This window comes from Corylus avellana, chromosome 3 (genome assembly GCF_965113065.1).
Source record: "Corylus avellana chromosome 3, dhCorAvel1.hap1.2, whole genome shotgun sequence".
NCBI lineage: Eukaryota > Viridiplantae > Streptophyta > Magnoliopsida > Fagales > Betulaceae > Corylus > Corylus avellana.
In genome coordinates, this window is record NC_142492.1 from 7,692,692 (window position 1) to 7,764,519 (window position 71,828).

The following is a 71,828-nucleotide window of genomic DNA, read 5'->3' on the forward strand; positions in this document are numbered from 1 at the left end:
CTTGACATAAAATTGATAAATAGAATTTACTCACTTATGAAAGGAGTTGGATACAAAGAGCTGCAAAAAGAAAAGGAAAGAGAGGGCCTCCTGTGCTTCCTTTTTAGTCGACCTTTTTATCACAAACAAACTGAAAATGTTGATATACCAAACAGGAAGATTCAAACTAACTTGTTTGTTACAGTTGTATCTACAAGTCTTAGACAGAGACACAGAGGATCAGATATATACTTCGGAAATGTGAAAACCAAAGTCCCAAAATTCTTATCATTTGGACAGGCTTCTTCTTCTGGGGTTCACTTGCTCGGATAGGTGTGAAAACAGTACTTTCTGTTTCCGTTTTCCATCTCTCATCGATCTCCGTCTATATTTTTTTTTAAAATCTACCGTTGAATTAAGATGAAATGAATGGAAGATGGAGAAATAGCAAGTCTTTCCTGCCCCCAAAAAAGAGTCCCAGAATATTTTCAAAGCGCATCATATGGAGCCACGTTGCATTTGCCATTTCCACTAACTAACTGCTTACGGCTCGGACAAATTCTTAGGCTGCTTCCAAATTGTCTCTTCCACGCCGGTGAATTTTTGCCTGATTTGCCACTGTTTTAACAGTTTGGAACTTTGTCAAAAAGTTTTACCATTTACAACCTCGTTAACTGTGTGGTAATTATATGTTTAAATTGCTTTGAATAAGAATACCATTGTAAATTCACACCAAAAAAAACCCCTTGGAAGAACAATTTTACCAAGTCTCTTATTGTAACATTTACTTACCAAATTTTGTTACTTTTTTTTTAAAATTTTTTTTATCTTTGTTGTGATATCTGTTACTTGCATAGACTGCTATGTGATTTGTAAAGGACTTATAATTAAAATTGTAGTATCCCAAGTATTTTTTTCAGCTAACAAAACATGTGAGACATATAACTTGTGACTTTTCATTTTTTTTTAAAAAAAAAGTTTGGGGTATGTCATACACCTTAAAAATCTAGTTTATCCATAATAATTGGTAAAATGATTACGAGTTTATAATTGACAAGTTAGCCACTAACTAATTAAATTGACAAGTCATATTTTTTGCTTAATCATTTCACTAATTATGAACTGTCACACGATTCACCTCAATTTATATATATATATATATATATATATATATATATATTAAAAGTTGTAGTACTCCGACCATCACTCTTTATATATATTTTACATCAAAGCCTTTTTTTTTTTTTTTTTTTGAAAAAAATAAATGCCATATAAAAAGCATTAACAAACTGGAGCTGCAGTGAGGCTTGATGCCTTTTTTAAAAAAAAAGGAATGGTCTATTTATAGAAACTTCCAAACTGGGGCTGGTCCGCTATTGGATTATGTGGCCTGCTTTTAAGACTTAGAATAGTAAGAGCTATCAACCATGTAGTAATAGTCGACTTAGAATAGTAAGAGCCATCAACCATGTAGTAATAGTCACTCTCTTCCTCTGGAATAATGATATAATGAGAATTAAAATATCTTCTCAAATGTGATGTAGTATTTAAAATTAACAATAAATTAAAATTTAATAATAATCATATCAAATTTAATGATAATTTTAAAAGCTACGTCACATTTAAAAAGACTTTAAAAAAATTCTAATCCTTCTTATATCATTACCCCCTTCAACTTCTTTCGATGTGGACATTATTTCAAAGTTCAAAATGATGAGATTCAAGAATCTCCAATTTTGGACCTAATCTCATCTTGGAAAGGCTTGGACTAAGAGAAGAGTGGCTGGCATGCCCTTTGGGCTTTGAGCAAGGTTGAGAAGAAGCCCATGCACAAGATTAGGGAGCCCATATACTCAGCAGCTAGCTCTACAAGTTGCACAACATTAGGAACTCCTAGGGCTCTTATTTTGGCAGAATTGGACCGTTTGACAATAACATACAAAATGACACGTGTCCTTAAAAGAGAATGGAGGTGAAAATCGTCTGCTCAATTAATCATATTTAACAAAATTCACATACTCTAAGAACACATATTAGTTTAATAATGTATATCATAGAAATTTCTTTTAATAAAAAAAAAAAAATTTTAAAAATGTTATATACCGCACATTTTCCCCACTTTTATCCTTCTATGTTGTTGTAAAAATGTATAGTAGTCCCTGGATCCGCCCTTGTTAATATATATATATTACACTTTTTATCCCATTTTACTGATGTGATACTGTCAATAAACTATTAGACTTTTTTTTTTTTTTTTTAACAATTATTGATTGGCAGTGTCATAACAACAAAGTATGATAAAAGTATGGTTTCTAGCATTTTGCTTTAAAAAATATCTAATGACTATTAGACTCTGTCATGTCAACATAGTGGGATAAAAAGTAATGTTAGAAACCATAGTTTGGTTTCCAAGAGGTAGCTCAATCGGCTAGGATCACGCCTAATAAAGCGGAGATCACTAGTTTCAATCCTCATCCCCCTCTTGTGCCGACATGTCAAAAAAAAAAAAAAAAAAAAACCATAGTTTGATCACGCACCTAGGACAATAATCGAGATGAGTATTGAATGTTTAAGCTTTGTTCATTTAATTTTATTTCAAATACAAGTCGAGCTTGAGTTAAATAATTTGTTAAAGTTTGTCTCATTTATTTTTCTGACGAACTCATGTTTGTTTCAGAGCTACTTAGTTAATTAATTAATTCTTTATATAAAGTAAATATCATGATTCTTTTTACATTAGTCCATACTAATTATTAGTTAATTAATTATTTTTAATATTTTATCATTTGAGTTAATTAAAAAAAATTAACTTGAATGTTAAATAATCTAATTTTAAGTTTATATGTATGTTTTAATTTTTATAGTATATATATAAATTCATTATGCACACACATCGTTATACATACTTATATACGCATATACACACAAAAACCAATATCTATATAAAGACTCACAATAACAATAATTTGAGCAATATCTATTATATTAGGAATTCCTCGTTACTTAAGCAGTTCTAATTATGAAATTAAAATAATATTATAAAAAATAATAATAATGAAGTTATACAAGTTTATAAGAACTTATATGAGTATGACTTTTTTTTTTTTTTTGGTTCTTTGTTCTTTCATGTCTACACAAGGGAATGAGAATGAGGGATTCAAACTAGTGATATTTGCTTAATGAGGCGTGGTCCACTGCTAATTGAATTGGTGTCGAGTTTATAGGAGCGGATTGTCGAATGAACTTGTTCATTTACAATCCTATACACAACTATCATTTAATGTTGATGTATCAATCATAACCAACCCCCCCTTTTTTTTTATTTTTTTAACAAATGCTAATCCAATGATTAGTTGTGATGCTCACATCCTATATTGTAGAATAATTATAAAATAAAATTTATATATATATATATATATGGGGGATAATTATGTTATTGGTGAGCTAAAGTAATTTCAACAGTTATGTGATGGCAAATTTCCCTATGTAAATCCAAATGCAACTTGTCGTATTCCAATCAGAGAACCCAGCAAACTCAACCGGCTCAGAGAGAACAACATTAACTCTCTGTCTCTGTCTCTGTCTGTGTGTGTCTCTCTCTCTCTCTCTCTCTCTCTCAGAGTCATAATCAGAGACCCACGATGGGCACACTGGCCAGGTTCGTCTAGAAACTCTGAAAATTTCTGTTAATATATACAAGAATTATTGTATTGAATGATCTGGGCAGCTGATCAGTTCGATCATCACTGCATATTTCATAACATTGTAGAAATTTTTTTTAAAAAAGAATTCTGGTCTTTTTCTTTTTCCTTTTCTTGGAGGTGGAGCCGTGTCTCTCTTGTAAAATTCGACTACCCAGATCCCCTTATGTGTTCATTGTTATTCACCAACATTCATCAATGGCTTTTACTTGTTTTTTGTCGTTGATTTGAGTTTCTGTCACTCTATTTTTGTCATTGACAATGTATTTATCAATACCCCTTTATATCATTTTCATTGCTATTAATATGTCTTAATTGTAAGCATCATTATTGGTCTAACATCATCGACTTAGAGTAAAGTCTGGTCCTTGACATTATCAATGCTCCGTTTTGTCTCTGAGAACAGATATCGGGTCAAAGATTAGCTGATAGGCAAAGAGACTGTACAGTTTGTTGGTGGTGAAGAAGGTAAGCTTCTTAGAACTATTTTGAATTTATATTTCATAGAATTTCGGTTGTCCTGAAATGATCTTTGTGTTTTCGCACCCTTTTTGTAATCTTAATTTAGGATAGCGATAAGCGGGTCGGTGTCGGTGTCGGTGTTTATTGTCTTCGATGGCAGACTTGGTTGGGCCGAGGTTGTACAGTTGCTGTAATTGCCGAAACCATGTTGCCCTTCACGATGATATCATTTCTAAATCTTTTCAGGTGAAGAGCTTCATGTTGGTCTTGCTGTGTTTAAGCTTTTAGTGTTGAAATGCCTGATATGTGTTTATCAAGATGACCATGTACTAGAAGAGAGTTCTTTAATAGGCTGGGAACTAGGATAAAAGCTAAAATATTGTTCTTTTCTTTCCAATGAAAGAGAAATGATACTTCTTCAATGTCTTGTCATTCTCCTTCTAGCTTGGTGATGATCTTTTATAGTTTCAATGTACTGGGGTGCGCTTTCTGCTTTTAATGATATCTTGAGTACTTAAAAAAAAAAAATGTCGGGTCAGTATGATGTGGTGAAGATGAACGAAATCTAAAATGAAGAATTCAACTCAAAACTTAATTAACTTAGGAACGGATAGTTGTATTGTGATGAATGAAGCAGAGGGGTATTTGCACTTATGTAATTTGATTAATGTGTATCTTAGATTATTTTCTTTTGGCTGTGACTATGCTGAAACTTTATCGAAATTTTTCCTTTTTTACGAATGTTGTAGGGGAGAAATGGTCGAGCTTTTCTGTTCTCTCATGTGATGAACGTTACAGTAGGACCCAAAGAGGACAGGCAGCTCATGACGGGTCTCCACACCGTAGCTGATGTCTGCTGCTACGATTGCCGTGAGGTGCTTGGTTGGAAGTATGAGCGAGCCTACGAGGAAACACAGAAGTACAAGGAAGGGAAGTTCATACTTGAGAAGTCAAAAATAGTCAAGGAAAACTGGTAGTACCCACGAAATCTTTGGCTTATTTATCCTTATGCAAGTTTAAGTGTATTGATGCTTCTATGTGTTTATCTTATCCAAAGAATTCACATCAATTGGAAATATTCAATCATTGTTCCTTGCTGTGCATTCTAGGGTATTCTCTGTAAAATGTATTGGAGATTATTGATTTGTTAATAAATTGTGAATAGTTCTCTTCATCATGCCTGTGGTTCATTGTGTGGTTGAATTTGAATATATAGAACCACTGGAATCTTAGCATGTGTCTGTGATGGATTAGGAATACTAAACGTTAGATGTTCCACTATGTTGTTTCCCAATTGTGACTTAATATGCGCCTCTCTTGATCGCAATGGAGGGTTATAGGAAATAATTGAATAGACATATTGTTTCTGTTCAAATGGCATAGTTTGACAGTCTACCTCTTATTGCATATGGAAGTACAGTCATGATTGTTTTATTTGCAAATGGTCTTGTACAACTTCTGATATCCTTTTCTTCAATTTAAATGTGGTTGGCGCTAAAATAGGGAAAAATCGTTGTATGTGACTGATAAGGGTTTTGATGATTGAATGCATCGACAACCTCTAAGGCTATGGTATTTGTTTTTGTCCTTAGACGACTTAAATATACTTCAAATAACTGGTGACTAGCTTATCTCCTGTCAGGTGTGATTATACATGAGGATTGATTGAGTGGAAAAGATCCATGACAAAGTGTCAATAGAGTCCACCAATTGGTGGTTAAAAATGCTGAAAATTTCATTCCTTGTATTTCGGCAGTGGAATTTTCTTTTTCCTGAACTGGCTTCCAAAATATTATCTTGATATCATTAGGATATATGTTTTGTCATAGATATCTTATACTCCATAGAGTCTTCACACTTAAAAAACCGCCTTGATAGATAGTAAATAAGCATCTGTGTTTGATGGTTTTTGAATTACATTCTAGTGGGGATGTCTCAAGACTACTGAACAAAATCCTGTCTTCGTGTCTAGATCTTGTCTATAGAGTTGAGAGTGTGACTCTTTCGGTTTAACATTAGGGTTGTGGTACGGTAAATTTGTCACACATCTCAAATGGTAAATCTTTTGCTAATTGGATGAGCTGAAGGAATTGATTTTCAGTCAATAAGCTGAGTTTTAGTTGGGGAGTTCCCATATGACAGGAAAATGTAAGAGGCAGGGCCTGGTATATAATCTTGTGTTTTAACAGAAGATAATTTCTTATTAAAGAAAGATGGCCGTCTAATAGATTTCCTTCTATCTTGCTGTTGCCCACCCTTCCTCCTCTGCTTTGAGAACAGTGTGAATGGAGAGTGGGCAGAAGGGAAGGAGGTTTGAGGATAAACAATTTTTGAGGACTATTTGTGGCATTTTTGTAGGTGGTGAGAGAGGGAGAAGGAAAAGAAGAAAAAAAAAAAAACCTCCAAGTTCCACAACTTCTCTAAGTGGAAAACTGCCTCTCTTGTACTCCAAAACAAATAAAACAATTATTTTCTTGAACTTCTGTGGCTTTTTCACTTGCAAACTTCAATATGTTGCAGGTTCTTCAGTTGCTGTTTCATTTTTAGTGGGTTTGATGCTCTGTTACTGGTTCATATTTCTCTGTCTGCCCCATTTTAGACCATTGCCAAGGATCTTCTCCAGATATTGCATCTGTTCAATAGTTCCCTTCAACAATTTTTCATGATTTTGTTTAATTAAATAGCTTGTATGTGCTGTGGTAGGATTAATAGGGCATGGGTCCTTGTTTTACTTTTTGTGCACAGACCATAACAGTGTGGAGCCACATTATGGATACAGGAAAAACTCATAATAGTGGTATGGAAATTGAGGAAGAGAGAAACTTTCAATAGAATTGATACAGAAAAACCTCATCATTGGAGGTTCCAACAAACCCTAATAGTATTTACTGGAGCAAATACTGGCTCTCTTTGTCCAAAATAGCTGGGATAGATAATCGAACCTGTAATAATACTGTCTCCTTGATGACTTTGCTTTAGCAACATAATCAAAGGGAGTATTTCAGCATTTAGGCGTGATTTAAGCAGTCAACATGATTCGTTTGCAGAGCAGCTTAACATTTGTTTTTGTAAAGTATTAATTAAATGATTAAATTTGTACTTTTTTATCGGCAGCTATTGATGATTTAACATGATATCATAGTATTTCACACTTTATCTCTATTTTAGTTAAATATTTCATGTTGGGTCTCATTTGTTGATGGAGAACTGGAACTCATACTTGAAGAGAGTATTAAAGTATTAATTAAATGGTTAAATTCACTCTTTTCTATTAGTTAAGCTTTTAGGTTGGTGATTTAACCGATGTCAAAAGCTAAATATTTTTTTTTCCGTAAACTACATTTTTTTTTTTGAATTGGAACTCCAGTCTATCATATATTAATAATCTGTTTTGTCTGTGGATACAATATCATGCATACAAGGTGGGAACTCATCTCTCCACACTTTATCCTCCCCTAGTGAGAGAGCTAATTTTGCTAGACTATGAGCCGCCTCATTGGCCTCACGCCCCACATGGTTCACTGAGTGATCCTGGAAGTGTCTGGGTAGGTATTTTGTGTCATTTAGTACTTGCTTGTAGAGCCCCCAAACTTCTCCCTCCTTCCGAAGAGCTTGGACTATCTTGAGAGCATCTCCTTCCATTATGATATTCCTTACACCCAGAGCTGCAATGATTTATACTCCTCTCCTTGCTGCTAAGGTTTCGGCCGTTGCTGGGTCCTGGACGTAATCCTTCGTCTCACACAGCATAGCAATAACCTCTCCTCCATAGTCCCTCACAATATGCCCGATCCCTACTCTTCTCCTTGTGTTGTCAACCAAAGTGTCCCAGTTGACTTTGAAGGAGCCTGCTGGCAGTTTCTTCCAGCATTTTGCTTCTGGCCTCCGTGGAGTTGACCTTCGATCCCGTTCCTGCTTCTCTGCCATTAAGTGGGTCTCCAGTTGGTCCTTAGAGATACGTAAAATGGTGGTTGGAGATGTGAACTTCCCTTCGAATACCATTGAATTTCTTCTATGCCAAATCTGCCTTGCAGCGATGGCCACCAGTTTCATCTCCTCCTCACTAGTTCGTTTCATCATCTTCTCCATGATGCTTATGAAGTCAATGTAATCACTAGTGCTTTTGTTTATTCTGGTTGTGCATTCATGCCACACATCATGGGCTGATGGGCAACTCCACAAGATGTGCCCTACTGTCTCTCCCTCCAGGCTGCATACCGGGCACGGGGGATCAAGAGTGACATGCTTCTTAAACAAGTTCTCTTTTGTGGGAAATATATTATTGCATGCCTTCCACAAGAATGTTTTGACTGGTCTCGGTACTCCGTTGTTCCATATAGCCTTCCATAAACCCTTGTTGCTATCTCTGTTCGAGCAGCTACCTTTGTCCACTTCAAAGCGCTCCTTTGCCAAGTGGTATGCACTCCAGACCGTGTATGCTCCGTCTTTTGTGCTTCCTCAGATCATCCTGTCCTCCCCTCTGCAGGAGCTGACCGCCATATTGCTTATGAGCCCCGTTTCCTCAGCCGAGAAAACTTCATGCACAAGGGCCGTATTCCACCAATTAGTTTCCTTGTCCAATAGTTCACTCACCTTGGCATCCTGTGCGAGAATTAAGACCAGGGATTGGATGAGTCTAGCGGTTGACGTAGACACCCATTTGTCCTTCCAGATGCTAATCTTGCTTCCATCTCCTACCCTCCATGCCATTCCCTCAACTTGCAGCCTTCTTGCATTCCATATGCTCCTCCACACGTATGAGGGTTGTCTTCCTAAATTAGCTTCCATGAAAGTGCCTTGAGGATAGTATTTTTCTTTGATAATTTTAGCAACTAGACCACTCGGATTTTGCACAAGTCTCCATACTTGTTTTGCTAGGAGTGCCATGTTGAACCACTCAAGGTCTTTATATCCCATTCCTTTCCTCTCCTTAGCCCGTTCAAATTTTTTTCAACTCATCCATCCAATCCATCTATCTTTTTGTTTATGTCCCCACAAACATCATGGAATTGATATCTTAATGACTTGATGCAAGCCAGTTTTACTCATTTTGGTTAAATTCGCACCTGACGAGTTTTACTAAAAATGTTATATCTCGAGTTTTGGATATCGGATTTGAGCAAGCTTGGTGGCGTTGGAAAGTTAATTCAAAGATCTACAAAGTCATGTTTTACGAGGTTTGGCTAATTCCAATGTTTACTAGGTCAAAACGGGCTATAAAGGAAAGATTGAAAAGCTGGACGGAAATAAAGGCAATAATCCAATAAGGAAAGACTTGATTGCTCTATTGGGGATTTTAATGAAGATTTTATCCCAACAAATCAAATAATTTATATTTCATTTTATTATTTACGTTATTTAAATTAAGATTTTATTTAATTGTAATTTTTCCTTTATTATTTTAGAAATTTCCATAATAGTCTTAGGTTTACTTTTGCTCCAAGTTTGCTTATTGTTATAAATACAGTAGACCTAATATGTAAGAGGCATATTTTATGTATTTTGATCAATTTATCAATATGAAACACTGTCTGAGTGATTTTCTATCCATTCTGCCTTGATTTCTTGATAGAATCTTGATTTAAGAAAAGTTGTGATTCTATTGTTATTTGCTATTGCAAACCCACTATGCCCACACTGCATCATTCTCCACACTGCATCTTTGGCAGTTGGAACACACTCATTGTATAGGTTGGTATCGCATGTACAACCGCTTTCAAGAGCACCTCCTTACCCGCTTGGGATATGAAATTTTCCTTCCAACCCTGCATCCATTCCCAAATCTTCCCCTTAATGCCATGGAAAGTGCTCACCCGTAATCTTCCTATGAGATTTGGCAGCCCTAAGTACTTTTTCATATCGGTTTTGCAACATTCGCCCCCAGCTACTGAAACAATGAATTGCTTTGTCTCCTGCATGATGTTCCGACTAAAAAAGATTGATGTTTTGTCACAATTTAATTTTTGCCCAGATACCATCTCATATTTGTCGAGAATGCCTCATACATTAGCCCATTCCGAGATACTAACCCTGCCAAACAATAAACTATCATATGCAAAAAAGATGTGGTGTACTTTTGACACACCTCTAGCAATGGATAAACCTGTAATTCTTCGCTAACGTTCTACCTTGTTGAGTAGGGTACTGAGGCCTTCGACACATAAAATGAAGAGGTAGGGGGACAAAGGATCTCCTTGACAAATCCCCCTAGAAGGACGGATGGTCCCATATAGTTGTCCATTGATGAGCACTAAATAGGAAACAGTTCATACACATGACATGATTAAACTTACCCATCGTTCTAAAAACCCGATTCTTCGCATGATTGCCTCTAAGAAGTCCCACTTAACTCGATTATAAGCCTTGCTCATATCATGTTTGAGTGCCATGAAACCTTTCCTATCTTTTAACCGCACATCCATGGTATGCAATGCAAGGTCTCAAAAGCCACAATAATATTATCTGTTATTAGTCTCTCTGGAATGAACGCACTTTGATTGGACTTTCATAATTAGGGTGTTAATATTTGAAAGAGTAATTCTACTATTCACACACATTTATTATATTAATTCAAACTAGTTAACGAGTTTTAAGTTTTTTTTTTTTTTGGGTGTCAACACCAAAAACATAAAAAATAAAAAATAAAAATAAAAAAATCACTTAAAGTACGTTATACTGACCAATGTAAAATGAGTGTGTAATAAATGAGCATGAAGAGTAAAATTACTCCATTTGAAGAGGCAATTGAATACACAACAAATGAACAAATGGTTGAACTAAATTGAAATCCTGCAGGAAGTTCACCAAATAACTAGAATAGTAGTAACAAGAATAGTGGTAACAATCGCAGCTTAATGGAAATCAAATTGATTGATTTTTTTTTTTAAAAAAAAAAAATGATTTACTACATATATTGCCACACACAATCAAGGGGCAAAAGGCAATTATTAAAACACGGGAAAAACAAATTCCTAGCAAGAAAATCCAATAAATCAAATAACAGCTATTTTTTTCTTCATCATCCATCTCTTTCTGGCATTTTCTATTGCTTGCTCTCTCATCCTCTGGAGTTCAACCAAACGTTGGTGATACTGTGTTTCAATTTCCTCCAACTCCAGCTTTAGCTCATCACACTGATTCTCTTCTGCCAGAGATAGACAACATATGCTCGACAAACTAAAGTTTTCTAACATTCCGAAACATGAATTGATACAGGAGGTTGCAGAGTTATCTGCAGGCTCGTTAATCATGAGAGACTCACAAACATTAGCTTCATAGCTGTTCACACTATGCCCACCATGATCATAAACCCCATACTCTGAATTGAAACTGTGCCCATTTAAGCTTTTATCGTATTCATCAACACTGAAATAATCAGACTCCAAAGCACTTTCCAGATCGGCATCTGAGGCCATTGAGACACCATACTCAGCTGATATATCTGAAACGGTTGACTCTTGATTGTCTTCACCTTCCACATCAGCCATTTGTGGGAGAACATGGTGCTCAACAACTGCCTTGGCAGGAGCCTCTACTGAGGCTAAATTTCCACGAATCTGAAGTAGAGGAGAATCGCAAAATGAAGTGTTTGCTTCATATGAACAGTTCTCAAATGAAGATTTCAATCTGGGTACAAGCTTGGCAAGCAAGTTGTCAATTAACTCAGCAATGACAACCACATCTTCTTTTGATAGATCAAGTTGTTCAACCATCTCCTCAGCTATTGAAATTACAGTATCAGAATCAAGATAAAATGCAAAGTGGATATTTCTCAACTGACCTGTTAAATAAAAAAATATATATATAGTTAGCAATTGAAGAAAAGAAAGCAAATCTTATTCTACAGCACATTTGCTTACCACAGGGATTAGTGATGAGGAGAGTTAATGAAATTGTATTGTCATCATTTTTCTCCCCTCTTAACCTAAATTCGTTATTCTCAGTAAACCTCTGAAATTCTAGAGTCGAAGAGTTTGAAGTTCCACTGATGCTTTTTATGCTAGAGCCAAAAAGCTTCTTGCAGTTGGAGTCTATGTCCATGGCATGAGATTCAACTTGCAGCGGGTTCACTAATTCAGGCGAGTTATTGGGTAACTGCAGGGAATCACAAATGATATCCTTAGAATTTCCAGTCACAAGGAATGGATCTTTCAAGAGCTCCACTGCAGGCAATCTCATAGATGCTGGAACCAGACACTTCTCTATGAACTGCTTAACTTGGGGGTCATTCACTTTACTGAGGGAAGCAGGCTTTATGCCCTGCAGGAAGGAAATTGAAATAAATATTACAACATCCTTTTAGAAGTAAAGCATTAATCATATATACCGTAGGTCTTCACAAACTTACAGTGGTAACCTTCTTATATATTTGAGCTGGATTTTTGCATTCGCTATATGGGTATTCACAAGTAACCATTTCTAACATGCACATTCCAAAAGAATATATGTCAACAAGATTGTTATATTCCTCTTCATAAAGCTCAGGAGCCATGAACTCAGGAGTGCCTGTGCAAAAAACAAAAGAACAACAAACTTCAATTAAGATGGTTAAGCCAAAACTCATAACACTTTCAGAGAAAGGGATGTTAATACCTATAACACTTCGGGCAGTAGGCTGCTGCATGACAGTTGCCAATCCAAGATCTCCAATTTTAACTTCTCCATTATTCCCATTAACCAATATATTGTCACATTTCAGGTCTCTGTGGATAATTGGAGGATTCTGGCCATGCAGATAGCATAAACCTCGAAGAATCTGCCTCGCCCAGTTCTTGATGGCCTTTATATCAACATTCTTATGCTTCTTACGATATCTAAAACCCAACAAAAACATGAATGCTATAAGCATTGAAGCCAAGCAGAAAATGAAAGAAAAAAAAATAGAAAAAAGTCAACAGAACTCACTGCCTCAGACTCCCAGAAGTGAACAACTCTGTTATCAGGTTGATGGTCTTGTTCTTATCATCTACCCAAGAATTATAGAACTTGATAATATTTTCATGTTTCAAAGATTTCAGCAGATGAACCTCTGAATATAATCTTTCCAGCTGTTCTGGTGACTGCAATACATCCTCAATGTCCACTTGGTTCCAAGCAACTTCTATCCCATTAACTTCATCAAATGCCTTGTATCTATATATAAGAAGGGAAACAAAACAGGACAAATTTAAAATAAACGAAAAAGTTCTCTATCTTAAACAAATACGAACTTTAGAAACTACCTACTAAAACCATCAATAAGAGAATTAAATAAGATAAAATTTAAGAGCCATACACAGTCTTAAATGCTCCTCTCCCCAACACTTCATCATACTGAAAGAATAAAACCAACAGAAATCAAGATTATATCACTAAATCCAATAATAATATAAACAACTCAAGTATAAAAAAAGCAAGCAACATGATTAAAATGTTTGAGACTATAAAATCACAAGACCACACAAAGAATAACAATACTCATGTTTGACATTCCGAGTTTCATCTTATTATTTAAAATCCATTGAATTGGACTTCCCAAATCAAAATTTTCAATCTATCATGTTTATTTTGCTACAAACTACCAGCAAGAGATATATTACCGTCATCTACCAAAGAAATAAAAAGAAACGTTCTAAAAAGCTAAACTTTCAATTAAATGGTCAGTAGTCTAACAAATGCAAGCGTGAAGCCCTTGGCTTGAAAAGGATTATTTAATCCTAATGCAAAGCTATCATCATAAATCCAAAAATCTTAATGCAAATTATACATAGCATTATGAAATCCAGCTGAACCTTCAATTTTAAAAAAAAATTATTGGAAGCATAATGCGTTACCAAGAAAATAAGCGAAAACATAATCCACCAAATAATTGGCCCAATTTGTGATGATTTTGACATTAATGTAAATCAGGAAAAAAAAATAACGGAATTCAAATCCTAGAACTATCCCTTACCCGTACGTATCGTCCCGTCGGATCTTTCTCCACACCATCACCATCACCATCATCAGCCTCCGATTCTCGACCCGCACCAAAACCCATTGCCCCAAAACGACGACGAATTCACGAAAGAGACCAACAAAAAGGAAGATCGAGAACAAACCCCGCAAACCCTACTAAAGCAGCTTGATTCTGAACCCAAGACGACGAAGAAGAAGAAGGGGCTTTTTTTCCCAGAACGTTTCGCAAGCCACCGAATACGAATCGAATGCCGATTTTCGGAACCGCAGTCGGCACCCGAGATAACACATTGAGGAAGACGAAGACTTCGATTCCATGGCCCAGTGCGGCCTCCCAATCGGCGCCCCAATCCTCACACCAGTCCCAGATTCGTCCATGTCTCGATCATCTGCATCTTTTGGTGCACCAAAAAAACGGCTATCAAAATCCCTAAAGACCCAAGCCAAGCGCTATTGAAGATTGAAAGTTCGAAACCCTAAGAAAGAGACGGCTGAACCGGACGCACCGTACGGAGATAAAGCCTATAAAGCTGCGAGAGGAAGGTGGAAGAGGGAGACCGAAATGGAGTAACAACTCAGAATCACAATCGGAAGATGGGACAGCAATTCCAGGATAATCGGAACGCGCGTCAGATTTACGTAATAATAAAAAATGTTTTTTCTTTTAAAAGAAAAAACATTAACAAATAACTTAAACTGCAAAACACTTAAAATTATTTTTATTTTTATATCACATCAAAATACTATTTTTAAATTATTTATTTTAAAAAAAAAAAAAAATCTTCAAAAATATTAGCAAACAGAACTTTCTCCAAATTCAGTTGATTTTTTTTAAAAAAATATATATATATATTTTTTAAGTTCAATCTCTTGAACTATCATCTATATTTTATAAGGAAAATGTTAGGTGTTCTTCTAGTATTCTCTTGGTATCCTCCCAACTGTGATGTGACTTTTAAAATTACTGTTCAATTTGAGATTATCATTATTGACTTTTAATTTATTAGTGATGTTAAAAGACATTGAGATAACACCAGAAAAACACTAGAAAAAAAAAACCTAGCATTTCCCATTTTATAATTTAAGTTTTGTATGATTTTTAATAAGATTAACAACAGTAGGTGCATTTTAAAATTTATGTGAGTTTAACTTTTAAAGGTGTATATCAATTTAATAAATTGAATTATCAAATTCAAACCCTAATTTAAAAGAAAATTTTGCATTTTTTAAGTTTTTTTTTTCTTCTTCTTTTTGTTGCTATTTTTGTGGATTAAGATAAGTGAAAGACGATAAGGATGCTTTACCTCGAAATAGGATGGGATTAGGTTAAATAGGTGAGACTATGGCATGAGTGAATCACAATTTAAACTCAAATAGGACTACAAGGAAGTTGTTTATAATTGGGATGTAATTTTTCATAATGATTATTCAACATGTAAAATATTTAATTCAAATATTAATTGATACCAAATCTCTACTTGATACCTTGATAGTAAGGGTGGTAATTGGTGTTTACATGTTGGATTCAAATCGGGTCTGGATATGAGTACAACTATAAAATTAGTATATAGATCAATTATAATATAACTTATTTAATTATATAGGTCAAGTCTTTCTACTATAATATGCTAGTTTTCTGTTAGACTCGTGTCGAATTTACGAATTTTGTCAAAATTTGGTTATTTGATAGTATAGTTTTTCCTTGAAAGTGGTGTTGAATTTTATTTTGAGAAAATTTGTTGGAGGCTTCGACCTTAGCGTTTGTGGTGTTATTGCCATCAATGCCAAATTATATTCTTTGTAGGTTGTATTGATTTAATCAATTAGTTGAATAGCATCCAACTTGTTGGTCACGAAAATGACACCCAAAAAGCCAAAATCATAATCATGGTCATATAAGAATGCAATGCTCATTATTGTTTAAGAGCATTTGAGAATTGAGAGTGACGCGAATAATGTATTAGATTACAGAAAAAAAGGGCATTTAAAGTATTAAAGTTAAAAAATCTGTGACTGGGCCATCTGGTGTCGTGGTGTAGTTGGTTATCACGTCAGTCTAACACACTGAAGGTCTCCGGTTCGAACCCGGGCGACGCCATTTGATAATTGTTTTTTGCTTTGCCTCAATATTTTATTTTTATTTTTTCATATCTTTGTAAAATGAATCTCACAGTCCAAATTATGCTCTTCCACCCCCAACCCCACCTCCCCTCTCTTTTCTCCAATTTTGCTATGAAAGCACTTCCATTCTTTTACCTCTTTAAGTGACTCACGCTATCTGTTGGATCAAAATCTATTAATAATTTATTTAGGATTAGGAATTACCAGTACCTTTTACTAATTTGAATTATTTTATCGTTATTTTTCTATCACTCACTAAAGCACAAAAAAGAACAAGAAAATCGATCGGTGAGAATATGGGATTATTGATAATTGATATGGAAAGAAACAGAGGTTTACGACTTAGCTAGAGCCGGGTCTAAGATTGGTGATTTGGTAGTTCTTTCTGGTATTGTCACTGAGAAATATGAAGAAAAAAAACTTGATAAAGAAAGGAAATCGTCGATGACAAGCCCTAAGAGAAAAATCATAAGTTTATTATAAAACCCCAAAGTCATAGCAGAGTGGCTTAAAGGAAAGTTACAGTAACTCTGATTTCAAGATAAAGCAAAAGAAGTCTAAACATAGTAATCAAGGACGGAGCCAGGAAATTTTATGGGAGGGGACCAGCCAAATTTTTTTTAGTTCTTTAGAATTTTTTTATTAAAAAAAATTATTTTGGTTATTTTTATGAACTAAAGACTACCATAAGGGCCAAAAAAGGGGACATTTGAAAGTGAGAGCCAAAAAAAAAAAAAAAAAACTTAATGGGTATGGGAAAAAAAAATAAGAATAGGGCCAAAAGTTTTTATTGGATATGGCCAAAAAATTTAAAAATAGGGCTAGTTTTTTTTTTTTTTTTTTTTTTTTAGGGAGCCAAATGACTAAAATTAAAACTTTACTTTATTTATTTTTACTTATAATTATTTTTTTCCTTATTTTGGGGGGGACCATGGCCTACCCCGGTCCCCCCTCCCTCCGTTTCTACTAGTAACGAAAAACCCACCGCCGCTATGATCAAGTTGGAGAAGAGGAAGAAGCTGGACGTGCCCATCGTCATCGCCGGACATGCCCGAGGAATTCAAGAATCGCATAATGGCGGTAGATAGACTAGAAGTGGTTTTGGTAATACAAAAATGCCTCACCAAAGCTGAAAGGCTTCTCGAATCAAAATTAAATCCTTCATAGGAGATGCAAATACTATGAATATTCTCGCAGCTATCACCACGATCACGTTATAATGCATAGTTTAGTAAGAGCATTCTCAGCAGCTTCCCTATCATATTCCCTAAGTTTAGGGAACCAAACTACTTTTTGCTTCCCTATGTCAAAATACACCACAATAGCTTCCCTTAATCATTCTCTATATCATTAAAATAATATTTTTTACTTTTTTTTTTTTTTTTCTTGAAACTCTTTTCTTCTCTCTCTCTCATGTCTCCGTCTTCGTCTTCAAGCTGAGCTGTAGTTGCAAACCCACAAACAACAATGCAGAGATTATCTTAAAAAACCATGACTTTCTTCCATGACTTTCTTCAATAAGCACCCTCACTTCCTCCTTTCCTCCAAATCAAATCAGCCCTTTAACCTCCTTCACGCGGCATCACACTCCACACAACATGAAATTCCCCAATCCCATTCCTCACTCTCAAATGGGTCTTCCCCAAACCCCACCACAATTCAATCCAAGCCGTAGAAGACCCACCGGCCAGAGCAACTGCAATCATCTATCAGACGCTGAAAGAACTGGGTTTGGGCTAATTCGCCTTCAAAATCACCCAGACGATCAGACCCACAAACAGAGCCATGACGAATTTGCTGCCGATGTCGAAAAGGTATATAGAATCTTAAAAAAATTCCACTCGAGGGTTCCCAAATTGGAGCTTGCTTTGCTAGAATCCGTTGTTGTTATGCGTTCGGGTTTGGCCAAGCGCGTATCTAATGAGGCGGTTTGCCTCGGCCAGGAATGGTTAAGAAAGCGATTGAAGTATTGAAAATCTGGGTTTGCAGGGTTGTTTTTGGTTGCAGGGTTGTTTCTGTGTCAGCCGTTTGGTGAAGTGCGAGAGAGAGAAACAAATGCGAGAGAGAGACATGCAGGAAAAGATGTGAAAGGAGAGAATTTTTTTTTTCAATTTAATAAGCATATGGATCGCTACAGTAGAACCCAAAACATTGGATTCTACTGTAGCAGCTGAAGGTTTGAGAAAGCATATAGGAGTCTGCTGTAAGTGGATTTTTACAATTTTTTAGACATATTTCCTATACATAGGGAACAGACTCCCTTATAGGGAGTCTGCTGAGAATGCTCTAAACAAGAAACTTTTGAACAACTGCCTGAACAAACCATGACAATGGTGGATTAAATCTTAAAAAAAAAAAAAAAAAAGGTGCCCAATTCCATGCAATGTTGTTGGAAACATTGCAATGCAATGTAAACCTCCCGTCAATCATCGTCAGGGAAGTACGTATCCTAGACCCATATGCCAAAGTTGTCAATCATACATTTAGCTCTTTCAGAGTTGTATTTCACTGGCAGCTTGAGCTCGGAGGCCTTCTCCATCTAAGCTGCGCAAAAAACAATGAAGCTTCGTAGGGTCTTTAAGTCCAGCTAGTCACTCTCCTAGAGTGGACTGGAAATTTCAAGAGAGATACAATTGTCAACCCACTTATAAAGAGATCAATAGTTAGAGGTGAGCTTATTCAGTTTTTTTCAATTTGATAATATGTGCAAAATCAATGTCTCATTATTTCAAACACATTTTCCACTTGGTGCCATCTGCTTCACTGAATCTGCGTTGAGGGAAAACAAAAGATCCACAGAGACATGGCAACCTATCTTACATGATTGTATCATTTGCTAATCAAGTTGAAACAGAAAAGGAAAAAAAAAACACAACAATTAATCCTACTTGCAGGTCCTCCATCTTGGACTAATTATCGATCACATAAACCTTTTTTTTCTGAAGAAGGTTCCTCTATGAGTTCAGCTCCACAAAAAGGCTGGCCTGAGGATGTAAACCTGCGTCTTTCAGTGACATAGACAGTTTCTCTTGGCCATAAACGACCCGAGGAAAGTTAGAGACGAGACTATAACTCTCAACTTCTAAACAGCCCAAAGAATCAACATAGTCATATAGAGATTGAATCGTTGCACTACTGTGGAACCTCCTATCCTTGCGCTCGCCAGTAGGAAACCGCACCAAAACCTGGTTCAAAAGGTAAAAAAAAGAAAAAAAGTACAAGGATACATTAGGTTCAATTAATTTTAACAAGGTCACTACCGACAAAGGTATTAGACAACAATATGTATGGCTATCCATATAACGATTTAGGAAAAGCGTTAACTACATCTGCGTTATCATTCAAAAAAGATAAGTGCAAATGCATACAACTTTGATCATGACGCCTTCATAATAATAATTTTTAAAAAATGGACTGTAGCAAAGAGGCCAAGTTGTAGTAATAGTTATCAAAATTAATGATCTGAACTTACAAAATATTCAAAAGTACAAGAAAAGCATAAGGATTAAGAAAATCTTAGTTCAAACTTGAGGTATTTACCTGTGTAACATTAGGCCCTTTTTCAGGTTCAGCACCAAGTGACAAGGCTTTCTCCTGCCGTATTTTTGCTAATGCAGCCTCTTTCTCTGCAGCTTCACGTGCTGCTCTTTTGCGAGCTTCTTCTTCATCCATCCGCTTCGTCTCAGCGTCAACAGCTTCCCTTACAAGACGATCTTGCTCTTCTCTCCTCTGGCGTTCCCTAGCCTGATGTAATGTAGAATAGCAATGAGGCACCACAAGAAAAACAGTGATGTAGTTCTTTTTAAAAAGTCAGTCTTTGCCAGTACAGAGACAGGGGGAAGGGAGCATGCCATCTGGCCCATACTAAACAGCATAAGGCAAGCAAAAACTTAAGTTAGAAGAGTTGCGTACTTGATCAGCTTCAAGTGCTGCTCTGTAGGCAGCATCTTGCTCCTCCCTTAAGCGCGTGTTAGTTAATCTTTCTTCTGCATCAAGCCTTGCAGCAACAAGAACAGGGGCACTTTCTTCAAGGACTTTCTGCAATATCGTGAGCATTTCTTCAGGAGATTTTGGTCCCTCAACCTGCAGAACATTTAAATGACACAATAGTAAGTCCACAATATGCAAAAACAAATTGCCCTCCTTGGAGGCAGAGAAGGTTAAGCAGTAAACAAAAGGAACATTGATGAGAAGGCAGACAGCTAATATATGGTTCAATGAAACCAGAATAGCCCAGTCATGCAACCAATTAGGGAAAGAAAAAGCATTTATATATATAGATGCCAAATCTCCAAAAGATGTTTATATTGGCAGCAATATAGTGTCTGTTCCTGGCTATATCTACAAATTTAAAAGTGTGGAAATGTACATGAAGAGATCCTTAAACAAAACTTAACAAATACCAAACATAGATGAGCTGAATGGACTTTCATAGAATTGTCTTAGTCTTAACCCATCCAACAGAGTGTTGGCTCAGACACCATAGGCCATGAAGTTTAAGGTAGCCATTAAGTTGTGCTTTTATTTTCCATTATAAGTTGGCCCCTTAAATAAATAAGAGGGAATTGGCTTTAAGCAGTAAGATTATGTCAAGGAAATTTCTATATTTTAAATTTGTATCCATTCATTTCATAGAAAAGAATGGTGTCTCACAGCCAAAGGAAGAGCAGCAAGACTTTTCCATCAGATCTCCTATGGATGAACAAACATATCAAGTATATTAACAACTGGAGAAGAGCTCTTGGTTGGTCTTAGCTTCTAACTTTTGCAAAATACTCCCTCTATCATTTTTTTTTCTATGCACTCACTCTACCATGTCACTGAACTCTTCATGCTCTCCCACCAGATACCATCCAAAAACAGGACTAATTTCAGCTTAAAGACATGGACTCTGTTATGTATGTCGATGTCATTATGCCACAAGACATTGCTTTTGCTAATTCAATTTAAACGGTGGTGTAAAATTAATCTATTACCGGCATCATATCCATAGTATGTGCATTCGCCATAGTTAGAAGCTCCAACACCTTATGAAGCTCACAATCAATATCATCACTATCACCAATATTGTCACTATATTTCAATTGGAAAATATTTATTCTTTTTCGCCGATTCTTTTATTCTCCTTTTCCAGACCATATAGAATCAATCAATTTTCTACCTTCCTAACTGCATCATGCCTATCTAATCTGCCTAAGTCAGCCAAGATATTCTCTTAGTGCATCTCAAATTGCATTTGACAACCTAGAGTTGATCACTGCTGGCATGGCATCACATGGCAAATCGGTGAAAGCTGCAGTTTAGATCAGACATCAGATAAACACAAGATGAACCCACATTTCCAGAAAACCTCAAACAAATCCCCATTCTAGGTTTTCCAAATAAGCCTGTGAGTGAATCCAACACAACATGAAAATAAGAGGCCAGAAGGGTCACTCTGCCAACTGACTTTGTCCTGTAGAACTCTAGCAAAATTCCACCAATTAATAAAAACGTTCTACAGGAATTCACCAAATACATTTGCTTGTATTTTAACTTCATCGTCTGAACTTTGGAATAAACTGATCTGATGACACCAATAATTTAAAATCTTAATTTCTCAAACACAAGCCTCAAACACACCACCAGTTTCTCTCTTCACCACAAGCTTAGAACTTTTGCCATAATAAACAATAAGATGTGGCAACAAGAGGTCAACCCTATGCCAAATCTGTAGAGCTCTATGCGAAGACTGGCTATCCATTGACAAATAGCAGAATAAAACAGCAGACTACTTATCAATTGACAAGTAGCAGCACACCCTCCAAGATTATAAACACCTATATCCACTCCTCTTCCTATTATCAGTTCCGCCACACTTATTTTGCCAGTGAACTTCCTACTACAGTAAACAGGGACTACTACTTTGACCCATAATTTTTTTTTTTCAAAGAATAATAATTTAGTAGAAGTAGAAAAGCTCTCGTATACAAAAAGTAAACAAAAGAGAAGCAACCACCCTATTGGAGTCGAAAATCTAAAAATATAACAAGATCTAAACCCAGAGTTTTCTTTTTTGACCCAGAATTTCTCTCCTTATGATCCCATGGAGCTGGAAGATTTCTACCCTCAAACCATTCTCTAAGAATTTACAACAAATTCATGCCAATACACCATTCCATTAACCTTCAAAATAACCTCAACAATGCTAGCATCATCCTCCAAAACTTGCAGTGCAATCTTAGGCCACAATTCCAAATCACACGCCACAGTTCAGTTGGACTATATTCTACCATAATATCTTGCGGGGGTTCTCAATTTCAATTAAAAAGTAATAGGTACCTGTTGGAGCAGAGCAATCCTCTGATTTGTGGCGGCCATAACCACAGCACAGAAGGGAAACCTCGAGGCCTTCAAGCTGTTGCTCATCTTGAACCCTTCGCTGGCCCGAATATTCCCTCCCCAGGATACAAAATTCTCGTTCACGAATGCCGCTATAGCCTCCGAGCACAGAGTCCTCTCGCAGAACGCAGGTGTGTCCGGATGGTCCGGCGAGTGCAGGTACACGAACATGAGCTTGAACGCGCTCCTCGACCTCTGTAGAGCGTCCATGAACCCCTCGCCCACGAACCTCGGCCCCGTCGCCCCGTACTCCCTCTCGAACACCTCCACGAACTCCATCGCCTCAGCAGCCGCCGCCGACACCGAAACCAAACGGGCCGAGGCCTCTCTGGTTCGGCCCAGCCCGATCATTCCCATCGAGTAGGACAAAACTCCACCGGCGGCCCATATTCCGAGTCCAATCGCGCCGGAAATCAGCCCTATCCCACCGGAAATTACCGAAATCGGCAACGTGACGACCCTCCACGCCAATCCAGAACCCGCCGCGACCCTATTCTCCGCCTGTTCCAATCGCGTGCCGCCACCGCCTCCGCCTTCGTCGTAGACGGAAGTTGTGGTGCCGGCGACTGAATTTTCCGGCGGAGACAGGTGGTTCGTGGTGGTGAAGGAGGAGATCGCGAGCTCTAGGTCCCAGCCATGGGCGGCAAGGATCTCCGTGCACAAATCGGGATCTTCAAGGCCCGTGATCGCTTGGAAGTAGGCCAATTTGTCAGCCACATCAACCATTTCTGTACACAATAGAAATGAAACTCCAAAGGTTAGGGTTTTGTTAACTGAAATCGTTGCCAGAAAATGGTTGACGATCGGAGTTCGTACACACAAAGAGAGAGAGAGAGAGAGAGAGAGAGAGAGAGAGATTTCTGTGTCTAAAACGGAACGGAATGGACTGGAATGTTCTTGGATTGATGGGGTTTTACGGTACGGACGGAGGGGGGATCATCGTTTTTGGGTGTGGGATACCTGGAAATGACCGTAACCGTTTGTTAAATGACCAAATCATCATTCTCAGCGGAGGAAATTTAAGGATATGCCATCGCACTTGGGAGAAATGTAACGCACATTTTTACTGGACAAAAATTTGCTAAAGTTCTAACTAATTCATACAAAGTGATATATATCTCTCAATATTTGAGAATTATATGTTGTCTTTTAATAATATACACATATTTTTTTAGGGTTAAATACTAAATTAGTCCCTGGGGTTTCACAACTTTATTTTTTTCCCCCTGGGGTTTCATTTTTATCACAGGAGGTCTCTGTGGTTTTGATAAGTGACCAAATTAGTCCATCCGTTAGTTGACCGTTAGTTGACTGTACGGACTGACACATGGACCAATCAGACGTCGACACGTGGCACATATATTAATTTTTTTTAATTTTTTTTTAATTAAAAAAAAATGTTTTTTTTTTTAAAAAAAAAAAAAAAAAAATCGGAAGAAACTGGGGGTGGCTCGGCCACCCCCTTGGCAATTTGGGGGTGGCCGAGCCACCCCCAGTTTCTTCCGATTTTTCTTTTTTCTTTTTTTTTTTTAATATTTTTTTTTAATTAAAAAAAAAATTAATATATGTGCCACGTGTCGACGTCTGATTGGTCCACGTGTCAGTTTAACGGTCAACTAACGGTCAACTAACGGATGGACTAATTTGGTCACTTATCAAGACCACAGGGACCTTCTGTGATAAAAATGAAACCCCAGGGGGAAAAAAATAAAATTGTGAAACCCCAGGGACTAATTTAGTATTTAACCCATTTTTTTAATAACTATAAAACACTTGTCACTTTATAAGATGAGTTTGTAAGAATCTTCTATAAATCAGATTGTATCAAATTTATGTCCCATTTTCATGTTACCTTTCACCGCCGTACTCTCAACCGCATTATCATTAGATCTTGGATTAATCACTATTTAATTTTGGATCTTATGATACTTTTACTTTCACACCAAGAAGTTCGTACTTGAAAATGTGTGAGCGAGAATATATGTAGCATTTCTCTTGCTAGTGATTTGAACAGCACATATAAAAGAACTCACATTGAACTCACTTGTTTAAGTAGGTAGCCAGTAGCTTAAATTTTTTTGGACAAGTGAATCCTATATGAGATCTTTCAAAATATAATATCCAATAAATTGTTAGAAATCTCAACCCCATGCGTGTGTAGTTTTTAAGGATAAAGTAGAAACTATGGCAACCCCATTCTTGTTGGATAATTTTTTGGTTTAAATACCTTTGACGTAGAAACTATGGCAACCCCATTCTTGTTGGATAATTTTTTGGTTTAAATACCTTTGACCCATGTGATTTAACGATTTTATTTTTATCCACCTCACTTTTATTTTGTGAGATGGTGCCTCACTTATTAATTAAAACTGAGTTAGCATTCCCGTCCAACTTCTGTCAAAAAAATTGACGAAAATCCACATCAACCCAATAAAAACATGGCATGTGGCAATAATAAAAAAATAAAAAACTCATTAGAATTTAAAAAATAGAAGAAAAAAAACTAATAATTAAAAAACTTAAAATATATATATAAGAAAAGAAAGAAGAAAGAAGAAAGAAAGAAAGAAAGGGGCGGCTCAAGCCACTCTGAGGTGGCCAAACCACTGCTAAACTAAACTAACCGACACTAGGAATATGAGACTCATGCCATGTCCTATGGTCAAGTTACGAGCATTGAGCTTAAGCTAGTGGTTACAATCTTCTGCACTTCACGTGGACCCATCTAGGTTCCTTTTCTTTGGTTCCCTATTGGGGTGCAGTGCACTATCAATCTCTAATTGCTCTCCCTTACCTCTAATTGACATCTGGATGTGATATTTGTGTAAGATTGAGAATATTTATTTTATGGTATAAATTAGATTTTATATATTTAAGGTGTGTTTAGGATTGTGATTTCGTAAGAATATTTTGTAATTTTAAAAGATATTGCAAAACGTAAGACGTTTGGTATTGCAATTTAAAAAGCACATAATCTAGAATAGGAAAAAAATTCACAATTTCTATGAACGTTCTAAGGGGTGCTTATTTGAAAAAGTGCGAAGTTAAATCAAAATTACCATTTCACATAACAACTATTTGATAAAAAAAATATTTATTAAAAACGAAATTTTTAAAATCACACTTATTGAAACCGCAATCTCAAACAAACGCTTAGTGATATCTATTCCCAAACAAAATTTTTTTACAAATTGATGTGGCACAATATGATTACGTTTTTCAAAATTTGAACTTATCTTATATCTAATCATATTGTGCCACATCAGTTTGTAAAAATTTTTCTGTAAAATAAGCCTAGCATTCCTCTGACTTGAGACTTCGTTTGTCAATGTTTTTTGAGAAAATCCTTTGCTTTTTAACAAAAACTTAAAAGTATCATCAAACGATTCTAAATAAAAAATACTCAAAATTACTTTTACATTTATATCATATCATATTGCTTTTTCTTCACTTTTAAAAAGAAGCTTATTTGTTAAAAAAAAAAAAAAATTGGCTCAAAGCTTTTCTACGACATAAAACATAAGAATTTCATGAAAATATACTCAATTCTCATCGGTAGCATGTAACATTTTTAACAAGTAACATTTTTCACTCCATTTGATGCAAGAAATAACCATAATTTCCATAATTTGAAAATCTACAATTTTTTGAAAATTGTTGGGATTAAATTATCATCCAATTGTCAATATTTTCTACAAACTATAGATTGCTCAATGTCTACTCAAACTACCAAAAAAAAAACAAAAAATTCTCAATATCCTCTTTTGAACGTGTCACGTAAGTTACTTGGCATTGGTATCTCGAATTCCTTTCTTTTTAGGTTAGAGCTCACTGAAATTTACCCTTTTTTTTTTTCTTTTTTTTTCTTTTTTTTTTTTTGGGATTGAGGAAGTTAATTGAACAGTACCTGACACAAACTTTTAATATCTATTATTAATGTGAATTGATAATTATTTCTTAATTAATTCTTTATTAGAAAGTCCTATCAAAAGGTAGAATTTTTAGCCGTCTCTTTTATCTGTAGTTGCTAGAGAGAAAAGCGAAACCCTTCAGCCACACAGGGGAGGAGGGTTGGCCGTTTGGCTACCTTCCTCCTCCCCTTGTCCTCCTCGCTCCGGTGCTAGTTATTTACCTGATGCCATAGCCCCGGTGCCTCATCTCTTCCCCTTTCTTGCCGCTCATTTCCCCCTCTGTTTTTCTCCTTTTTGCCCCTTCCCTGCCGCTTTTCTTCCCCCGCCTTCATTTCCTGCAGCGGGCTCCTTGACCTTGTTTTGGCTCTTTGTGGGTTCGGATTTTGTCTGTGGTCGACACTTCGCTACCCACTATTAGGGTTTTCTTTCATGCGTCCCCACCGCGTCGAGCTCCCACTCCCCTTATGCAGTGATTTCTGGCTTGCATGGGTCCAGCTCCCTTCCGGCTACCGTTTTCCCACTTTGTGCTCATTTTCCCTGTTTTTTCCTGGTTTTGGTGGTTCCTTGTTGTTTTTTTTTTCCCTTTTTTTCTTGTTTGTGGTTGTTTTCAAGTCCTACTTTGTCTGTCTTTTCCGCGCCTGTTCGCCGCCCACCGTCCACTGTTAGGCCTGTCGACGCGTCCCCGCCATGATGAGGTTCCAACGCCCCTTCGATTTTCGGTTCCCAGCGTGTGCGTGATCGGAGTGTGTTGTATCTTTTCTTGTTTTATTTATCTGTTTTGTTGCTTCTTTAAAATGTATTTGTGTTTTGACGTATGTTTTTTCCCTGTATTGTTTAATTTTGCCTGTTTTGTTTGGCTTGTAATAAGGCTATTTTCTCTCTCACTCGATCTATGTCGCCTTCGGGTTAATTGGTTTTGGTCCAGACCTTTGGGTTGTGGATGTGATTATTATTCTGGCATCGAGTCGAGGAGGAAGAGTTTCGGCATGAGAGTCTTTCCGCTTTCAGGATCGAGGAATAATTGCTATCCATGCATTTGATTGAATTTGTTTGTTACAGATCTAGTATTAAATCTGATTTTAATCATGGGTTAGCAGATTGGTCTCGAATCTTGTATTAAACCTGGTAATCTTGTAGCTTTATGCTATGGTTGCTTCAGAGCTTTACTTTATGATGTAAGAGCTTTATGCTCGTGGTATTATTGAATGAAATGTTATGTTTTTTTTTTTAATTAAAAAAAAAAAAAAAGAAGGTAGAATTCCTATTGGATTCCTGAGATGGTTGGTTGGGTTGAAAAAAAAAATCTATAAATAAGCTATAATATAATCAGATATTCCTTCAATATGGGTTTAATGCCCAGGTTTCATGTATTTCATATGTTTATCATTTTCTTCATAGTCACTTACGACAAAATCTTAATAAATGGGGGACTATTTGTAGAATAAGCCCACCAAAGGACGGAAGATGGTAGATAAAATAAAAAGAACTCTTCTAAAATTCACAAAGAATCTATTTAGTATTGTGTACCTTTGTTTTCATAAAATAATTATAAGTTTTATAGAAAAACAAAAAGAAATTGTTATAATACATTAATAAATATTTTTTTGTTTATTAAAATGGTTATGCAAGTCGGGTTGCAAAACCATTTTAAGATCCAACTTTTGTGAACATATGTTTTGATTTTTATCTCTTTTTGGAAGAGATAAGATGGAGAACCCCATCTAAAACCCAACTTTTGTGGGCATATATTTTGATTTTTACCTCTTTTTGGAAATTTTAATTTTGAACCTGGCATAACTCTTACGGGATTTTGTGCCACGTGGGCAAAAGTTGGGTCTTAAATGGGGCCAGTTGAGCCCCTATCATATCTCTTTTTAAAATTTCAATTTTGTACCTAACTTAACTCTTACATGGCACAATGCCACGTAGATAAAAGTTAGGTCTTAAATGGGAGTCAGTTGAACTCCTATTATATCTCTAATTTTTATACTAAACCGAGATTGAAAATTCTTCGAATTTGAAGAAAAACCATATAGAGGTTCCCCAATACTCTAGACAAGTTCCCAAAAACTTGGTTCTAATACCATGTTAAAATAAATACAGAATGAGAAAACTTGAATAGAATACTATATATTTCAATGTGTTGAAACTGTGTACAGAAATGACCTATTTATAGTTGATACTTGAATGAACAAAGTTTTCTTCTAAAGTGAGTTGAAAGAACTTTCTCCAATCCAATTTATAAAAATGATATGTGTCTCTTTTTTAATAGCATGTGAGATACACATAATTTTTTAATAAAATTTATTCCAACTTTATCATTGCTATTAAAACTAGTTAAAAAATTGTCTATAACCTTTTTCCTTGTATATATGTTGATTTTATTCTATAATATTATCCATTAATTCCTTGATTATATTCCCTAGTTTAACGGGACTTGGATCATCTTCAGTCCATTTGGACTTGAGAGGAGCCGGTCTGTTGGAAGTCCCACATTGCTTGGGTATTAAGGAGATGGGCCATTTATAAGGATGAGAGAAAACCTCAACTCTTGAGCTAGCTTTTGAGTTGAGTTAGGCCCAAAACTCGTTTCTAACATGGTATCAAAGCCTAGCCCAATTGGTTGTGGCCCACCGTCACCCATTGTCGCACGTGTTGGCTTGGATGTCCTCCCCCCACACGTGAGGGGGCGTGTTGGAAGTCCCACATTGCCTGAGTATTAAGGAGATGGGCCATTTATAAGGGTGAGGGAAAACCTCAACTCTTGAGCTAGCTTTTGAGTTGAGTTAGGCCCAAGACCCGTTTCTAACACCTCTAAAATTAGAGGACAAAATTGTCCAACAAAATATGAAAGGACAATTTTGCTCTCTAATTTTAGAGGACTGGATCCTTTCCTGTCTAAATAGACCGGAGAGGATCCAAGTCCCGTTAAACTAGGGAATATAATCAAGGAATTAATGGATAATATTATAAAATAAAATCAATATACATGCAAGGACATATAAATCAATAAGCAAATGCGGTAAATCAGGCAAATACGGTGAATATATATTCATAATATATTTTGAATATATTCTAACAGATATAAGTTTAGTTCTCACAAGTTTGTCGGTTTTTCTCTCTAGTTATCAATTAGTATTATTATTCTTACGAATGATGTTATTATTATTATTAGGAAAAACTTCACTTTCCACTATTGATCTTTCATCACTTTACAATCACACTCTGAAACTTCAAAATGTTTCAATTTAAGGTCACCATATTTAAGAAGTTTGCAGTTTCAAAATTTCAATTCTCCCGTCAAATAAAATTATTGATCAATGAAATGTCCCTTGTAAAATTACAAAAATACTTTAACTAAATGATTAAAAAAATAATTTAAAAAAAACGATGAGATCCGTGAGTTGTGACTTAACGTGTGTCACTTACCCAGGTAATGGGTCACCTTGGCCTGGGTCACTCGTGACTCGCTGTGACCCATTGCTGATCACAAGTGACCCAGGCTGAGGGTTACAATAGGTCAAAGGTGATAAAAACTAGGGCATTTTAGGTATTTTAGCTTCATCTCGTTTGATTTAACACTGAATTTTGACAGGAATTGACATTTCAAAACTTCTAAAAAATGGTGACCATGAATTGACATTTCAAGCGTTGTTGTTATTATTATTGTTATTATTATTATTATTTGTTAAATTAAAATCCATTAACATGTTTCTCTCTGATAAGAAAAAGGTTATAGACAATTTGCGTATCTGCTACGTACAACAGATTTAAAGTTATGTACTGATCGTCTTGTGTAGGAAGTTGTATTTCAGAAGAAAACAGAATGTCGGACTATTTTTCTCGAGACCCTCTGATATTAATATTGGTAAGACGTCTAGTGAAATCCCTCTTCCGTTTCAGGTGTCCCTCCAAAGAGTTATGTTCCTTATTGAGCGACATTTTCATTACCACGCACTTCAACAACAATCACGACAACAACGATGACAACAAGGGTTACCATATTATCTACCACTGGTCTCAGAATTCAGAGCACTTGAGTCACTATTCCCTACACCATCCCAAAACCTATGACGAGTACTTTCGTTTCAAACTACCTTCCAACATTCCTAGACTAGTCGTTAATTCTTGTAACGGGTTGATTTGCTTGTTTGAACACCCTAACATCATCGTTCTCTGGAATCCATTGATCCGAAAGCTGTTGAGGCTTCCAGAGCCTACAGTACCGAATAGGTTTGGCGTTTCTGAACTTTTTCGATATGCTCACAGGCTCGGGTATGATCGACGAAACCACGATTACAAGGTGGTGAGATTAGTGTACCATATGAGGGAGCTGAGCCTTTTGAGGGGGTGTGATAGTCCAGTTAGACTTCCTGGTGAACCTGAGGTTTTTAGTCTGAGCAAAAGGTATTGGAGGAGAGTGAATGGGCGTTGTGAGTGCACTTGTGAATGTTGTGTCCCACATTGAGAAAATATAAAAGAAAATAGTGCTTAATATATCTAAGTGGACTTTAGCCTATTAACTTAGGCTTTTGAGCTAGAGTTGTGTTCAATTAATTATATTAATGTACTTTGATTAAAAACTCTATAATCGAGTGTCTGGATGCGTCGGGTTTAGAGTTGTTTCTCCACTCACAACTCGGGTTGTGTTTGCATCGGGGAGTTGGGTCAATGTGAAGAGACTCACAAGTGAGAGAGAGATTGTTGTGAGTGCATTGAGAAAATATAAAAGAAAAGAGTGCTTAATATACCTAAGTGGACCTTAACCCATTAGCTTAGGCTTTTAGGCTAGAATTGTGTTCAATTATGTATATTAATGTACTCTTAGTAAAAACTCTATAATCATTTTATCTCCCAACAATGCGCCTGTGGTTTGGGCGCCTGAAAGTATGTGTACAATGAGAGCAAATGATCCTATGCTTTTGGTGCGTGAAACAGTGTTGCCGACTTATGTCAACAGGGTTATCCATTGGTTATGCTTTGGAGCGTTGCTTTTGTTTGATGTAGGGCTGAGCGTCGGTCGGTAATGTCGGTTTCGGTAGAAAATTTTTATTTTCGCCTTTCGAACCGACAATGTCGGTAAAGTCAGTTATTTCACCGACTTATTCCGTCAAATTTTATTTTATTTCGCATTTCGAACCAAATGCGGTCGGTAAAGTCGGTGTCGGTCGGAAGTCGGCAAAGTTGGTGTCGGTTATGTCGGTATGTAGAAAAGCGGCAAATTTGTCGGTAAAGTCGGTCGAAAGTCGGTCGGTAAAGTCGGTTCGGTTAAAAAACCTCTTCTGCCTACCAAACCGAAAAATTTGGAATAAAAAAAATCATGCCGCCTATTGTCCGCCATTTAGTCGGTAACGGTCGGTGTCGGTCGAAATTGGTCAAAAGTCGGTTAATCGGTAATTTGCTCAGCCCTAGTTTGATGTGAGTGACGAGGTATTTCGACAAATAAAATTACCCGATGGAATGAGAGGCCGAGTGCGAGCCATTGCGGCTTGTAAGGGCTCTCTTTTGGCTTGTGATTATATAGATGACCGTTGTGTGTGTGGGTGATGAAAGAGTATGGTGCCATTGAGTCATGGATGAAACATACTGTTATTCGTGACCCGTATTCAAGAATATGGGACCCGGTGAGCATCTCACTGACTACTACTGGCTGTGAATTGCTGTTGTCGACAAGAATGGGAGAGCTGCAACTTTTCTATAATGGTCAATTGCGAGAAACGAAGAAACTTGGAGATTTGTATTTAGATAAATGCATTGATCATAGCCTCGTTTTAATTGAAGAAGAAGAAAACAACGAATGTAAATCATTGTCCTTGAGAGACTAAGGACATGTTTCAGATTATGTTTGAGGAGCTTAAAAGTACTTTTGACACTCAAAAAGTCCGTTTGAAAAAAAAAATAAAAATATTTGTTTGTTAAAAGAATTAAAAGCGCTTTTAAAGGTCTAAAAAGCCTAAAAATTGTAAAACGCACTTTTGGCAAAAGCTTAAAAATGAAGCTTTTGCCCAAAAGCTCTTTTTTATTTAAAAACTCTATTTCTCAAACGCAATTCCAAACATGTTCTAACCACTTTACAAAACAACGAATGGACGGACTGTTTATGATAATGTTAGATTAGGTGTTACTATAATATTTGCACTTCCTTTCATGAATTATTTTGCTTGCTCTTTTGAATGTTAATTTGTTGCCATTAGGATAACTTAATCATTTTTCTCGCATTTGGTGGAAATTTGGTATAATTAAGGCTAGATTTTAGATACACTTGCTATGTGCTATGTTTAAGAAGGGGAAAATAAAAGAGAAAAAATAAAACAAAAAGAATCCTTTATTTATTAGCAATTCAATGAAATAAAAATAAAGAGAAAAAGAAAAAGAAAAAGATATGAAATAAAACAAAAACAGAGTCCTTTATTTATTATTTTCTCGTTTATATATATAGACAATTTGACTAAAAAGAAAGACCAACCGCACGAAAACAAAAACCCAAGAAAAGGCTTCTCTTCTTTACTTCCGTCGAACGGCTCGCCGTCGCCGGAACCGATTGCCCTGACAAAAGAAAGGCGCCAAAAGCAAGAAAAGCCTTGTCATTTGAAATTTTTAGTTCTTTCGGACGGCTAAGTCCTACTGGGTCGCCGTTGCCGGATCCCGGGCGCCCAGCCGACGCTCCGGGTTCGTCTTATAACTTCGTCAACAGCACCTTGCAAACTCGGACGAGAAAGAATCCCTTTCGTGGTCCTAAACAGGAAACCGTAAAAAGAATCTTCACTTTCAATGTCGCCGTCAAAAAAGTGTTGAGCGTCTTACCACATATACTGCGCTTCTTCATAACGTCCCATTTATTGAAGTGCCATTGCCTGGGTGCATAGACGCGTCACTAAACGGGCTGGGGAAAGTGGTTCTTGTTCTTGTTCGTGTTCGGGTGAAGAAGGTGGGGATGGGGGGAACAGGGGTTCGGGTTCCGGCGAAGAAGGTAAGGATCGGGGGAACAGGGGTTCGGGTTCCGGTGAAGAAGGAGAGGATGGGGACAGTGATTCGGTTCCAGGGGAAGAAGCGGCAAAGGGGGATGAGGACGATTGTTGGGCACCCATTGCAGAAAAAGAAGTTGGCTTGCAGAGTAACACAAAGAGACGATGCGGGTATTTATAGTTATAGGAATTGCAAAGAACAATTAATTAAAGTAAAAAAAATCCATAAGATTGATCTAATTAACTAACTTTTCTTTTGACGGGTTAATGTAGCGTAATCTTTACACTTAGAAATGAATGGTAAAAAAGCAGAAGAAGAGTTTGAGGCACAAGAATGCAGAAATTTCAAAACACAAGATTCGTCATTGAGATAACATTAAAATTCCCTTTTGTCATCTACAAATTCAAGGTACATTTCTCATTGTTGGTGTTAATGAGTGGTCTACAGAAACAAAATATACAAAAGCGTATTTACAACTCCTTGTAATGCAACATCATTGGATGATAATCGGAAATTTCATTTAATCTCTTCAATCAAAGCCCTGCCTCTAGTTTCTGCCTTATTGGTCTGTGAATTCACAGGTTGCTTACTGCCTCCATAATCCATAGCTGAGCTTTTCTCTGCCCCTACCATAGCTGCTAAGGAAGACCAAGCTTCACCCGGCTGCTCATGGACCCAACACATGATGAAATAAATCTTCCTCTCAGCAAGCTTCAGCTTACTCCTAATTTCCACCCTTCTTGAATTTTTTGGTTTCTCTGACTTCAGTTCCCTCTCCCCAGCCTGGATCAGCCTCTGCAGATCACAAAGCGAGTAAACTAAAGCAGGACCCCCTAACGAGAGTAGGCTTATCACATCATCAACGAGTATTAATCCTAATTGTAAGCCACCCATGTGTCTGTAAGCTGGAGAGCAGGTTTGCTCCAAGCAATGGGACAGAGCTTCCAACACAGTTTCTGGCTGCCCTCCTTGACCCAAGACAGCAGAAACACTCAACACCACCATGGCTGATCCTACCGCATCGGATTGCCAATCCCCATTGTAGAGACGAAGTGTGAAACAGTAGCTATATAAAATGTCAACCAGGTGAACAGCTAACATAGGTGATGGCTCTGTGGAACTAAGCTTGCTAACTGGAGGTAGTGGGCTTTCAGGGCCAGGAGGAATCTCACTTGATGGGTTACTTTCTAGGTGTTCTTCTAGTGATACCAATGCTTCCTTTTTGTCAAGTGGTTGGACGAGTTGAGTGCCTTCCTTGCTAAGGGATATTGTTCGGGCAGAAGGCTTGAACCACCACGGATCCCATGGCTCAATCATTTTGCTCAGCTCCCCAGAAGCAAGAGCTCTTTGGAACTGCTTCTTTTCTTCAGCAGATAAATCATCAAAACAAACTTGATCCCCTGCAGAGAGGAAAGACAAATGAACTCTAATCAGCTTTAGGGAACATATGATCAAGAAGACATACCAGCTAATATTCACACTCAAACTACAACCTAAGGAGTGCAGAGATCTATATAGTTGGCAGCGTAAAATCAAGGCAAGCAATTGGACCTAGCATCTAGAAGACAGAGAAGGAAAGGATCAAAAGGAACATACCAGACAATATCTTTTGAACAGTCTCCTCAGACAGAGTTGTTGAATCTGCCAAAAATAAAAGCAGGACTTAGGGACCCTTCTAAACAATCATTCAAACAGCTTAACATGTCTCAAAGTTGCTATAACAAGAACCAAAAGGTGGAGCCACATTCATTTTTACTTGTATTCTGAAGCATATATAGATTTAAATTATAATTTACCCATGTCGTCAATATTCCAACTTGGGATTCCATCAACCCCTACTTGCAATTCTTTACGTAGCCTGATTAATGCTTATCAGTATTTATATTTAACTATAAAAACTCAAAATTCTGCAATGGCATCCCTGAAGCTACATCACCATTGGACAAATCAACCTGCAGCTAGGATCATTTTGTTGAATGGTTCTCTTGGCTTGATCACTGAGAAGAAATTTTTTAAAAACAAAAGCATAACGAACCGGTATAATTAACTAGAGAAACCTTTGCAGGCCTGACTCCTTTTATTAATGACAAAACCACAACTTTCAACACACCATCAAAAAGGGCTACTTGAAATAGTAAGTTCTATAAAACTATTGAAAGCTTTATTTCATACGGTGCTTTTATGAGACTAATAAAAGATATTTCTCAATATTTAAATCTTTTTCATTCTACATAAAGCAAAACTTCTATAAGGCTTCTCAAGCATCATCTCTAATACTACTGCACTGGAATTATCAACCTTAGAGGCATTATTCTGAATAATTCATTTAGAACAAAACAGTGTTACTCATTCTTAAGATTGTAATTGTTTTAGCAAAATTTTCAGGTGCTGTCCAGGGGTTTGGGTAATCAAAATGCCTAAAATATGGTGAAACATTACATGCCTAGACGACAAAAAAAGGGAAGGAAAAAAAAAAAAAAAGAGAGTCAAAAGATCATCAACTTTTACTGGCAGCTGTATTCTCATTCACTGAATTTTTTCAAATGAATTTCGACTGTAAAGCAATGCTTGAGCTGACAGATTTACATAAGATCTCCTCCCTTAACAAGGAAATTTTAGCTTCATATGTTTGTGACTTTTTTTTATTTTAAAATGGGTTACGCGACTAAAATATTCTCTCTGACAATTAATAAGAGCCAATTTTCACCAAAATAGCAAGGACAAGCAAACAATCTCAAAGCAAACAAAAATACAGATAACATACCATCCTCATCCATGCTATCCGTTTCCTCTTCTGAATGTAATCGTTTCAAAATGTCTAGCATTTTCTGTTTAGTTTCATCATCAGGCTGCATCTGCCCAAGCTCTCCAACTACATTGTCTCGCATGAAGGACTCAGTGCATCGAAGACTATGAGACTGTAAAGAAAAAGTACATATATGAGGAATATGCAAATGATACAGATCTTGGATGAGAATGGAAACTTGTTCAGCTAAATTCAAAGTGATCAATAGCATCAAGATCTTTTATTTTTTTATTTTTTTATTTTTTTATTTTTTTATTATTATTATTTTTTTATCATTAAAGCAACTACAAAAAATTCTTTACTCAAGGGTAAGCAGCATATATGGAACTAGTACTAGCTTTTACAAATTAAAATTCATGCATAGCACTAAATAACAAAGACTTCCAAAAAAACAAAACAAAACATAACCGGCACAAAACCTCGGGTCTTCAACACTAGCCGGAGTAAATTCAACTTACCTTATAGCACCGGAGAGAACAGTATCGAGAATTGCATCGAGGACACGTATATTGTGAAAATTGCTTCTGGCATCTGCCTTAAAGAGAAAAAATTGCTGTTAAAACTTCAAAGTAAACATTTTTTATACAAGTAAAACTTCAAAGTAAATATAAAAGCTTGATGCAATAAAAGCTTATTCTTCTACATATTAGATTTGTTTAGCAGTATCTGATTTATACATATAATCTGAAAAAATTTAACTGCTATAAATTTCTTCACTGAACAATTCAATATCAAAGAAAGTGCCCAGATTAATACCACTACCCAAATTGCCAAATTCAACAAATTCAAGCTAAAATTGAAAAATTAATAAGAAAAAACCTTACCCATTTTATGGATCTCATTATTCTTAAAATAGGTCAAAAAAGGTCATCAAATTGTACAAAAATTTCAAACTAAACCAAAAAAAAATTAATAAACAGGGTTTGGAGAGGAACATACACGTGGCAGATTATCCGGGAAGGAGGGTTCAATGTTGAAGAGCTGGAAGGGTTATCGGAGGTAATGATCGACTCGGCCATGACTCAGAAACTCGGTGAGGAACTCAGTTCAGTGTTAGGGTTTTTGGAACTCTGAATGCACTAGAAAGAAGAAGAAGAGTCTGTTCTTGGGCGACTTGTTAGGGCTCTAACCATCTTTAAAAAGCACTTCAATTGGGCCAGCACCTTCAATGAAACAGAGCAATTAACCCTAACCCACTAAGAAAATTATGCTTAGTCATATTTTTATTTAAAATAGCTAATAAAAAATTACTTTATTTATTTTAATTAGTTAATTGCTTTTAAAATGCACCCTATATCGGACAATTTATTATTTCTTTATATTATTTAAATTTTCGTTCTTTATATTTCTTTATTCTTTTTCTATTTTCTTTCTATGGATCGTATATTTTCGGTGGTCATTTTTGTCAAACGGTTAAGCTAATAGGAAGTGATGAATCAATTTATTTAATTAATACTTTAATACTCCCCTATGAACATGTAGGCTCAAATAAGAACCAGTATATAAAATATTGAATTGAAATGAAGAATTAATTGTAGAGTCAGGGTTCAAATTCATAACTTCCGCTCTAATTCTATGTTAAAACATTCTTGTAGAAAAAGATAGCAGAAAAATAATTGTAAAGAAGAAAATTGTATTTTTGATGTATATTCAATTGTACAATAGAATGACATATTTATAGTTGAATAAGTCCCTAAAAGAAAGGAAATACAATAATTACAAAATCACATAAAATCAGTATATTTACAATAATGAATACAATATCAAATATTGCAATAATATATGTGGAGAATATTTCCGTAATATATTGAGAATATTACAAGAATATTTTGTTATATAAATATTGCCAAAATATAATACTCCAACAATCCTTAAAGATTAAGTTGGTAGTTGAATATGAGGAGTGCAAGGCTTACAAACAAATTTTACAGAAAAACTTTTTACAAACTGATGTAGTACAACATGATTAGGTTTTTCAAAATTTGAACTTATCTTATATCTAATTATGTTGTGCTACATCAGCTTGTAAAATTTTTTCTGTAAAATTTGTTTATAAACCTAGCATTCATCCTCGTTGAATATTAGCAAAAGTAGTAAGTGGTTTAATTTATTATGTAATATACTGCTAAATGCTTTGCACAACGGAAACTAAGCGGTACCGGTCGGTGCACTACATGGTGATGTGATATAATTATATAAAATTAAAAGTATGTTTAGAATTGTATTAAAAAATAAAACTTTTTAAATTTAAAAAAAAAAGATTTATTTTAAACTTTTTTCAAAGTAATCACAGGCAGGCTCTAAGCACTTTCAAACGAGTAATTTTATAAGTTTCTTTTTCGTCGCTCTTGTGTTCCTCAAAAAACAAGATAACTTTTAAAATCACAATTTAATCAAAATTTAATAATAATTAATTACAAGCTTAGTGGTAAATTTAAGAGCCGCATTATTTTTAGAAGGATACGAGAATGACGCACAAGTGACTTCTAACATTATTCCAATTTTACACATTAAAGTCCTTTACTCCTGTTTACTTTCACACTCATTCTCTACAATTCTACACATTTCTTTTCCTATGATAATCAGCTATGAAGAAATTCATAATCAAATTGAAAAATAAATTAATAGCGGAATTAAAATAAAAGAGACAAAAGATTTTTACGTGGTTCAGTCTATAACCTACATCCACAGATAAAGCCCTATGGGCTACATTATGCTTTTATTCAATAAATTATTTACTGTACATAATGCTATATTTATAGAGCTTACATATAAATGTAATATTAATCAAATCCTTTGATCCCTAAATTAGGGTGATCCCTAAATTAGACTAATCTAACCTTCTTCGTATGAACTTCATCCTCCTTCCTCTATTTCTTCCAATTATTTTACAAATCTACAATATATATATATATATATAATAAATTCTGTAGAACTCAGACCAGTGGAAAGACCTTGTTCATGGTATCCTTATCTTCTGCTGATCTGGTAAACAGTTGTTATTAAGCTGATCATCATCTTTTTCGCACTTGTCATTGCTTGCAGGCTTGAATTCAGCCAAACCTGCTAGTTCTTCAACAGCATCGACAATGCCATTGATCCTTGTGACAATTTCAATCAACAAAGAAGTTAATGTTACAAGTGGAATAATATCCATGATAGGCATTTTTGTAACCACTGCTTTTGAGGCAGGCTGCAGCTGCTCTGTTGTCTTATTTTCAGGAGTTTCTGCAGCTTCTGGCTTTGATGGGGGGTTGAATAACTTAGGAAGGGCATTCAAGTTAAATTGGAGCTCTTGTACTGCTTTGTTCATTTCTCCAACCAGAAAATCGATGTTAGATGATTTCTTCATTGTCTTGATGGTCCAAGCTAGCTCCCTTATGACATCTGAAGAGTTGAAGCTTACTTTCAAGCAAACGTTGCTGATATGCATCTTTACATATTCAGATGGCTGTTGGAATAAAGTGTTTAGAGCTTGCATCAACATTACATTCTCCATGAAGAGTATTAATAAAATTAATCTTATTTGCCTAACACGTAAAATATTTACTTGAAATGAAAGGAAAATGACAGAGACAAGGTTCAAACTCAGAACCTTTACTCTGATACCATGTTTAAAATAAAAAGTACGTTAACGTGAAAAGATAGACTTAAATCATTTAAATTAATAAAAACTTGGGTTTACCTGATTTTCTGAATTGATGCAACCATTGAGAGCGTCTATGCAATAAGCACAGCTGCGCATTGATTCCCCTATTTTGATGTACTGTTTCCATGGGTGCCGAAAGTTGAAGCGGCCATGAGCTGGCTCCCATGTTGCAAAATTGGCCTATGCACAAAGCAATGCCAGTTTCTCATTTCATTTAAAGATATCATAAAAAATGATTTAGATCATAATTACTAGCATTTTTTTTTTCTAATGACGAGAACCTTCTAAGGTACCCTTGTCAGGTAATTAAATTCGAGAGCTAACCCTAATAAGCAGTTTGCACCCAGTAAATTTCGAACCTAAGATCATGAAGAGCACTTAAAATTACTTGCATTAGTCCCCTCACTTACCAAAGAGTCTTCTGTTGCCTTGGAACTTAGAACGCATTTGTACCCTTGCAGCTTCTTTTGACATTCTTTATCACCGTCATCAAGGTCGTCACCATGTTTGAAGTATTTAGCTACACAACCTGAATATTGGAAAAAAGTATGTTTGTTAATATGTTCTGGAGACCATTTTCTGCATTTTGGTTTGAAAACAATGACAGATCACAGAAACATGGGTTTGAAAAAGCACTCACCCTCTAGGGAATCCGCAAGCTTGTCAATGTTACAAAAGATGAGAGTATGGAGATCTTGACCAGCCCAAATGGGGCAAACAAGCATGCTTATAATAATGCACAAGACAGTGCCAATGACAATGGTGAACAATCTCTGACGGGCCACAACAAGCACTGTAACGGCCATTTCAGCCACCCGAAAACCCGATATTGAAACCAAGCTAAATGTAAGGACAAATATCATAGCACCATAGTCAAACCAGGCTTTCACCGAAGGGATGAATCTTGAGAAGGTGGCTAGAGAAGCTGAACAACCAAGATCATCGGACCGTTAATTACCCGTCAATTAATTTATAGTTTAAACTATAACACATAAAAAATAAAAGAGCAAAATTTACTTTACCCCTAAAATTTGAGGTGTTTTTCAATTTGAATCCAAATGTTTAAAAGTTTGCAATATACTACCATAATATTTTAAAAATTTACAATTAACATCATCTGTTACTAATTGCCATCTAAATAGACGAAAATGACATCACGTGGGATTTTTATGCTGCGTCTTCCAATTTTGCACCCAACCTAACTAGTGAAATGACATAATTGCCCATCTTTAAAATCTGACGCCTGTTTTGATTTTTTTTTTCTTGTCAACCCCTTTTGAACCCCTTTTGGGTGTCGTGTGGGTGTTGGAGTGAAAAAGAAAAGGTGCAAATGCCTCTCACCTACTCCTATGCCGGCAATTTCCATGTATTTAGATGGCAATTAGTAACAGAGTGTGTTAATTGCAAATTTTTAAACATTAAGGTTCAAATTGAAAAACACCTCAAACTTTAGGGGAGTAAAGTGAATTTTCCTCAAAATAAAAATAAAATGAAAGATACAGATTTTACCATGTTTTTATAAAAAAAACAACACAATTTGGTAAGGAAATTAACAACACAGTTTGAGTTACAAAGACATGGTTAAATCTGGACTCTTTATTATTATTATTATTATTATTTTTTGAAAAGTGCATATACTCCCATCAAATTACCACTCAATTGACAACGTATTTTTCAAACTTTCAATTGTCACAATGTCCCTCATAAACTACTAAACAATTGACAATGTCTTCACAAAGCCAACAAAAAGACAAAAGTGACCCCAATTTTCTTTAAAAACAAAACTATTTAAAAAAATAAAATAAAATTTCACACCCTGAAATTTGTATTTTTTTTTTTTTAAATGTTTTATTATTTTATTAAGGGTATTTACAGACCTAAGAGGAAAACTGCGACTCCATTAATTATAGGTTCAATTGTGTGTCCTGATTTGCTAGCAACCCATTGAACGCCAACTGCAAGAAATCCAGCAAGAAAAGTTCCACATATTCTGTTAAAACACTTACTTAGTGTTGCACCTGCCATTGATCAATAGGGAAAAGTGATCAAACTACTAAGCTTCAAGCAAGTTGCTTTTTATATACTTTAGATTGTAAGTACACAAATTTATGATGAAACCTGCAAATATCTTTTGAGTAATGCTATTTAGTAAAAGGGTAAAGTTCACATACCCCATCGAACTACCACTCAATTGACAATATTCCTTCAAACTTTTAATTGTGACAATGTCCTTCTAAACTACCAAAACATTGTCAATGTCCTTCCAATAACAAAACTACCCTTAGTAAAATAAAAACAAAAAATACTAAAACTAAAAAAAAATATATAAAATCCAAGGGGTGACCAAATTTAAAAATAAAAAACTATATTTTTATAAGAAAAAAATCATATTTTTTTTTTTATAAAAATTTTCATTTTCATTTTCATTTTCATTTTTTAACTTTTTAAATATAAATTTCAGTTTAAAAAAATTAAAATTTTCGTTTAAAAAAATTAAAATTTTCGTCTTTTAAAACATAATTAAAAAAAAAATTGTTTTTTTCAAAATAAAAATTTCATTCTAAAAAAAGAAAAAAAAACATTTCCGTTTTAAAAAATAATATATATATTTTTTAAATCGTTTTTTTAATTAAAATTTTCTTTTTTAAAAAAAATATTTTTATTTTTATTTTTTGAATTTACAGAGGTATTTGTGTCTTATTGAGAAATCTATAAGGACATTTTTATCTTTTTGCTAGCATTAAGGGGGATATTGACAATATTGTTTTAGTAGTTTGGGGGACATTATCAATTGTGTTGTAGCCTAGTAAAATGTTATTGGACTGCATACAACTGGGCTGACATGTCAGGTGAAAATAAGTTGTTAGATCAGCAATGACTGATTTTCACTGTCATGTCATTCTAGTTGTATGATAATCGTATACTAATATACTACATAGCATTTCTCGTATCTTTTAGGCTAAGACCAAAAACCTCGTTTGATTCGCGGAATGTCTAGTTCGTTGGAAAATGAATAGCTACTACTGAAAATAGAAGAGTGTGGAATAGAATATCTACTTCATATTTCTTAGTTTGGTAACAACACACATTCAAAAATATGAATTGATTACGAAAAATCCCTTTCTTTTTTTTTTCAAACTCATATTCAAAAATAAAAAATAAAAAATAAAAATAAAAACCTAAAATAAAATGGGTGGTCAGACACCCCAGAGCATATCTGGGGTGGCCTCTGTGGGGTGGTCGTGGCCACCCCAAAATGCGAAGAGGGTGATTGCACCACCCCCCAAACGCCTCGGTCCCCCGAAGCTTCTAGAGGTGGTACGACCAACACCCCCACCTCTTCTGTGGGTGGCCGACCACCCCAATGGGTGGTCAAGCGGCTCACTTTATTTTTCATATTTTTTTATTTTGTATTAAGTTTAAATTTTTTTTTTTTTTTAAAAAAATTGTATAGGTATTTTTGAAAAACGTATTTCATTCCTTAAAGATTAGTAGTCCATGAGAATAAGTGTGTAACCAAAGAATGAAATAGCTATACCATAGGATTAGATATTTCTTTCTAAGGGTCTATTTCGCAAACCAAACGTGGGAGGCCCAAGTGTTTCAGTGTTTGCATACAATTGAAATCTTTTTCATTCGGATTAAGAGTGGAAATGATCATCCTTTGTAATATTTTCCCACATTTGATTAGAAAAAAAATAAAATAAAATAAAATAAAATTGAAATGACATGTAAGGTGAAAATCAGTCATTGATCAAAACAAGGGCATGTAAAAGAAAAAATCTAAAACTGATTTTTACTTTCAAGCCATTTGATAAGTCGTATAACAATCAGATAACAGTTTACTAAATAGCGTTTTTCATATCTTTTATGCCAAGACCCAAGTGTTGTATATGATCATATATATATATATATATAGTTTGAGTACTTACCGACAGTGTTTTCAAATACAACCACAACTGTCATGATTTCCCACAGAGCAGCCACTTGTCCAACAACATCATACAGAGGCGTCATATAGTAAAAGAGTGAGACAAGAGTGAGCGCCATCCCTACTTTTAGACCATGGATCACTTTTTTGGGGTCATCAACTCCTATATCCCACGCTTTGCGCAAAAACTTCCACACTTTTGAAGCCAACCCTACAATAAAAGCCTTTCGAGAAATCAAGATTCTGCATGAAGTTTTTGCCTCAGGATCCAAAATCTCTACCACCTTTATCCTCCGCTCCAAGCCATTGCTAACTTCCTTCTGATCAGAAACCATTGATCTAATTTTATATGTTGGCCACAAGAAATAATAGAAGATGATTGCTGAGAAATATTGTTGAAGCCTTGGGATAGTGAGAAATGGCACAAGAAATGCCACGCAATGAAAATTTAGGGTCGGATGGTGGATGCATGCATGATGGGAGACTATTGAAGTATATATATAAAATGGGTATTTGATATTTCATAGGAATTAATAGACTATATATTTTCAATGGTGTGGAGATACTATTACTATATATATATGGATAACCAATATTTCTTATTATTTTTAGCTTTTTGGTAGGTATTCTCTCTCTCAATATAACCTGCAATGTTCTATTTCAAATCCCCCTATTGCGTTGACATGTAATATATATATACAACTTGCAACGTAACATTAGCTAGTACTATTATTTTTAAAAGTATTATAACTTTTATAATTATAAGTACCTAAGAACTTGATGTGACAATTCACATGGTACTTACTCGATTAATCACTAAGAAATTAAGGAACAGAAATTTTCTCCAAATTATTTTTTTTTTACATGTCCGCACAAGAGAAGGAATGAGGATTCGAACTAGTGACCTCCGCTTCATTAAGTATGGTCCCAAGTGAATGAGCTACCTCTTATGGACAAATTTTCTCTAAACTTGTCTGGAGGAAATGTCATCCAATCCATTTAAAATAGTATCAAGTGACTATAAATATTTGGGGTAATTACTTTTTGCCTCCATGAACTACAGTGCCTTGACACTTTTTCCCTATGAACTATCAACTATGACTCATGATCCCATCAAACTACTATCTTATGACAAAAAGCCTAATTTTGTCAGTCAAATGGACTAAAATTGACGGTCATGTACAAGTTATGTGTCATTTTAAATTTTTTTCTTCCACTTTTTTCTTCCGTTCATTTTATTTACTTTTACAAATAAATAAAAAACAAAATAATTAAAAAATTAAAAAAATCGCAACCGTTCGTCCTCTTCTCTTCCTCCTCAATCGCAAATCGCAACCCAACAAACAAAAAATGCAAAAATCCAAGCAAACAAGGAACCCATACAGATTGGTTCCTTCAAATACATGAATGACCCTTTCTTTTATCACTAATTACTAAATATATGCAAATGTTTTCATCTCGATTTTGTTCTGTTGTTTGGATTTGGATTTGGGTGGTTGAGTTTTGGAGATAGAGATTTGGAAGGGAGTTGTGAAATGGGTTCGTCTGCTTTGGGTGGTTGAGTTTTGGAGTGTGATTGCTTGGGAGATTGAGGACTAGTTGTCTCCATAACTCATATGGATTGGTGTTTGGGTTGAAGTGCAGCGAAAGAGAAGCGCAAAGTGGAAGAAAGCTTTGGTGAAGGAAAGGGGGTCTCTGGTTCTTGGGCAGAGGAAGCCATTGATGGGGTTTTGGAGCTTTGATAGAATTCCTTTTTTTTCTTTCTGGCCTTGGGGTGAAAAGGGTGGTCCGGCCACCCCAAAGCAATATAAAAAAATAATAAAAAAATAATAATATTATATTATTTTTATTTTTATTTATTTTAAAAATGTTAAATAATATTTTATTAATTTTTTAGAAGTGGAATACGTGGCATCTTGATGGCCTTAGGATGGAGGGTATAAGCGTCAAAAAAATTTAAAATGACACATAACTTACACATGATCGTTGACGGACAATTTTAACTTTTTTGACTGACGAAATGAGGCTTTTTGTCATAAGATGATAGTTTGATGATGTTAGGTGTCATAGTTGATAGTTCATGGAGAGAAAGTGTCAAGACGTTGTAATTTATAGAGGCAAAAGGTAATTACTCCTAAACATTTAAAAAGCACATTAAATTATTAATGTCATTAATAACAGTTTACTAACTTAAACAAAATTTAATGTGTCTTTTAAATGTTTATAAATACTTGGTGTCATTTTAAATGGGTTGGAGGATATTTTTTTAAAACTAATTTCAAAAAAAATTCTTGCCAAATTAAATTTGATTATGATTGGTGTGGTAATATTACATGGACTTAGTCTGGCCATGTCAATTTATAAACCTACGTAATACTTATCATATCAAATATTAAACAATTAAATTTAATTGTAACTAATCTGTCGATAATAATATGTAAATTGTCACATCAATTTTGACAATTTATAAAAGAATTTAAAATAAGTTGTACCAGGAGCGTTTTCGTTCCTGATATTATGAATCAGCATCATTATCAATATGATATTTTTACGTCAATTCCTCAAAAATCAACGACCAACGGAAAAGCTTCATTTATGGAATGCAAAGGAAATCGCTTTTTTTTTTTTCTTTTTTTTTTGGTTGGTAAAGTCTATATATCCCCTCAAACTACCATTCAAAATTACAATATCCCTCCAAACTTTCAATTGTGATAATGTCCCTTCCAAACTACTAAAACATTATCAATGTCCCCCCCAAGATTAGTAATAAGACAAAAATGCCCTTATAAATTACTCAATAAGACAAAAATACCCCTATATATTAAAAAAAATTGATTTTTTTTTGAAAAAAAAATTAATTAATTAAAAAAAAAACAATTTTTTTTAAACAAAAATTTTTAATTTTTTTTGAAACGAAAATTTTTATTTAAAAAAAAAAACTATTTTTTTATTTAGTTTTAAAAAACAAAAAATTTTATTTTATTAAACAAAAATTTTATTTTTTTAAACGTAAATTTTTATTTAAATAAAATTATAAAACAAAAATAAAAATAAAAAAAACGAAGATTTTCAATTTTTATAAAAATACAAAAAAAAAATAAAAAAATCGAAATTTTTTTAATATTTTTTCTTATAGAATTGATTAAAAAAAAAAAAAAAAAAAACTGGCCAACGTTTGGATTTTTTTTTTTTTTTTTTTTTTGTTAGTTTTAGGTTTTTTCTAGAAGTTTTTTTTTTTAAAAAAAAAAAAAAAAAAATTTATAAATTTTACTTAGGGTAATTTTGTCATTGGATGAAACATTGACAATTTTTGGTAGTTTGGGAAGGGACATTGTCACAATTGAAAGTTTGAGAGGGGACATTGTCAATTGAGTGGTAGTTTGAGGAGATTATGTGGACTTTCTCCCCCCCCCCCCCCACCTTTTTTTTTTTTTTTTTTTTTTTAGCCAATTAGAGGGAAGGGGGAGGGGAGTGAGAAATTGACTCACAATTAGGGGTGTTTCATGAATTCAGCCGTTCATGGTCAGTTAAACTTGATTCCGTCTTATTTCAAATAATAAATGAGTTATTCGTGAATATAATAATTTGGTTGAATATTAAATGAGACATATTCGTATAAACTCAGCTCAACTTGAATAAACCTTGTGAGCTTAGCTTGTATAAATTCGACTTAACACATTTTGCTTGAATAGTTAGCTCACTTGTGTCTTTATATAAATATACAAAATAAGTTTTATAAATATAAGAGGTTACTTAAATATGGGTGCAAAGGTTATTATGCCTAAAGTGCACTTATGTATACGTACGCATGTGGACAGCATTATATGACAGAAGACTAATATAGGCAACAAGTACATTTTAAGGCTAATATTTTAGTACTAGTTCGTACGTTATATTATGTTACTAGTTACTAGTTATAATATGTTATCATTAGACTACTAGTTATTATGTTACTAGTTTTTTGTTTTTTGTTTTTAACGGAAATCTGAGCATTTTATTGATTAAATATTCGATTCAAGCATAAAGTTCTTACAGAGTAGAGCAAAAAGTTCTTACAGCACAAAGCTCTGCAAAATCATAGCCACAAGCTATGAGGTTACAAAGTTATAGATACAAACAAAAATTTTTACAATCAAGTGATATCTATGACTTTAATCTTTCGCTAACCTATGTACAAATACAGTTAAAGAGCAGATCTGCTCCTAGCAGACTAGATCTGAGACAAGGGTAGCCTAATTTTCTAACAAAATTTATTTAAACCGGCCGTGAAAAATAACACCTTACACCTAATTATTCATCATCGTTCATGAGGGCAAGTCTAAAGAGAAGAAACCTCTTATTATTTAAAACAAAATGCACAAATAAACAACTAGCAAGCAGCAACAGTAGCCGAGGAGGAGATGAATGACACAACACGATGGAAGGTGGACGGATGCATAGCGGAGAGGCCGAAGTTGCTGATTTGGTCAGGGAACACTTACAAACATTAAAAATAAAAAAATAAAAAATAAAAAATAAAAATAATAATAAAAATTTTCCAGAAGGGGAGGAAAGTAGAAAGGGAAGGGGAGAGGAGGAGGGTACAGAGATCTGTTATCTGAGGAGAAGGTAATCTAGAATTACTGCCATTAATGAACAATTAACTTTTTTATTTTTTATTTTTTCCTCTGGAAATTAAAGCATGATTTGCTTTCTATTATGTTACTAGTTAATGTGTTAGTATTGTTAATATGTTACTTGTTTTTTTTTTTTTGACATGTCCACACAAAGAGGGGGGAGGGGGATTCGAACTAGTGACCTCCGCTTCATTAAGCGTGGTCCCAGCCGATTGAGCTACCTCTTGGGGACTAGTTACTAATTATAATATGTTAGACTTATATGGTACTAGTTACTAATTATAATATGTTACTAGCTAGTTATTATGTTAATGGTTAATATGTTAATACTAGTTATTATGTATTTAGTTAACATGTTAGTCTTTCTTTTCTTTTTTTTTTCTTTTTTTTTCTAAATAAAAAGGCCAGAGAGACCAATTGTAGCTATCCTACCTGAACATGACCATAGTAGCACTTACCCGCTTGTTAATAATATGTTACTCTTATTAGTTAATATGTTAATATGTTACTCTTATTAGTTAATATGTTAATAGTTAATAACTATAATATGTAGACTTATATGTCGTTACTAGTTAATTATTATGTTACCAGTTAATATGTTGGTACTAAATAATATGTTACACTTAATAATAATATGTTAATACTAGTTAATATATTACACTTTTTTTTTTTTTTTTCTAAGCAATATACTGGGAAAGAGGATAGAGGAAGAAAACATCACACCAAAACACAGAAAAGGGTTGGCCAATGCAACAATTAGGAGTGAAAAGAAAGTTATGGTTAACAATTATTGGCTAAAACTGCTAACTAGTTAGCGGTTTTAGCACTGTAACCACCTAGGCGGTTAGTACATTTTACTCCGCTAATCTCCTAGCGGTTAATAACCCTAATAAGCGTGCTTTTTAAAATTAAAAATAAATAAATAAATAAAGTTAATTTTTTTTAATAAAAAAAAAAACTACGTCTTTTTTTGATAATATGATAATATCCTACTACATATATATATATATATATATGATGTCGTATGTAGTAGGATATTATCATATTATCAAAAAAAAAGACGTTTTTTTATATTAAAATTTTTTTTCTCTCTCTCTCTCTCTCTCTCTCTATATATATATAAACATAAAAACGACGTCGTTTTATGTATTTTTATATATATAAAAATAATATATATATATATATATAAATAAAGTCGTTTAGCAGTTAGTATGGTAACCGCTTGCCTTTTCGCCCCTGCCAACAATAAACTCATTACAACCAATTTAGTGTAGTAATAACTAAATCTTGGCCAAAAAGCCAAGAGAAATTGCCTTTTTATTTATATATTTTTTTCTTCGATATGTCCGCACAAGTGGTAGGAAAACTGAAGAGAAATTCAAATTAGTGACATCCACTTCATGAGGCATGGTTCTCAACCGATTGTCGGCTTCTCAACCTTCTTGTAATAAAGATGGTAAGACCCCAAGTGTTTCATAACAGACTCATGGCAGAAGCACTCCACAACGACATAGATTACATTGATAAGGGTACTAGTAACAGCATCATTCTCGTATGTCCAAATCCCCGTAGCTGAGATCAAATAATAATTATTATTAATAGAGAAGTGCTTAATTTTGACCATCTTGATTTGATTAAATTAATTATTTACTAATTTTGTTTGGCGTTAGCTAATTATGCGTTAGAGAATAATAGTTTATAAATTATAAGTGCTAATTAAGTTATTAAAAGAAGAAGAAGAATATTTTTCGTTCTAGTGGCACAAAAATATAATAAAAAAGAAGAAGAAGAAAATTAAGTTTGCTGGCTTTCACGTAAAAGACAACTTAAAATAATAATAATAATAATAATAATTTCAAACTTCCAGGTCGAAGACGAGCTTGCAAAAGGCGTGAGACACATGAAGAATTTAGAAAAAAAAAAAAAAAAAAAAAAAAAAAAAAAGGGGAAAATTTTGCTGGCTTTTAAGTAAAAAACAATTTAAAAAATAATAATAATAATAATTTCAAACTTCCAGATCGAAGAGGAGCTTTCAAAAGGCGTGAGAAACACATGAAGGATTAAAAAAAAAAAAGGAAAATGTCCTTTCGAAGATTCTTTTTCCAAAAATTTGATTTCAAACTAATGCATGCATTACATCATGTAACCTATTATTTTAGTAATGTAATCTATTATTTTAGTAAATAAAGTATGAGGTGAGGGGACGATGATCTATCAGTTTTCAACTATATATATATTTTTTTAGAAAAATCTTGATAAATCTGCATTTTTATTAAAAAAAATCATTGTGATTTGGGTATAACGGTACAAAACCAGTGACTACGCACGCCTAATTGTTGATTTGAGATCCTGCAAGTAAGTCGGAATAGACCAATTTGTTCGATAACCCGCTCGGTTTAACTCGACTCGTATTATTAAAAATTACTTATATAAATTTAAGAATATTAGTAATAAAGTAATATATGTAATATAAATTACTTAATATTTATATTTATATTATAGATAAATGTCTAGAGGTTGTTTTCAAATTCGGGCTTGAACTCTACTCGGATCATACATTAAAGAATTTAATAGCATAGCTCGAGCACGAGTTGAGGCCGGCTCGGCTTGAATAGCATTGTGAACGAACTCAACCTCGAGCTTGACTCGAATAAGCATTTTCGTAAATGAGCCACTCTTCAAATCCTAAAGCTTGACTCGACCCTACTTAATTACAACCCTACCTGCAAGCAGGGGTGGACTTGATGCTTTGGGAGGACGAATGTCCCCCCAAAGTTTTAAAAATTTCCTCCAAAGTGTATGGTTTTTCCAAGTTTGCCCCTCTAAAATATTATATTTGTCCCCCCAAATAATATTTTTGTTCCATTTTGCTCCCCTCTTGGCTCTTCCAGCAGAGAAACCTACAAAGCTCCTAGTCTTTTTTTGAGGTCATAGACAAGATGGCATAGCAGGCTGCAAGTGCAGTGACAGCTTTTCTTCAGCTGCATAGAGAAGTACGAAAACTTAAAAAAAAAAAAAAATCACAAAAAATCTAACTTTGTAAATAGTTTTCAAAAATTGAAGTTTTTAGATAGAAATATTGTATAAAAAAGTTATAATTTGTCAAAAATGTCTCCATATAGACCATACTCGTTGGCTTCTAATGAGATCTCTAATTTGGTTTTAGATTTTGAAGCTACTTTACTTGGCTTTGAACTCTATCTAGACTCTAGCGTCATGTCTCTTCTGTGCTGACTGCCATCAAACTCATCACCTAAATGTCTCTTCTCATATTATCTTCCTCTCCTCTACTCAGATTATAACAAATGAAAGTTACTGTTCTTTGGATTCAGCCTCTCATTTTATTGTTCATTGCTCAACAGCTAAAAAAGTTGAAGCTTTTTTCTCTCTTCACTGCGACTCTGCCATCAAACCTACAATTACAAAGCTCCTGTGAGGAATTTGGCACTCTGTAAGGCTTTATCTGTTTATTTTATTTTATTTATTTATTTATGTTGTATATCGTGTAGAGAACCAACAAGGTTCTTGGGAGAGTCATAGATTTCTTTCTTTTTTGTTTTTTTCCTACAAGGGCCAAGCCTATCTGACTATAGCAATTTTTTTAAAAATTTTTTTAAAGAAGGTAACCTTTTATATTTTTTCCATAAAATGACTAGAACTATCGTTACCCACATGATTTGCTTTAGTTTTGCAAGTTGTCCTTGTGTATTATGATTAATAGATATTCTAAAATAAGTTTATAGACATATAACTTTTGTACACATTAATAACTACTATGAAATTAAATTTGAGAACTCTTTGTTTTTATTTTACATAAATATGCACAAACGTACATATATAGAGAAATTATATGTATCTATGTACCTTCCCCGGTTTCCCCCCCCCCTCCCGATACTAAAAGTCCTGGTTCCGCCTTTGCCTGCAAGATTGCTAAACATCAAAGTGGTTCAACGCCAAGGGGAGAGAAATTAATAAAGAAATTAAAAAAATATTGACTAAAAATATTAAAAAAATATAAGTAACGAAATAAATAACAATTCAACAAAAATTTAATTATTGTTTAAAACATATATAAATGTAATTTATAATTTATTTTGTCACGCCTAACATTAATTTATTGGGAAATTATATATAAACTCCTTAGGTCAACGCTTTTTTATTAAAAACTTTCTAAGTGTTTTTTTTCGGAAATTGACTCTCTGGGTTAATCGAAACTACAATAAACTCCCTACCGTCAAAATTTTTTAACAGCCGTTATGGCCACTCAAAACTTCATGTTTTATCTAATTAAAATATTAATTTAATTTAAAAAATTAAATCTTTAAAAAAAAAAAAAATTCAGGGGTGGCCAGGGGGTGGCGGTGCCACCCCTGGCCACCCCCCAACCCCTATGGGGTGGCCGTAAGCCACCCCAGTGGTGGTTTACCCACCCTTGGGGTGGCTTGTGGCCACCCCCAGGTGGTTTGGGGTGGCCGCGAGCCACCCCATGGGTCGAGGGGTGGCCTACGGGCCACCCTTGGGGTGGCTCGCGGCCACCCCTTTCCACCCATGGGGTGGCCGCGAGCCACCCCATTGGTGGAGGGGTGGCCCAAACCATCCAAAGGGTGGCCACGAGCCACCCCAAACCACCCAAGGGGTGGCTCGAGCCACCCCACCCTATAGGGGTTGGGGGGGTCGCCAGGGGTGGCATTGCCACCCCCTGGCCAACCCTCAATTTCTTTTTCTTTTTTTTTCTTTTTTTTTTTAAGATTTAATTTTTTATATTAAATTAATAAAAAATTAATAATTTACTTAGATAAAACGTAGAGTTTTGAGTGGCCTTAACGGTTGTTAAAAATTTTTGACAGTAGGGAGTTTATTGTAGTTTCGATTAACCCAGGGAGTCAATTTTCGAAAAAAAACACTAAAGGAGTTTTTAATAAAAGCGCATTGACCTAAGGAGTTTATATATAATTTCCCTAATTTATTTGGTTGCCCCAGACGAGTCTTCATATTTTAAAATCACTACACTTGCATGATTACTTCATATTTTAAAATGATATCATCATGTTTTTACAAATTGTATTTTTCATCATGCTAAAATATTTTTAAATTAAAAAAAAATGCAATTATCTTTCTCTTGTCTGCCACTCACGGTTTGCCACGCCAGTTTGAAAATTTTTCGGGTTCATTTGTTTGGCTTTCTAGAACTTCTCATTGACAAGATCCTTTTAGTATATATGCTTTTAGGATTTGATCTCTATCATTAAGATTGTAATCAGAAATTTTTGTTAATAAGCTTATCAACTCGCAGATTTGTTAAATTTATCTCGACTCGGCATCATTTAAAATTTCACTAGAGCTTAATGAAATCACTGTTGTTCTCCATAATCTGAGCTAACTATAATTATATATTTCATATAATTAAAATTTGTAACAAAAACTATATATATATAAACAATAAATTTAATTGAGCAATCTAAATATAAGAGGCTACATAGACTTTTTATTATTTAAAAATAAATCAGTGTACAATTTGATTACATATCTCAAACTTTCGAAAATGAGATTTAAAAAAAAAAGAAAAAAAAAGAAGAAGTAGAGTAAATAATGTTCGATATCACACTTTTATTTTTCAACTATCTCAATACTAACGTGATAGTTAAAATAAGGAAAATTTACTTTTTACCTCCTCGAAGTTGGCAGCGTTTTTTAATTCGACCTCCAAATTTTCAATTTTTTCAATCTACCCCCACAAAGTTTCAATTTTTTTCAATTCAACCATTTCGTCAGTCAAAGTTGTTTTGACTGACGGGATAGTAATCACGTGCGGTGCACGTGATCACTTATGGCCTTTTCGTACCCAAAATACCCCCATCCCTTCTAAACGCACGCACGCTTGTCAATGAAGAGAAAAAGCTTTATCATCATCAATGGGTTCCAATGGCCACTGTGAAACATCCACATTCCTCCCTTTTTGCTTATCCTCTGTTCTATAAAACCAAAACAAAGGCTAATAATGGGATTTGTATCTCAAGTGAAATTTGGTATAACATAATTTTACCATGAAATCTCAATGCCCCTAAGATCAATTTGTTCTTGATAGGCTTCCAAAGAAGAGAGGTCCGGGTGTTTGCGAAGGGTGTGGGGATGTGAGGTTCTGGCCATATGTTTCAGTTGCGCGGGACTTCCTCGAGCTTGAAGAAGATGTTGAGCACCACATCGTCAGAGAGCTTCGAGAACATCGTGTTCGTCATTGTTTTGATCGATTATTATCGGGTTTCATTTTGGATTCGGGTAGATTTAGCGAAATGGGTATGGCTTTCTCGTGAATTCATGAGATGGGTATGGGTTGCTTTTCCTCGTCGTGAATTTTAAGAGAAGTATGAGTTCGGTTTTGCAGTGTCCTTTTGCTTTTCCTTCCAACATTTTCTCTGGAAACAAACAGAGTATTGAAGCAAACAAATCTTATTTCTTGTGAATGAGAAACGAAATCAATGCCAAAAAGTGTATTACTTTCAACTAATCCTGAATAACCAAGAATCCAAAAAATCGAAAAAAAAAAAAAAAAAAAAAAAAAAAAAAAAAAAAAAAGACGAATCCCTTTTGCTTTCCCTTCTTACATTTGCTCGGGAAGCAAACAAAGCATCTACAGATGTTGCTAAAGGCAAAGAAGAAGAAACAGGGATGGGGTTATTTTGGGTACAAAAAGGTCATAAGTGATCCACTGTTCCGTCAGTCAAAACGACTTTGACTGACGGAATGGCTGAATTGAAAAAAATTGAAACTTTGTGGGGGTGGATTGCAAAAATTAAAAATTTGGAGTTCGAATTGAAAATCGCTGCCAACTTTTGGGAGGGGGGGGAGGTAAAAAGTAATTTTCCCTTAAAATAAAAAATAGTAGTTTCTCGCATTCCTTTATTTTAAAAATATCAAAGTATTATTTATGTCTAAATGATTTAATATTAATTTTTTTTTTCTTTTGTAAGTGTCCAAATAACAAACAAATTATTTATATTATTTCTTATTAAAATTTGATTCCATTTTAGATCGGTTTAGTTGATTTCCAAAAAAATAAAAACTAAAAAGGGAAAAATATAATTTAGCCCCCCAAACTACCAGCCATTTGCGATTTAACCCTCAAATGTTCAAAAAGTAATAAAGTAGCCACCCAAACTACCAACCAATTGCAATTTGGCCACTCCATTAGTTATCACCGTCAAATAGGGTGAAAAATTCAATCAAACGTCATTTTGTTTATGTTAAATTACTAAAATGTCATTTTGGGAAAAAAATTAATTTAAAAAAAAGCTCCTAAAATGATGTTTTTTTGCTTGAAAAAAAAAAGAAAAAAAAAAAAAACCCTTACACTTACCAAAACGACGTCATTTTGGTAAGTGTTTAATACCCTAAAAACAGCAGCCCACGCAGGTTTTCTTCTCCACTTCCCTTCTCCACGCAGCAGCCCAACCTCCATGCGGAAGCTCAATCTCATGAATCGAATATGTGCAGTTGCACGAGGCAGTTGAGGGCTTTTACTACCACTATGGACAAGGGCTCCTTATGATCTCGCAATTTGTGCATATATGGTTGTATGCATGTGTAGAAGCCATTTTTCATATGTAAACACCATGAACGAGCTACAGATTGGATAGATGAAAGCAAAGATGAAAACAGGGTGTTAAACAAGGGTTCTCCCCTGTAGGTCTTCTATTAGTGTCCCGTTCTTTTTCCTTTGAATTGAGGGGTTCGGTTTGCATTTTTAAGAAATTACAACACACAAGGACATGGATTCACTTGGGTTGTCCCCATTTTGACCAGATTTCATTATCACATCATTTTACAGGGTATTCGGGTATGACCCGATTGGTTTTGGATGCCTTATGTACAAGAAATCAGTGATGGGAAGCCTTCAAAGTCAATCTGGGTGTACTGGGGTTGGAATGGTGAAGATTACCCCCGAATTTCCTTTCTATTTGAGTGATTCTATGGATGGTCTGGACTGGTTAGATGGAATTGAAGATGATGAAGTTGTTGGGAATGGTGCTAAAACCTCTAAAACTCGCTAGGGAACTCAGTTGCCTGCTTTTTCTGGTGCATTTACATCTGCTCAGGTGAGGGAGGTGATGAAGAGCCCGGTCTTCAGTGAAGATGAATCATCTGACAACTCGTTCTTGATTGATTTGGGTCAGAGTTCATTGGGGTCTGACAATGCAAGCCATGGAGGTTGGGCCGCTGCATGGAGAAGGGAAGTGGAGAAGAAAACATGCGTGGGCTGCTGTTTTAAGGGTACTAAACACTTACCAAAACGGCGTCGTTTTCAGTAAGTGTATAGAATTTTTTTTTTTTTCAAACAAAATGACGTCATTTTAGGGGCTTTTTTTAAATTGATTTTTTTCCCCGAAAGGGCATTTTAGTAACTTAACATAAACAAAACGACGTCGCATTGAATTTTTCATCCTATTTGACGTTGATGACTAACGGAGTGGCCAAATTGCATCTAGTTGGTAGTTTGGAGGGCTACTTTATTACTTTTTGAACATTAGAGGGCTAAATCGCAAATGACTGGTAGTTTGGGAGGCCATTTTATATTTTTCCAAAAAAAAAAAAAAAAACAGGTTGGTTGAGTAAGTTGAACATTTGGAATTTTGGTGGACTTGTGGTTCTTAGAGCATCCGCATCAAGCTCTTGAAAGTTTAGTTAAATTTAACTTTCAAAATGTATTTTTTTAGATATAGCTAGTCACTATTTAAGATTACTAAATATCAAACTCTCTAAATATTTTTCTACTTTAACTACATATTATTTTTTATTGGTAAAACTAACTACCATGAAACTAACACAGGAGAATAATAATAATAAAGAAGACTTATTATTTATGTTTTAGTTTTCCATTTTCAATAAAGATTGGGGTTTTCATTTCCTATTAGGATTGTTTTCCTATTAGGATTTGTTTTCCTTTTCCAATTAGGTGTGATTTTCCTTTTCTTTATTAATTTAGGAGGTGCCTAGCCTATATAAAGACATCTAGTCTTTGTTATTTTTAATCCAGTTTATACTATCAATTAAATTTAATTTTTTTAGAGTTATTTCTCTGTTTACTTATTTGGGGCACTTAGAGGTTTTCTCTTCCTTATTTATTATTTTCTCTCTTCCTGAATTCCCTTTTCTATCTTCAAATCTTAGTTTCTGCTGCTTTTATACGCTGTCAGAACAATCCTAGTTATGCCCGGCGTCAATTGGTATCAGAATTTAGCGTCTTCTTGGGGTGAATTTCTCATCAGTTTTTATGGCTGGTGGTCGTGGTCGGCGTGGGCAGGTTCGGAATGAGGAAATCCCCTACCATGAATGCATTGTACGAGACGTGACGATTGAAGATTTGGAAAGGCAGGTTGCAAAGTTAACCCAGTGTCTAGTGGCACAAAACTTGGAGAGGGATCGCGAGATGGATGATCGCGATTCAGAATCCAATTTTGAGAACCCGTATCACAATCCTATTCTGGGTCGGGAACAACGTGTTCGGGATTGGCGGCATGGAGACTTAGGCTTCAAAGTTGAGCTTCTAGAATTTTCAGGTACTTTACAAGCCGAAGGCTTCATTGATTGGCTACATGAGGTATTGAGGATCTTTGATTATAAGGACGTTCCATATCGTATGAAGGTGAAGCTTGTCACCATCAAACTAAAAGGTCGTGCATTTGCTTGGTGGGAGCAGCTAAAGCGATCGCGAGATAGACAAGGCAAGCCAAAGATTTGTGATTGGGAGAAGATGAAGGGACAATTTTTACCCTTCGGATACACACAGACATTATTTCAGCGACTTCATATGCTGAGACAAGGTGCGAGATCTGTTGATGATTACACTGAAGAGTTCTACCAGTTGGTTGCTCGGAACGACTTGTCAGAGACGGAGGAGCAGTTAGTGGCGCGGTACTTGGGCGGTTTGCGGCAGTCCCTACAAGACGTCCTTAGTCTCCACTCAAGTTGGACTGTTTCTGAAGCCTACCAACGTGCCTTGACTGTAGAAAAGCAGCAGGCCAGGAATAATACTAGATCTACACCGAGAGGAGATCAAAATACACGAGGAACCCATCCTCAAGAACCTAATCCTAATCCTCAATCTACGCAAGGTCAGAGTTCCAATTCCAACATTTGTTGTTTTAGATGTGGGGAGCCCGATCATCGATCGATAGATTGCCGAAAATCTGCCAGCAGAATGGGTGAGAATCTCTTAATTGAGGATGAGATAGTAGAAGAGCAAGTCGACATCCGAGATCCAATTTTTGATGAAGGTAATGACGGAGATATTTTTTATGGAGATGGGAACGAAACTCTTGTTGTCAGAAAAAGCTTGCTTACTCCAAAAGATGATTCTGAAGAAGACTGGTTAAGAACCAATATCTTTCATACCACATGCACAATCGCAGAACAGGTTTGCAAGCTTATTATTGACAATGGTAGTTGTGAGAATGTGGTGTTAGAGGAAGCAATTAAGAAGATTTAACTAAAGATTGATTGCCATCCAAAACCATACAAATTGTCATGGTTAAAAAAAGGGAGTGAGGTAACAGTAGATAAGAGGTGTTTGGTCTCCTTTTCAATTGGTAGAAAATATTTTGATAATGCATGGTGTGATGTAGTGTCTATGGATGCATGTCATTTATTATTAGGCAGGCCTTGGCAGTATGATCGAAGTGTTATTTATGATGGGTGACGAAATACCTATACCTTGAGCATCAAAGGAAAGAATGTGGTATTAGCACCTCAACAAGAAAGAGTCATTCATGGACTTGTGATTGAAAAGGGCACTAATCTCCTATCAATGTCTCGATTCCTGGAGGAAGCAAAAGAAGAGGGAGTTGTATACGCCTTGATGCCATGTGAAGAAGGTGCCAGCGTAGATGATGAAGTGTCTATAGAGTTACAAGAGGTGCTTACAGAGTTTGCTGATTTGATGCCAGAGAATCCACCCCCTGGTTTACCACTCATGAGAGATATACAACACCACATTGACCTCGTGCCTAGGTTAAGCTTGCCAAATCGACTAGCTTATCGCCATAGCCCAAAGGTATCTGATGAATTGCAACGCCAAGTGACAGAGTTGCTAGAAAGAGGTTACATCCGAGAGAGCATGAGTCCATGTGCAATTCCTGCTCTCTTAGTTCCGAAGAAGGATGGGTCGTGGCGTATGTGTGTCGATAGCCGAACCATCAATCGAATCATGGTGAAGTATAGATTCCCGATTCCTCGCTTAGATGACATGCTAGATTAGTTAGCAGGTTCTAAGGTTTTTTTTTTTCCAAAATTGACCTTAAAAGTGGGTATCACCAGATCAGAATTAGGCCTGGAGATGAGTGGAAAACAGCGTTCAAAACGCATCATGGGTTGTACGAGTGGATGGTCATGCCTTTTGGGCTATCCAACGCTCCTAGTACATTCATGAGGTTCGTGCATCAGGTGTTGCGGCCTTGCATGGGAAAGTTCGTTGTTGTGTACGTTGACGATATTCTCATCTATAGCTCCTCGCAGGAGACACACTTAAAACACCGCGGGGAGGTTCTTGACACGCTACATAAAGAGTGTGTATATGTCAATCGGAAGAAGTGTTCCTTTCTTACTACTACCGTCACTTTCCTTGGATATGCTGTGTCTATTGATGGTGTTCATGCAAATCAGTCTAAGGTGCAACAATTCTAGAATGGCCAACACCCAAGAGTCTACATGATGTCTGAAGTTTTCACGGATTGGCATCATTCTATCGACAATTCATCCGAAATTTCAGTACATTGATTACACCAATCACAGAGTGCTTAAAGGGTCGAACTTTCCAGTGATTTGAAGAAGCCGATGCAAGCTTTCAATTGGTGAAGAAGAAAATGACAGAAGCACCTGTTCTCGCTCTTCCAGACTTCGAGAAAATTTTCGAAGTTAATTGTGATGCATCTGGCATTGGCATTGGTGGTGTCCTAAGCCAAAAGAGACGTCCGATTTCATTTTTCAGTGAAAAGTTGTTAGGGTCCAAAAAGAACTATTCCACCTATGACTTGGAGTTTTATGTCATTGTACATTCTTTGAAACATTGACGTCATTACCTGGGGTATAAGGAGTTCATCCTTATCACTGACCATGAGGCCTTCAAGTATATCAATGGCCAACAGAAGCTTAGTCGCAGACATGCCAAATGGGTTGCTTACCTTCAGGAGTTCACTTTTTCTTTACGGCACCAATTAGGGAATTTGAATCGAGTTGCTGATGCTCTGAGTAGGAGGGTTGCACTCCTTACTACAATGCATACCAAAGTTGTGGGTTTTGACACTTTACAAGAGTTGTATATGGAAGATCCTTCATTCGGGAAGATATTTGCCGAGGTATTTGTATGTAAGAGCAATGATTATGTTACTCTTAATGGTTATCTATTTTGAGGTTTACAGCTATGCATTCCGGATAGTTCATTGAGGGAGCAAATAATACGAGAGTTGCATAAAGAAGGTCACTTTGGGCGAGACAAAACCTTGGCCTTGGTCTCTGTTGTGCAAATTTATTTAACTCGCAAGTGCACGAATTGATTGTAGTTTAATGAATTGCAAGTACGAGGTTGAACCCACAGGGAATTGTGTTTTTGAAAGAGCAATTTATATCTAAACTAATTAAATCCTAATCTAGTTCCAAAAAGGTTTTGAATTTTGTTTTTTGAAATTAAAAGACAAACATAAACTAATTAAAATAAACTAAGAGATAAAAGACTAAGGTTTGTGAATTAACACTCATCGAATCATAACAACATACTTCCATGTTTATCAATATTAACTGAAGTATTCACAATTAAAATCTTAGATATGTTTTACTATGCTTCAAACAATTAATCAAAATCATCTCATGTATCCATTCATTGCACAAATCACAAGAGGAATCCAATATCAATTAAATCATCAGATGAATCCGTAAATTACAAAAGATATCCAATCTTAATTAAAATACCAAATATATCCGTAGAACAAATCACAAGGGATATCCAATTATTTAGGCAAATAAAATCAAGCAATCAATTATGTGAAATTATCTTAAATCATCAAGTGTATCCTTTAATTACAAAAGATATTTAAGAATCACTCCACACATTGAAAATAAGTAAAATAATTAAAATATTAAACACAATAAAATCAGATAAATAAAGACTTACATGAAAGTATTGATGTTCTTCATCGGTGAGGCTTCATCCCCAACCATAGTTGGGATTTTAGCTCCACATAAAAAATAAAACCTAAATCTAAAGAAATGAAATCGGTATAGGATTTGTCCAGATTTGTTTCCTTTAATTGAGGGGCGATTTTGGCATAGTAACCGTCAGAATTAGGAAAATTCTATTTCACGACGAATAGTAGTATTTTGAGTTAGCTTTCCAATACCGCTTGAATCACTTCAATTAGATATTTGAGTGGAAAGTTACAATTAAAATATTGAGATGTGTGCAGAATCTAAATTTAAATCCAATCCGAAATTTTATCCAATTTGAACTTTAATCCAATCTGATCTTTAATCCAATTTAACATTTTCTTGGATTTGGTTAGACTTAACCATATCATCTAGGCCTTCTCAAAGTATGCTTTCTTCTAAACTTTGCATTTTTCTCTTTAAAACTGTAGTTTTTCTTTAATGACCTACCAAACACTAAAAACACAAAACTAACACAAAATATTAAATAACGACACAGCTAAATGATTAACTAATGTAAATAAAGGGGTCCAAATATGTAATATTTGGCACTTATCAGTCTCATCAGACTATTATTGGCCCAAGCTAACTAGTGATGTGACACGTTATGTGCAACGGTGTTTTATTTGTCAAAGGTCTAAGGGGACCTCAAATGCGGGTCTATACACCCCATTACCAGTTGATGTACAAATTTAATTGTACTCGCAAGTGCACGAGTCGTGTGCAATATAGCGTGTGTGCAAGTGCGAGGTCGATCCACAGGGATTTGTGTTGTGTAAACCAATTTCTATTTAAACCAACTCTATTTTAACCTAGTTCCGAATTTTGTGATTTTTGTCGTGCAAAATAAAACATAAACTAAAGAAAATAATGAAATAAAATGGTAAAGAACACTAAGGTTTTAGAATTCACTTCGCCAAATCTTAACTCTATATTCTCGTATTTGTTCCTACAATCGAAAAACTATATTCGATGTTTTACAAATATCAAGTTTAAATCATTCAATGAATCCACCCATTTTTACAAATCACAACAAATATCCGATTCGAAATTAAATCATCCTATGTATCCGTTTGGTTAACGAATCACAACGGATATCCGATTTCAATCAAATGATTTGATGTATCCGAAGGATGAAACACATCAAATATCCAACTCCAACACATAATAGTTCATCACATTCAATTAAAAGATATAAATCAAGCAATTGAATGAAAATCTACAACATCCTTATTCGAAGTCAAAATTGTATAAACAAGATACGAGAATACATGAGTTTGTCAATGACGAAGCTTCATCTTCAACCTTAGTTGAAAGATTTAGCCTCTCATGATAACAAAAATAATCACCAATTGAATTGTCATCATCGAAAGAATAAAACTTACAATGGAAAACAAAGCGAAAGCTTCCCCACGGCAATACGTCGTAATTCAGCTTAAAACGGCCTCCTTCAATTGTGAGGCTTAGAGGTCTATTTATATGGCTTAGGAGAGCCCTAGAAGCCCTAGTAATCCTAGGAATTTCGGAGATTTAAGTCCAAGCCCAATTAGGATAAAGAAAACCTAAGCCCAAATCGGAATAGGATTCGCCCAGAATTGCGGTCCTATCTTGCGGCATGATTTTGGCCTTGCGGCACTCCGAATTGGGAAAATTCTATTTCACAATGAATTGTAGTAATTTGAGTTAGCTTTCCAATTCCGCTTGAATCACCTCAATCGGATATCTGAGATGAAAGTTATGGTCAAAATACCAAGACGTATTCAGAATCCAATTTTGCATCCAATCCGATTTGACTTCAAATTGAGAAATTCCGAATTAATCATTTCCTTTATTTGATTAAACTTTAACCATGATTGGTTAAGCTTAACCATATCCTCTAGGTCTTCCCAATTTGCCCCTTTAAGCTTGAAATTTTTCCAGAAATGCTTTCTTTTCTTCCAAAAGCCTATAAAACAAAGAAAATACAAAAAGGCAGTAAAATGTCCTAATTAACCAAAACCAAAGGATTAAAACATGCAAGTTAAGGGCTGAAAATATAAATATTTTAGCACTTATCACCAGTGCTCGATGGCCCATGGCTTGACGTCAGCATGGATTTTGTTTTAGGGTTACCTCGCACTCAAAGGAGCATGGATTCTATTCTTGTGGTGGTTGATCAATTTTCCAAGATGGTCCATTTTGTTGCTTGCCGGAAGACGATGGATGCTGCCCGAATTGCTCACCTGTATTTTCAGGAGATTGTTCGCTTGCACGGGGTTCCAAGATCTATTACATCGGACCGAGATACAAAATTCATAAGCCATTTTTGGAAGAGCCAGTGGGAAAAGATGGGGACCAAGCTTAATTTTAGCAATGCCTACCACCCCCAAACTGATGGTCAAACTGAGGTGGTAAATCGAAGCTTGGAAAATCTTTTAAGGAGTTTAGCTAGAAATAAGCCAAAGCAGTGGGGCCTGGCTTTGTCACAAGCAGAGTTTGCTTACAACCGGTCCAAGAATAGAACGACTCAGTTGAGCTCTTTTGAGATCGTGTATGGGAAAAACCCATGGGGAGTGCTTGACCTAGCACCTATTTCTCGTATTGGTCGATTGAGTATTAAGGTTGATGAGATGACGGATTATCTCCGAGGAGTTCATGACTAGGTCAAGAAAGCAATAGAAGATAGCAATGTCAAGTACAAAGCACAATCCGACAGCCACAGACGCAAGGTAACTTTTGAGGTTGGTGATTTAGTTTGGGCTGTACTCACACGTGATTGTTTCCTTGTTGGTGAGTATAACAAGCTATGGGAGAGGAAGATTGGGCCTTGTGAGATTCTGCAGAAGATAAATGACAATGCATACCGACTACGTCTTCCAAGTCATTTAAAGACCTCTGATGTGTTCAACATGAAGCATTTGACTCCATGTTTTGTTGATGCGGACAAAGACAACTTGAACTCGAGGGCGAGTTCTTTCCAACCCGAGGAGACTGACACAAGTGAATAATAATAATAAAGAAGACTTATTATTCATGCTTTAGTTTTCCTTTTTTCAGTAAGGATTGGGTTTTTCCTTTCCTATTATGATTGCACTACAAAAAAAATAAAAATTATTGACGGAGGTTTACTGACGTGTCAGATGACCTGACACGTCAGTAAACACTCCTGACGAGGCCATCCTGACGCGTGTAAGGCGTGAAGAATGTGGGTGTCTGGAAATGGGAATTTCTGACGTGCCAAAAATGGCACGTCAGGAATTCCTGACGTGTCAATTTTTGACACTTCAGGAAATGCTGACGTGTTGTATTCAACACGTCAAAAAGAATTCCTGACGTGTCAATTTTTGACCCGTCAGGAATTCTTGACATGTGAATTTTTGACACGTTAGAAATTTTTTTTGACGTGTGAACGTGGCGCGTCAAATATTTCTAACGTGTGGAAAATTTGACACGTCAGGAATTCCTAACGTGTAAAATAATGACATGTTAGGAATTACTGACGTGTCAAAAATTAACACGTTAGGAGTTACTGACGTGTCAATTTTTGACACGTTAATAACTTTGGTTCGTTTTGAAATTTTTTTTCCCTCCTCCCTATATTTTTTGTGATTAATTTCAGGACTATACCCGAATTTTGTGTTACGATTAACCTGATATTCAATCTATCCATCAAATCCGTGCAAATAATATACAATTTTTCCATCAAATAACATACATCATATCCATTAACAGCAATCACAAATTATCCAAGAAAACTAACTTCAACACATCATAATATCACAAATAACATAATATATATACACCAATCACAAACTATCCATCAAAACTAACTTCAACACACCAAAATGACACAAATCACAAACTATACACCAAGACTAACTTCAACACACCAAAATGACACAAATAACATAATATACACCAATCACACAAACTATCAACGAAAACAAACTTCAACACACCAATTTGTCACATACTAACTATATATACACCAATCACAAACTATCCACCAAAACAAACTTCAACACATCAAAAATGACACATACTAACATAATATACACCAATCACAAATATAATTACATCAACTTATACACAAGTGTGAATGGCCTAAAATTCTCAACCAGACTATCGATCATTGACATCCATAGCATCCTCTCGACGATGTACATTACCTGCAAATGATAAAACAAACAATATTCACCAATAAAACAACTACCAAACAAATAAAATCCACTAACTACAGATGATAATACAAACAATCATTGAGCCCGAATACAAACAATCACGTCGGTAACGTGAAAGAAAAATGATTGAATATTCACCCAACTCAGTTGCATGTTAATTCTTCCACAATAAATGATATAACTAAAATATATAAAACTTTGAAGGTAGCAGGAAATTCATATAAAAAACAATCGAAAAACATTAAGTCAATATATATATACATGGTCACAGAGCAATCAATAATATATAGACATGAGAAAATGAACTTCGTTTTTCTCATGGCAATTATATGAGACATATGATATTTTGAATTTTTCCATTGCAATTATAGAACTTCCATATAGGTTATTAATGTTGGGGATTCAATGGAAGAGATGATAAACACAAAGGAAAAGCACTCTCTCTAGCATTGAGTGCATTTATATCTATTTATATTTAGAGTTACAAAATTAAGTTTATGAATAATTGTTCTTGATGAGTTTGATCTGCATGTATTGCTTTGTTCCATGCAGTTATATCCATTTATATGTGCATGAATAACTCTAAATAATTATCTCAGCCAACACTATTTCATAGTATACCAAATTGAAGCCAACAATTTAGAAGTTCACCAAACCAACCATGATATATAAACCAAATTTAACCAAGAGTTACAACATCATTAATTATTTAGAATGACTACAACATATCCAAACTCTTAATTTAGAAGTTCATATATATATATATATAGACAGTTCTAAAACTAAATTGACTACTAACAAAGGTCATACCTGATCCACTGTCGACCGAAGATCGCACCATCGCAACGGGTGGGGAAGCACTGTCTAGTGGAGTGTACAACCGCATCAGCTCCTCGAGTTGGCGGAAACGGGCATCAAACCTTGCCTGACGTTCAGCCTCCTGTTCAGCTACCTGTCAAGCTATCCGCGCATTGTTCTCAGCCATCTGCTCCGCCACTTGCTGAGCTACCCGCGCATTGTTCTCGGCCAACAACACATCTATCTCTTCCTTGTGCTTCGCCTTCTCCGCCTCAAGCGCTCTATCAAGTGTGTCTTGTGATATCGTGGAGCACCTGGCGTTTTCTGACCTTGCCTGTGACGGTGTATAGTATGAGCGAATGGTCCCCCGCACAGGCAGAATATTTGGTCCAGCCATCCGAACCCTACTGGCATACTCAGGCTTATTTCCAATTGCCTGGTCAAATGCATCGTTTGGCGCCCACCTTACCGTTCCCTCTGTGATGCTAGACGATGCTGTAGGGTCGGTGGATATAAGCTCCTTCATCCGTTCCTGTTTGTCACATTAAATATTGAGTCAGTGGGGCGCACAACTGTTAATCGAAAATAATTTATCAAATATACAATCAAGACAATATATGAAAGGTGAGTAGTAGCATACACATCTCTCCTTCACAATATCATTCGGATATGAACCGTTCTTCTTTGTGTGTGAACGGACGTAATTTTGTGCCCGAGTAGGTTGATGGCCCAAACGTTCGGCCTGCAGATAAAATAGGACATACATATACCATATTAATATATAAAATGATGACATGTACGTTCACATCTATAAGAATAGGATAAATTACACACTTACCTCCTCATGTGTCAACCTAGCATAACTCTTTGATCCGGTGCAATGCGGTGAATCATTTAATGCTCGCAATGTCTTCATTTTCGCCGCATACTCCTACACAGTTAACACTTTTAATATGTTAATACTAACACAATTACGTACAATTAGGGTCACTACACAACACAAATAGTTTAACTCATGACCTACCCTATTCTCCTAGGTACACCATCTCTCTAATAATATATCCAAGTCGACAGCATTGTACTCTCCCAGCCTCTGTCCCCCCAGTCTTGCCCGTATAGTGTCCGGAGTATCTTCCTCGGTAATGACACAAATTTTTTTAAGATCATGCCTCCAAGTCCGCAGCTTGGAGCCCATATCCCGAAATGCTTCATCCTTGACGGCTTCCAAGTTGTACTCGGGCGGGACGAAAAAGTATGCCTGCACAAGATCAACATTGACAAATTAAAAAAACTTAAAATATGTGTATATGCATATAGATATAAACACGCATATATATTTGCAACTTAGAGCGTATATATACATATATACATTACGAGTGTTTGACATATTATTAAAAAACATACCATCAAGGCGTCCCAAATATCCTCCTTGGTACGGTCCGGTACCTTCGACCAATCGTCCGGTATTCGGACAAAATTGCCGCTCCTAATTATGTCTCCGGTCATCCGCCTAAACCTCACGGGGCTAAATCCAACTGGCTGGAATGATGCATTGTACTCCAGTATGATCCGTTTCCCGGTGGGGACTCCCGGCCGCCTATGCGAGTCTATAATGGTGCATACCTCGATAATGGTGTTTCCTTTAGAATCGGTACCTAACAAATTTAAAATTAGAAAGGTAAGTTATTTCGAATTCAATATTAACTAACACGTAAATTAAAACATAATATGTACGACATTAGAGCATATACACTTACTTATGGTCCGGACCTGCCGAGGGCCTAATCGGTCGCTGGGAGCAGGGTCGGTGGGCTGCAAGTCATCAGTGGCCTGTGCCCCACCAACCATGTCTTCTTGGGCCTGTGTCTCTGCATCCTCCATACCTGCTTTGCATTTTTTTAGAATGTTTAGAATTCTCTGAAGTTGTAGTTGTAGTTAAATATAATTAATATTGCACCAATATAGTTAAAAATTTTCAAACTTATGAATATTTTAAAAAAAAAAACAGGCGGGCATACCTGCGCTATGCTGGGTGTCTAGCCGCTCGACGTCACCCTCAGAACACTGTCGTAACTCGCTGTCCCGGCACGACCCAATCCGATACCTCATCTGCGCCATGCCTACCCGACTGTATGGAGCATGTACAGGGGTCTCCCCTCTCATAGTACCTGGAAGGACTGGTCTATATCCTTCCTGTATCCCTAGAAGCTGAGCAACGTCTTGTTGCTCGCTGTCATCAAGTTGGGCTGCTGGAGACCCAGGCGACATCGACTGCCGCAATACGGCCGAGCCCCTGCGTGCTCTCTTCTTCCCCCTTGTACTCATGGTACCTTGTGAAAAAACACCACAAACCCAATTAATTTCGTATAAAATGTATGAAATATTTACTACCTTAAGTAAGCATGACTCATAATGGTACATGAGATATATATCAGATTTTAGCATATGCACAGCTTAATTAAGTGTGTTGATGTAATGTGCATGTAGTGACCAACTACCAATCTAAACATACATATAAAATTAACTATACAAATATATATACATACACTTCGGTTGAATCTAAGTCGTGTCTGACGTATTCGATATGATCTTGTATATCGTCATCAAAATTTCTGGGCAGTATGAGAGGCTCACACTCGTGGTAATTGGCACATGAATCTGGATGTCCGTCACCCTGACCAACGTCGTATATGTTTCTAGGTTTGGTCGTTACTGCGCAAGCCCAATCTGGGCACCTATCATCTTGTACGTAAAATACATGGTCAACTTGTGAAGTTAGCACATACGGCTCATCAGAAACTAGTTCTCCCGTGTGGACAAGGTTTTTGAAGTTGACAAGTACTATACCATACTCATCCACCTTGTACCCCTTGTCCCTGGTGTTGTCTGCCGAATCACACCTAAACATTACGTACTTAGTCATGTCGTAATACTCAACCTCAAATATTTCCGTTAACTTCCCGTAGTACGTGTCGCCATCAAGAGTCGGCACACACACCCCGCTGTTCTGGGTCCTCTTTCCGGCATCAGATGCAATAGTGCGAAATAGTTTGCCGTTAACCACATATCTATTGTATCTGACTGCTGCCTCCCTCGGCCCTCTACAATGCATGACCAATTTGTTACCAAGTTTCTTCCTAGATCGCTCGTCCAATCGATCGACCTGTGAATATATTACGTACAATGAAAACGCACGGTTACTAACTTTAGTTGATTTTAAAAAACATAGCACGCAAATAACTCCGACAATTGCTTTAGGTAAACATGACATCATTCTTACGTAGTTACGGTACCACTCGCAAAACAAGTCATAATGTTGGGTTTCCAACTGAGCCTCTGTTGTTCGTCCCCTATTGCATGATCGCCTAAGCGTATCCATGTGCATCCTACAATTCGAAATTATGTTAATAATAATTCAATATGAACAGTACTGTCACATGTTCATTGAGCATGCAAGGTGCGGGCAAAAGATCTCGACTTACGTCCGCAATTGATGAAACTCGTTCAAGTTGAACATAATATATCGGTGTATCTGTGTCATTGTGATTCGGTCGAGCCGGACTCGTGTTCCATTTCCCTTCGAACCATCCGAATTTCTTTGTATCCTATTGTGAAAGGTTGGTGTGTTCTCTAAATATCTCGAACAAAACGTCACCAACTCAGTTGCTATGTAGCCCTCCGCAATGCAGCCCTCAGGAGCCGCTTTGTTGCGCACATTAGATTTGAATACTCCAAGGCTCCTAAAAATGAACCAATACATATTTTTAGTTTAGTTAGTACTTGACATGTATTGGCACCTTAAACCAAAAAATGCAAGAATATCCACAAACACATTTTACCTTTCTGCCGGATACATCCATCTATACTGTACTGGTCCACCGAGTCGGCATTCACGGATAAGATGCACGACCACATGAACCATACTCGTAAAAAAGCTGGGGGGAAAAACCTGTTCCATCTTGCACAACGTGATACAGACGTCACGCTGTAGTCGGTTAATATCTTGTTCGGTCAATGTTGTTGAACATAGGCACATGAAAAATGTGGACATCTCAACAAGAGGTCTAATCGCGTTGCTTGGAAGTGATCCACGCAATGCAATAGGTAGAAGCTGCTGCATCAATACATGACTGTCATGACTCTTTAACCCCGATATCGTACGGTCCTTAAGTCGTATACAACGAGAAATGTTCGAAGCATATCCGTCGGGCACCCTTACATTTCGTAGCACTTTCAAAAAATGTGTTTTATCATCCTTGGACATCGTGTGGGTAGCTTGTTGAATATAGGTCTTACCATCCTGCGGGTCCACAAATGGATGAAGTGTACGTCTCAAACCCATTTCTTGCAAATCTAAGCGGGCGCCGAGGTTGTCATTTGTTTTCCCTGGAATGTCCAGTATTGTACCAAGTATGTTGTCCATCACGTTTTTTTCTATATGCATAACATCAAGATTATGCCGCAATAAATTATCTTTCCAATACGGCAACCTAAAGAAAATATTTTTCTTCTTCCACACCACATTAGAAGTATTTGTCTTCTTCTTCTTCCCTTTTTCTTTCTCAGCCTGCCTTGCCTGACCGGCGTTCTCATCCCCAAACACCATCCCTTCTAATTGGCTTATGACTTCATCTCCACTTAGTACATCAGGGGCACATTCTAGCTCTACGGTGCCGTCAAATATTCCTTTGTTCCGCCTCCACGGATGATCCATGGGCAAGTATCACCTGTGCCCCATATAACACCACTTATGACCATGTTTTAACCATTTCGACCTTGTTGAGTTTATACAGCAAGGACTTGCCTTCTCACCCTTAGTAGACCATCCAGACAAATCTGCGTATGCTGTGAAGTCATTAATTGTCCACATCAACTGTGCTCGCATAACAAAATTATTTTTCTTTGAGACGTCATATGTGCGTACCCCTACATTCCATAGTTCTTGTAACTCCTCAATTAAGGGTTGAAGGTAAACATCTATATCCATTCCAGGTGAATTTGGGCCCGGGATAATCAATGATAGTATAAAAGATGTCTGTTTCATGCACATCCAAGGAGGCAGGTTGTAGGGCATAACCATTACAGACCAAGTGCTGTGAGATGTAGTCATGTTCCCAAATGGATTAAATCCATCCGAGGTTAGTCCGAGCCTTACATTCCTACTGTCCGATGAAAACTCCTGATGTAAGTTGTCGAATGACTTCCATGCTTCGCCATCGG

General features: G+C 35.8%; 5 protein-coding genes, 1 non-coding gene and 1 pseudogene across 10 annotated transcripts in view; 2 read left to right on the plus strand and 5 right to left on the minus strand.

Moving 5' to 3' along the window:
- Positions 1 to 3,533: 3,533 nt before the first annotated feature.
- On the plus strand, positions 3,534 to 5,316 carry LOC132175323 (protein yippee-like At4g27745). 5 transcript variants are annotated; one of them, XM_059587215.2, is made up of 4 exons: positions 3,534 to 3,637; positions 4,087 to 4,148; positions 4,249 to 4,388; positions 4,892 to 5,316. In XM_059587215.2, exons 3-4 carry the CDS (start codon positions 4,296 to 4,298, stop codon positions 5,117 to 5,119), a joined length of 321 nt encoding a protein of 106 aa, XP_059443198.2. In that variant the 5' UTR covers positions 3,534 to 3,637; positions 4,087 to 4,148; positions 4,249 to 4,295; the 3' UTR covers positions 5,120 to 5,316. The 5 variants fall into 5 exon arrangements, with proteins under 5 accessions (XP_059443198.2, XP_059443200.2, XP_059443204.2 ...); XM_059587217.2 differs by having other exon boundaries at positions 4,254 to 4,388; XM_059587221.2 differs by lacking the exon at positions 3,534 to 3,637 and adding an exon at positions 3,683 to 3,819 and having other exon boundaries at positions 4,254 to 4,388.
- A 5,715-nt stretch (positions 5,317 to 11,031) lies between these two features.
- LOC132173366 (serine/threonine-protein kinase WNK8) lies at positions 11,032 to 14,317 on the minus strand. Its single transcript, XM_059584842.2, has 7 exons — positions 14,074 to 14,317; positions 13,417 to 13,454; positions 13,047 to 13,274; positions 12,735 to 12,955; positions 12,490 to 12,647; positions 12,002 to 12,401; positions 11,032 to 11,922 (listed from the first exon to the last, which is right to left on the minus strand). Exons 1-7 carry the CDS (start codon positions 14,158 to 14,160, stop codon positions 11,135 to 11,137), a joined length of 1,920 nt encoding a protein of 639 aa, XP_059440825.2. The 5' UTR covers positions 14,161 to 14,317; the 3' UTR covers positions 11,032 to 11,134.
- Positions 14,318 to 16,102: 1,785 nt separating this feature from the next.
- Positions 16,103 to 16,176, plus strand: TRNAV-AAC (transfer RNA valine (anticodon AAC)). The gene has a single exon. It is a non-coding gene; the product is annotated as a tRNA-Val (tRNA).
- Positions 16,177 to 18,862: 2,686 nt separating this feature from the next.
- LOC132173367 (UBX domain-containing protein) lies at positions 18,863 to 23,637 on the minus strand. Its single transcript, XM_059584843.2, has 4 exons — positions 22,521 to 23,637; positions 20,112 to 20,282; positions 19,740 to 19,943; positions 18,863 to 19,384 (listed from the first exon to the last, which is right to left on the minus strand). The coding sequence occupies exons 1-4, from the start codon at positions 23,304 to 23,306 to the stop codon at positions 19,154 to 19,156; spliced, it is 1,392 nt and encodes a 463-aa protein (XP_059440826.2). The 5' UTR covers positions 23,307 to 23,637; the 3' UTR covers positions 18,863 to 19,153.
- A 10,177-nt stretch (positions 23,638 to 33,814) lies between these two features.
- On the minus strand, positions 33,815 to 37,360 carry LOC132175028 (HIT-type Zinc finger family protein). The gene is made up of 5 exons (XM_059586826.2): positions 37,203 to 37,360; positions 36,722 to 36,794; positions 36,222 to 36,375; positions 35,054 to 35,098; positions 33,815 to 34,857 (listed from the first exon to the last, which is right to left on the minus strand). The coding sequence occupies exons 1-5, from the start codon at positions 37,280 to 37,282 to the stop codon at positions 33,974 to 33,976; spliced, it is 1,236 nt and encodes a 411-aa protein (XP_059442809.1). The 5' UTR covers positions 37,283 to 37,360; the 3' UTR covers positions 33,815 to 33,973.
- A 1,839-nt stretch (positions 37,361 to 39,199) lies between these two features.
- LOC132174414 (aluminum-activated malate transporter 10-like) lies at positions 39,200 to 44,178 on the minus strand (annotated as a pseudogene).
- Positions 44,179 to 69,132: 24,954 nt separating this feature from the next.
- Positions 69,133 to 71,828, minus strand: part of LOC148586738 (uncharacterized) — a 3,213-nt gene continuing 517 nt past the window's right edge. Inside the window, exons 1-4 of the mRNA XM_088514302.1 lie at positions 70,448 to 71,828; positions 70,091 to 70,348; positions 69,889 to 69,994; positions 69,133 to 69,771 (exon numbers count right to left, since the gene is read on the minus strand). The exon at positions 70,448 to 71,828 is cut by the window's right edge and continues 517 nt beyond it. Of these exons, the coding sequence (XP_088370428.1) occupies positions 69,133 to 69,771; positions 69,889 to 69,994; positions 70,091 to 70,348; positions 70,448 to 71,322 (1,878 nt within the window). The 5' untranslated portion in view covers positions 71,323 to 71,828. The remainder of the gene's footprint in view (positions 69,772 to 69,888; positions 69,995 to 70,090; positions 70,349 to 70,447) is intronic.

Bases quoted from the DNA above. Each gene is read 5' to 3' on its own strand.
- LOC132175028 (XM_059586826.2), bottom strand. From the start codon at position 37,282: ATGGCCGAGTCGATCATTACCTCCGATAACCCTTCCAGCTCTTCAACA. The intron at 36,376-36,721 runs GTAAGTTGAATT...TTTTCTTTACAG, and splicing joins GTTCTCTCCGGTGCTATAAG to TCTCATAGTCTTCGATGCAC. The intron at 34,858-35,053 runs GTATGTTCCTTT...TCCTCTCTGCAG, and splicing joins TGTTCAAAAGATATTGTCTG to GGGATCAAGTTTGTTTTGAT.
- LOC132173366 (XM_059584842.2), bottom strand. From the start codon at position 14,160: ATGGGTTTTGGTGCGGGTCGAGAATCGGAGGCTGATGATGGTGATGGT. The intron at 12,956-13,046 runs GTGAGTTCTGTT...GTTGGGTTTTAG, and splicing joins ACTTCTGGGAGTCTGAGGCA to ATATCGTAAGAAGCATAAGA. The intron at 11,923-12,001 runs GTAAGCAAATGT...TTTATTTAACAG, and splicing joins CCTCATCACTAATCCCTGTG to GTCAGTTGAGAAATATCCAC.
- LOC132173367 (XM_059584843.2), bottom strand. From the start codon at position 23,306: ATGGTTGATGTGGCTGACAAATTGGCCTACTTCCAAGCGATCACGGGC. The intron at 19,944-20,111 runs GTACGCAACTCT...ACATTACATCAG, and splicing joins CAGCACTTGAAGCTGATCAA to GCTAGGGAACGCCAGAGGAG. The intron at 19,385-19,739 runs GTAAATACCTCA...CTTTTGAACCAG, and splicing joins AAGGGCCTAATGTTACACAG to GTTTTGGTGCGGTTTCCTAC.
- LOC132175323 (XM_059587215.2), top strand. From the start codon at position 4,296: ATGGCAGACTTGGTTGGGCCGAGGTTGTACAGTTGCTGTAATTGCCGA. The intron at 4,389-4,891 runs GTGAAGAGCTTC...CGAATGTTGTAG, and splicing joins TCATTTCTAAATCTTTTCAG to GGGAGAAATGGTCGAGCTTT.